The 72089-nt window shown below is 34.6% G+C and overlaps 7 protein-coding genes and 1 long non-coding RNA gene across 8 annotated transcripts; 2 read left to right on the top strand and 6 right to left on the bottom strand.

Annotated features, from left to right (window-relative positions):
- Positions 1-12515: 12515 nt before the first annotated feature.
- On the top strand, positions 12516-12961 carry LOC107613527 (uncharacterized). Its single transcript, XR_015896545.1, has 3 exons — positions 12516-12598; positions 12690-12779; positions 12914-12961. It is a non-coding gene; the product is annotated as an uncharacterized LOC107613527 (long non-coding RNA).
- A 753-nt stretch (positions 12962-13714) lies between these two features.
- Positions 13715-14896, top strand: LOC107611635 (alcohol dehydrogenase-like 6). The gene is made up of 4 exons (XM_088495865.1): positions 13715-13777; positions 14116-14190; positions 14431-14592; positions 14780-14896. The coding sequence occupies exons 1-4, from the start codon at positions 13715-13717 to the stop codon at positions 14894-14896; spliced, it is 417 nt and encodes a 138-aa protein (XP_088351991.1).
- Positions 14897-15358: 462 nt separating this feature from the next.
- Positions 15359-16976, bottom strand: LOC110265376 (SH2 domain-containing protein A-like). Its single transcript, XM_088497056.1, has 3 exons — positions 16788-16976; positions 16556-16645; positions 15359-16093 (listed from the first exon to the last, which is right to left on the bottom strand). The coding sequence occupies exons 1-3, from the start codon at positions 16974-16976 to the stop codon at positions 16055-16057; spliced, it is 318 nt and encodes a 105-aa protein (XP_088353182.1). The 3' UTR covers positions 15359-16054.
- A 4228-nt stretch (positions 16977-21204) lies between these two features.
- Positions 21205-37438, bottom strand: LOC107613526 (putative terpene synthase 2). Its single transcript, XM_016315568.3, has 7 exons — positions 37241-37438; positions 36871-37153; positions 36413-36785; positions 35450-35668; positions 34207-34345; positions 21744-21992; positions 21205-21640 (listed from the first exon to the last, which is right to left on the bottom strand). The coding sequence occupies exons 1-7, from the start codon at positions 37373-37375 to the stop codon at positions 21344-21346; spliced, it is 1695 nt and encodes a 564-aa protein (XP_016171054.2). The 5' UTR covers positions 37376-37438; the 3' UTR covers positions 21205-21343.
- A 12418-nt stretch (positions 37439-49856) lies between these two features.
- LOC148549949 (uncharacterized) lies at positions 49857-52706 on the bottom strand. The gene is made up of 3 exons (XM_088495864.1): positions 51698-52706; positions 51494-51611; positions 49857-50403 (listed from the first exon to the last, which is right to left on the bottom strand). Exons 1-3 carry the CDS (start codon positions 52704-52706, stop codon positions 49857-49859), a joined length of 1674 nt encoding a protein of 557 aa, XP_088351990.1.
- Positions 52707-56982: 4276 nt separating this feature from the next.
- Positions 56983-58388, bottom strand: LOC148549948 (uncharacterized). The gene is made up of 2 exons (XM_088496285.1): positions 57344-58388; positions 56983-57017 (listed from the first exon to the last, which is right to left on the bottom strand). The coding sequence occupies exons 1-2, from the start codon at positions 57678-57680 to the stop codon at positions 56983-56985; spliced, it is 372 nt and encodes a 123-aa protein (XP_088352411.1). The 5' UTR covers positions 57681-58388.
- Positions 57864-58388, bottom strand: LOC148549947 (uncharacterized). The gene is made up of 2 exons (XM_088495863.1): positions 58305-58388; positions 57864-58214 (listed from the first exon to the last, which is right to left on the bottom strand). The coding sequence occupies exons 1-2, from the start codon at positions 58386-58388 to the stop codon at positions 57864-57866; spliced, it is 435 nt and encodes a 144-aa protein (XP_088351989.1).
- Positions 58389-60627: 2239 nt separating this feature from the next.
- On the bottom strand, positions 60628-66304 carry LOC107612685 ((-)-germacrene D synthase-like). Its single transcript, XM_088497133.1, has 7 exons — positions 66134-66304; positions 65760-66042; positions 65299-65674; positions 63945-64163; positions 63282-63420; positions 61541-61789; positions 60628-61014 (listed from the first exon to the last, which is right to left on the bottom strand). The coding sequence occupies exons 1-7, from the start codon at positions 66266-66268 to the stop codon at positions 60838-60840; spliced, it is 1578 nt and encodes a 525-aa protein (XP_088353259.1). The 5' UTR covers positions 66269-66304; the 3' UTR covers positions 60628-60837.
- Between the last annotated feature and the right edge of the window lie 5785 nt (positions 66305-72089).

Here is a 72089-nt window from a genome sequence, read left to right as displayed (position 1 = left end):
TTCTTCTAATAACTTCTACCATCTCCCTCCACATCTCTTATGCGCTTCTATTCCCATCCCACTTTGCCTCTTCTCCTACCCGTCTTAGGAAGCTTCTTTGTTCCTCACCTTTCATCTGCCACCACCTCGTCCTTGGGTTCTTCGTATGATGTCTTTTTCTCAACTTTTGCTCAACGCGAAAATCCATGACGAGCACCCTATGTTGCGTTGTCAAACTCTCTCCCAGGATAATTTTACAATTAATGCAAAATTTTCGGTCGACTCTCCTCAACAAGAAGAAGTCGATTTGAGAGCTTGTCATGCCACTCTTATAGGTTATAAGATGTTCGTCTCTCTTTTTAAAACATGTATTTGCGATGAGAAGATCAAAGATTGAGAAAAAGTCCAAAATAGTTTTACCCTCGGCATTGATCACCCCGAAACCATGGCCTCCATAAATACTCCCATACCCAGTCACTTCTCTCCCAACATGGCTATTTAAATCTCCTCCTAAGAAAATCTTATCTCCCAAAGGTATGTCTTGAACCAAACTCTCTAGATCCTCCCAAAACCTTATCTTGTGTTGTTCGTCCGAACCCACTTGCGGTGCATAGGCGCTAATTACATGGAAAGCACCTCCCTCCACCACAAGTTTGATAGAGATGATCCAATCTCCAACCCTCTTGACATCTACTACGTCCTTCTTCCACTGCTTATCCACAATAATTCCAACCCCATTCCTATTCTTCACCTTTTCTGTATGCCAAATTTTGAAACCAGAAGTATCTAACTCCCTAGCCTTCGTACCAACCCATTTTGTTTCTTGTAGGCACATAATGTTAATCTTCCTCCTTGTCATGGTGTCCACCACCTCCATATACTTTCTTGTTAGAGTGCCTATGTTCCATGTCCCAAATCTCAACCTTCTGTCGCTCCGACCTTTACTTTTTACTTTGTGAACTAGCTTATTTACCCTCGTCCGTTCATGAAAACGCGAGAATCCTTACTCATTTAACACTATATCCGGGCACCGATGCAGTGGCCCTTGCTCATTTGACACTATACTTGAGCCATACAGTGCGTTGCTTCCGGATAACGACCTAGCTTTAACGCAATAATGTATTTGATTCATGTCATGGGGATTCAACTATATTTTTATGTTAGTTGTCGAAGATCTAACACAACCCTCCTCCTTTATCCGGGCTTGGGACCGGCTATGTACCGCAAGTGTAACATAGGCAGAGTTTAATTATTGTTAAAATAAATAGGTAATTTTAAATATAATAGGTTAAATTACACAGTTAGTCCCTATACTTTCACTGAAATTGCAAATTAGTCCCTACACTTTAAAAGTTTGTAATTGAATCCCTAAACAAAATAAAATTTGTAATTAGATCCTCAATAACGTTTACCATAAAAAAATGCACATTTACCATATTGTCCTCTTCTTCCTTTTTTCCCCTTTTTTTCCTCCTCCTTTCTTCAGAATTTCTGTTCTTCTTTTTTAACAACAACAACACGGCTTTAACAACAACAATCCCAGAATCGTTGAATCATGAATCATGAATCATGTCTAAACTCAATTCAACTCAATCCAATTATATTTAAATTAGCAATAATCAAGGACTTCACCTCATCACAAGCAAAATCCTTCTCTCTTGTATTATTATTCAAATTCGTTACTTGATAAAATATATATTATAAAGTTTATCATTTTCTCTTTAATAATAACCATTTCAGAGTTAACAGTGAGATCAATCAAGGATGGTGGCATCAGAGGCATTCGTGGAGATCCAGGTTCCACAGTAGAAGGTCTACGATGGAGTTAGGTTTCCAGCGGTGGTGGCTCCTCCTGCAGCAATGACAGTGTCACTTACGGAGTCTATCAAGCACAATAGAGAGTACCTGGATTCTCTAATTTGGAAAAGAGGTCGTGGGGTTCAGGGGATTCCCGATCCAAAACCCTTCTGACTTCAACAACATCGTAGAAGCCTTTGGCTAGGAGGAGTTCCCCTATCACGGTGGGTGCCGCTCCCCGTAGCAATGTTATTTTCCGTGTGTTCACCGCCAATGAGTCCCCACCAAAGCCGTTCACAAAGTAGCCTTCACAGGAGCGGGTAAGAAGGGAGAATTGGCCATGGCTTTGAAGAGTGATGGTACGATTGTTGTTGCTACTGCGATCTTAAGAGAGGAACTTGATTATGAAGGTTGGCATTGGAGTGTGAAGAATTGGAAGAGTATGCGAGGAAGTAGAGGAAGAGAGAAATGGAGTTGAGGATGAAGAGGAAGAGGAGAGTGTTGAGGAGCAATGGGTTCCTTCAATTCATGACGCTCTTTCCTCTTTTTCCTCTGTTTTGAAAAGTGGAGAAGTGATAGTGAGAGGGGTGGGGAGGGGGTGATGTGGGTTAGGGATTTTTTGGTCATTTTTAAATAGTTAAATTATAGTGTTGGTCCCTATACTTTTACTAAAATTACAAATTAGTCCTTACTGTTAAACACGTAGAACTCACATGTTTAAAATAGCGAATATGCTGAGGAATATTCTGTTAAATCAAACGTTGTTTGAACGGCGGGGACTAAATTATAAATTTTTATTTTGTTTAGGGACCCAATTACAAATTTTTAAATTGTAGGGACCAATTTACAATTTCAGTAAAAGTATAAGGACCAACTGTGTAATTTAACCAATATAATAAGTATGTAATTATAAATGCATATATGAAATTTTAGATGTTAAATTAAATAAGATCATTTTAAATTATTGTCTTTCTAGTCTTACTTTTTATATAAATACATATATTTTTTAAATTTATTTTCAATATTTATTTAATATTTCAATATATATTTTATACGAATAATTAATTTGGTGACTAATTATTGTATATACCTAATATGATAGTTGAATTTTTTTATGTTGTGTTTGTATATTTCACATAAATATACCTCATTAGAGACAATGTCATCCATGAACCTACAAATAATTGTGGAAGCTGTAACAATTTTGGGTTTACTTGTTACCCATTTGAAGATGTCTTCTATGGCGATATCTCCCATGCCAATGTAAGAACTTGTCACAAGGGATGGATAAGCAGATGATAATGTTGATATCTGGATGTACTCTGTTATTGTTGGTATATACTTGTTATTCAACCATTCAGTCTCAGTCATAAAGGCCTGGGTTGTCTTCTGAAGCTGCCATTCCACACATATTATATAACAAAATTATTATTGCTAATTTTTTATGGTATTTTTTAACTCAACAAATTAAGAACAAGTGAATTAACTATTTAATTAAAACAAAATTTAAATTTTTAATATTTATTTATACAGACGAATAAATTAATCATTCAATCAATTCAAATTTATTATAAATTCAATTATTTTTAGTAAGGATGAACATGCCAACTATATGAACCAAAGAAATTCATGAAGTATTTAGACTAATGTACAATTGGAGTGTGAAATGTGTCAATTTATAATTGTTCAATCTTTAGTTATTAATGAATTTATATTCACTAAAAATTTTCAAGAATTATTAAACTAGTCTTTCTTTCATTTTCAACCAAATTTTGAGTATAAATAAATAAATTCTTAACAAATTTTATTATAAGACAATTAAATCTCTAAAAAAATTATTATAAAATAAATTAATCCATTCAAAATAACAAAAAGACCAATCTATTTCATGATAATAATTTTCAAGAATTTATAAAAAATGAAACTTGGTTACGACCAACATGTCTAATCTAAAATTTGTTGAGATTGCTCTTTTTTTTTTGTTTTATTGACAAAGTAGTGACTAGTGAGGCAGAGGATCTTGGTCCATAGATAATAAACCGATTATACAATAAAAAAGAATATTATATGATCATCAAAATTTATTATTTTTTGTCATCAATTAATAATTAATGTTTAAAAGTATAGGCTAAAATATATATTATTAAATTACTAAACTAAAAACATTGAAATAATAGCTAAAAATAACAGCCAAAAATATAAATTTTGATGAATCTCTAGTATTTATTCACAATAATTAAGTGTTATATTATAGCATTTTATTAGCAGCAAAGGTTGCTACGGTACGATGATAAATTCATACGTACCGATACGTTTAAAATATGGACAAGTAGTAACAAGCCACGTGGAATTTATTTTCCACGTCAGCATTTAATTTTTTTTAAATATATATTATATCACCACTTTTACTAATATACTCCTTTAATTAAATAAAAATAAAAATATATTTTTTATTTAATTTTATAAAAAGTCTTAAACATCCTTACTTTATTTGATTAGACAAAAATACCATTTTAAATCAATCAAATTTTAGAATTCAATTAATCCTAATTTTATAGTTTCAATTAATTTAAACAACAAACAAAAACATATTAAAAAAAAACAAAAATCAATCGTTCTTCGTCTTCTTCAATTCCCCTAATCATTCATCCCCCTCTGAAGCAAAGGAAAACATATCAAAAAAAATAAAAAATCAATCTGTTCTTCACCTTCTCCTAATATCATTCATGCCCTGCTCCCCTCTGAAGCACACTATAATGGCAAAACCCTAACAATAATTGACTGCATTGATCTCGGTAGCTAGCCACCCACGAAATTTAAAGAACCTAAAGGAAAAGGAAGACTAAACCACTCAACTGGACATTTTTCTCCTCTATGGAAGTTCTTTGAATGCCCCTTCGCCCTCCATCGTCGAGCCCCGTCCAGCCGTCGTTGTCCAGCGCCTCTCCCTTTCTGGCGCCTCTCCTAGTGTGTCTGGTTCTGCCACTCAACAAACTTATTCCCATATGGCCAACAAGAGTAGAATGAATGAAAGGCAGATATTGAGTAAAAACCATAAAGGTATTGAAGAGATGTGGTTAGAGGTTCTTGAGAGGATTCAAGTTACTGGACTGAGAGAATTTTTGTATAAAGAAGGCAAGCTGATCTCTGTCAGTTTTGGAGCAGGTAAACATCAATTCCTCGCTGTTCATTTTTGCATGTTGCTTTGTGAAGAATTAGGTAAACTGGTTTATGTATTTGATTACACTTAATGTTAGTCAACTGAAGGGCCTTGTAGCAAAATGCATTGAAAACTTGCTTTTGGGTTCGTCATAAAGTTAACAGTGATTTTTAATCCAGTTATGCAGCTTTTTATTTGCTTTCATAAGTAGCTTTCTTTTTTGTTTAATGTGTTGATATTGTTGTTATTATTATGGTAGGTTGTTTATGTGTCTCCATCCTGTTTTTGTTGTTTGTATTGACAATTAGTTACCATTTATCTAATGATAGAGGATGCAATATTGTGCAGCTCCAACTGTACAGCTAATGTTTAGTTCTCAAATGACGAAATCCACGGCTGAGAAGTTCACAGGTCACATTTTACAAGCATTTGAATCTGTCCTCGGAACATCTGTAACGATAGAAATTAGATGCGAGTCAACTAGAGATGCAGGCTCAGCTGTTCAACTTCCTCTTACATTGCCTGCTACTGATGATAGTTCGTCACACATTAGAGAATTAAGTGGTGTCGGTGTCGGTGTCGCTCGAGCTCATCCAAGGCGTGAAATCATAGAAGAAGCAGCTTCTCCAGCAGAGCACAAGAATGATGCACATCAAGTTGATGCTCATGCAACATCTTACAGAAGTGTAGAAGGTTCAAGTATAGGGCAAGCATCAGCTTCCCAAAGAAATCCAATAGTTAAGTCTCACTTGGACTGCAGAAAGCTTAGGGAACAAGGTCAAAGTAAAAGTATTGTAAAAAGTAAGGTATCTCTTGCTCATGTAATCTAGCAGGCGGAAAGCCAGCAAATTGGGTGGTCGAAACGCAAAGCGGTTTCCATTGCTGAAAAGCTTGAACTAGAGAATCTGTATGTTGCTTCTTTATCCATTTTCTTTCAATGTGTACACTTTGTAATTCAAGGATGGTAGCTTGCTTAGAATCTCCATTAGCCTGGGTACTAGTAGTGTTTTTCTGTTTCAGTAAACTAGTAGTGTCTCTTTTGTAACTGCCTATTGATTCTAAAATTCTTACTCTGCAAGAAACTGGAACCAAGATCAAGGAGCTTTGATGATTGGACTTTTGTGTGGTTTAGAATTTCACAAATGAAATCTCGTTGTAAAGTATAGTTTCTAAACCAACAATAATCCTTTCATACAAAAATTTGTTTGTCACAAGTACAAACCCCTAAAATCTATAAACCGAAGTATTTAAACCTCGGGTCGTTCTCCCTAGGAATTGCAATAAAATGTCTTGTTATTGGTTATGGAGCATATTTTGGGGTTTTTGATAAGATACATGAAATGTAAATGGAAATGAAATTCAAATAACAAAAAGGTCTTGGCAAAGGTTGGTGGTCAAGGATCTCTATCCTAATCACTAACCACAACATGAGAATTGGAAAGGATCAACCTCATTAAGTCATCCTCTAACTAATAAAGGAAAGTTAAATGAGCTATGTCAATCCAAGTCCATGAGTCCTAGTTCTCCACCAATTCAATTAGTGAGATCTAGAGTTAATGGCTCCCAATCGTCAATCACTTGGACATTAGTAACTCAAGAGTTCCTAAGTTACCTTCCCAAGCCAACAGCACTAAAATCTACTCTAAAATCCAACCAAACATTTCATCAAATACTTGGAAGGCACAAAAGGAAAGCATAGTAAAATTGCAAGAATTAAAGGAATCTACAACTACAAAAGTAAGAGATTAACAATAAAAAGGCAAAACAATAGAAAAGTAAACTCATAATGAAAGAAGCATTTTAACAAACACATAGAAGGCAATAAAAGTAAACAACATGAATTGTAAGAAGTAAAGAGAGATCTAACTAGAATAGCAAGAGATCAACAATAGAAAAGGAAAACAATCATGAAACAACAAAGAACTTACCAATTGCATTGAAGAAGAAATGTAGATCTACAAAAGAAAGCTCATAAACTACAACTAACAATACAAAGGAATTGCAAGAGAAGAAGAATTCTACAACTACAAGAGAATAATTAAGGAAAGGAAAGGAAAATTAGAAGAGAGAAGAAGAACTAGATCTAGATCTAAAACCTAATCCTAATTCTAGAGAGAAGTGAGAGCTTCTCTAGAAACTAACTAAAGCATCATAAAACTAAAATAAAACTAAACTAATGACTTGATGATTCATCCCTCTTCAATCCTTGGGTTAAATAGCATCAGAAATGAGTTGGATTGGGCCCACAAGGCTTTAGAATTCGCTGACCACTAATTGCTTTTAATGAATCTCGTCCAAATCGGCACGTACGCATACATGCCGCGTGCGCACCCCCTAAACATGATGCAACTATAGCAAATCTTATATCATTTCGAAGCCCCAGATGTTAGCTTTCTAACACAACTGGAACCGCATTATTTGGACCTCTGTAGCTCAAGTTATGGTCGATTAAGTGCGAAGAGGTCGGCTTGACAGCTTTTGCGATTCCTTCATTTCTTCATGAGTTCTCCATTTTTACATGCTTTTCCTTCATTCCCTTGATCTAATCTTTGCCTCCTAAATCTGAAATCACTTAACAAACATATCAAGGCATCTAATGGAATCAAGGTGAATTAAATTTAGCTATTCTAAGTCCTAAAAAGCATGTGTTCACTCTTAAGCATAATTAAAGGAGACGTTATAAAACCATGCTATTTCATTGGATAAATGTGGGTAAAAGGTTATAAAATTCCCTAAATCAAGCACAAGATAAACCCTACAAATGGGGTTTATCAAGCTTACTTTGCTGGAAAGCATCAAGAGCAACCCGTCAGAAGGTAATCATATTTTGCATGATCTAAATTTAATGTTAGAATTCATACATGAACCTTTTTCCTTTGAAGTAAATAAAAATAATAATATTTTATCCACCATCAAGAATATATTCAAACTTTTCAGGCAAGATTATTAACTAAAAATACAGCAGTGTTGATGCATATGTTTGTAGTTTTTATGCTTTAGCTTCATATTTTGTGATTGTGTTGGTGAAAGTGCATATTTTTAGATTTTGTTTTGCATTTGCTTTGATTACTATACACATTATTGATTTATTTGATTGCATTGGCAGCTGTCCCGCTTGAAAATTCGAACCCGAAAACCAAGAGCATTGCTGAAGTTAGTCTCATGTGGGAGATGTCTCTCTTCAAAATCTCCAAGATAGTTTTGGGAATCTCTCAGAGGATCCATCCCACTGCCATTGTAATTTGTATTTGCCTGTATTTAGGCCGGTTTTTTTTTTCATCCTCATGTTATAGGGTCCAATTTCATAAGGCCAATCCTTATTTTCATTTAGTCTAATAAAAAGCATGTAGTTATATATCTAATGAAGAAAAATTAGGAATGTAGTTGATGTAGTTATTCCATTTTAGCGATAAGATGTTGTAGGAAATATGACATGAAGTCGGTCAGCAGGCGAGTCGTAGGAGCTACACAAATATAGCAATTGAGAGATCTTATATGCACTACTTAGTACTTAGTATACACTTCTCTTATATACCTATTAAAAGTGATTGATAAAAAGTGAGAGAAGATAAAAAAATTCCTCTTTTATATCATAAACGAAAGGTGTACAAGAAAGGTGCACAATAAAAGTGGTACATTTCTCCATTGACAAAGTATTAATGAGTGCCATATAGCAGTAGTAGTTGATAACATCAACATTCAAGCCCTGAGATGACCAAGACAAGCACTAATGATCTTATGATTAAAAAGGGAAAAGTCAATTTATATATATCTATAGATAAATAAGTTATTATAGCTTCATGCATCACTTAACAACAGTCTAACTAAGGGACTTACTTTGAAGATGTTGCTATGAAGGTTTCAGATATCCTGCTAATCCATCTCCTCAAGAATAACATATTTGCCAGCAAAATCTGTTGTGTGAAGCACTGCCACCTCGCCTTCACCAAAATGGCCCTTCTGAAGCTTTAGATATCTAAAATAGAAAAATAGAAAGAAAAAACATATAAACAAGCATAATAGAATTAAAGGAAAAAGAATTTTGGAAGCCAAGTTTGCTGATGACTTACTTGTACCAGTTGAATAAACTGACACCAAACAGAATAGTGCAGAGACCGAGTCCTTTCACCCATGTAAATTTATCATGAAAGTACAATACCGCAACCTACACATAAACAGCATATAATCAGAAAGGGCAAGTAAATCTACAATCAGCAACCGCAACACTAAGAAACCTCTATCCTATTCGAACATAACATGCAACAGTTATAAAAAATATAGTACTAAATTAATTCATATACTGAAGCAATGTAATCTTGACAAAATGATACCGAAAGGATCTGGTAATAAACATACAAGATTAAGAGGAACCACTGGATATTCATATCAAAAGATAAGAACAATATCGAAGCGTAGTTCATACCAATATGGTGACGGCCTCCTTGATTACCCCTGCTATTGTGACTGTGGCTGCACCGGTTACTGAGACCAAAAAATATTCGGTTAACACTTGGAACAAGAAAAAATATCATATAGTTGCCTGTTGAGACTATAAGTTTTAAGCAGAAGAGAAAGAAAAGAGAAGAAGAAAGATTATTAAACAACATGGACGCATTAGTCTAATAGAACATGATGTGTTTACAAGAGAGGAATACTATCTCTATTTATAACGAAGTGAAATCCTAATCCTAATTAAGGATTAAGGAAATGAGTGACATAATCAATCAGAAACCAAGAATTTATCAATGGAATTAAGATTTATGAATTCATCGAAGCAAGGCAGCAACTAGAGTTTAGTGGGCACTCTAATATTACTTTTAGATCAAGACTATACTTTAAGAAAATGCATGAAATGCCACTTTGATTCTAGACATATTATGTTTCGATACAAGGTTAAGGGGCCAATGCTTCATCCATCCTTCAAGTCTAAACAACTTCTACTTATGTGAGGTATACCACATATAAGAACCATTCCCAACCCAAGCAAAATGTGAACTTCTAAATTTAAGTTAAGCAATCATTATTTCAGGCATTCAATAAGCCCAACAACACATGAAGTCAGTATTTTGTATTAACAACTTCTGGAGAGGCAGCAGTTATGTATGAGCATGAGAATCCATCAACCCAGTTAAATAGTTTCCAGTAAGTAGCAGAACAAGAAAATTACAAATACAAGAAATAGAAAGCCTAAGATCATTATGAAACTATACTTACTTTTAAATCATGTGAAAGTTTTAAATTTTCTTCAAGATCGCTTTTTCTTTTGACCAACTCATTAGATGCAGCTGTGATAGCTTCATTTTGCTTGTCATCGACTGCCTAATAAACAAAAAATATGTGAATTTGGGAATTGTAGTTCAACAAACTGCTGAAAGATAACCATAAATAACAAAGACATCAATAGTGATTTACTGAGTGAAACATAATAGATTAGTGAAAGACACACATATGAGCTGAGTAACTTTACCTTTTTTCCCTGATCATGCAGCATATTCAAAACTGAGCATAAATGAACTTTTAATTATTTAAACAAAAGCTGCATCAACCAGCCCCTTCTCTCGGGTATAATCCAAATCACTCGAACTCACACTTCCACTTCAAAATTCCAGAAAAAAGGGAAAACCCCACTTGCACTAGAACTCCCACATCAAGAGGGAATGATCAAAATGCAAAGAAATATCCCTCAGAGCTAATAAATAAATAAGATAAAACAAAAGTAAAAGGAAAAATTTTCACTTCAAATCCCAACAGAGCTCAATTCATATATCAAAGATACTAATATTAGCTAATATGTATTGATTCTGAATCTATCTAATTATGATCAAATCAATCATAATGTCAAAATGGCATAATAATAAGCACCACTAGCGAAAAAATCATAAAACATAAAAGTAATAATGATGGTCAAGAAAACCCACCCTTAAAAATAATAATACTTATATCTCTAGTCAAATGGAGACATTAAATAATCCGGCAAACAAATACCAACACAAATGTAAACAAAATATAATTTCGTATGTCACTAGACGGTTCATATGCCCACAAGAAAATAATAAAAACAAAAATAATAAAAAATATCCTATGTTGTAAATCTAATTCTGTAGAACCAGCCCTAATTTTTATAAATTGATAGCACAAGTTATTTATTTTGCAAATAAAAGTATCATCTTCTTCTCTTCTTATTCTTATTTATGGCAACTTTTTCTTGCTTTTGTTGAACTTCAACTCTACAAATTGTACAAATTAAGTTTTCCAGAGAGAGAAGACAAGAATTCAACCATTCTCACAATGGCACCACTGAAGGATATCCTTAAATATGTTGGCTGGTTTATAGGTATAGTAGTTGTATAGTTGTATTGTTTCTAGGGAATATAATAAAGCGACTAATTTTCTAGATCAGCAACATAATAGATATGTCACAAAATTTGATACCATCTATCTACCAATATGCAACAATACAAAAGCTATGGGATCAAAGGCATACAGATCACTACGACTTAGTGAGGAATATGAAAGAATATATTCACACATCAACAAACAAAATTACTAGGATCAACAAACAAAATTTTGATACCCAATTTAAAAAAGAAACTAAAAAGTTAATTCCTAAAGTGGGTCACAAGATTTACATCCTTAATCATCACAGGACCAACCTCAGAGAGAAGGTCCAAGCATGGTGGTAGAATCTCTTTGGAAGCATGGATTGAGCCATACTAAACCAATAGGAGCAATTTTAACATGGCAGGAGCAATTTTACCATGGCAAGTTTTCATCTTCCACTCAATGAACAATTTATTAAATCAACCACAGCAAAACACAATATAACAATCAAAAGGTAGAGAACAACACCAAAACAATAATTTATCAAATTAACAAGTTAATAAGATCAATTAAAACTGAAAATCAAAATAACAAGAACAATTAACATTTTAAACTACAGCAAACTAACAACAAAATAAGAACTAGAAAACATACTAACCATGAAAACAACAATAAAAAAAACAATAACTGAATAATTAATACAAGAAAGAACAAGAAGAAGGGAAAAAATCACCCTAGGACGGAGCAGTTCTGAAATTCAAACAGTATAGGGAAAGGGAAGAGCTTTAAATCGCGACGGAGATGGTTGAATGGAGGCAGACAATGGCGGAACGATGGCTGAAAGGCCGCAGAACAGAGGCTGAATAGAGGCTCGAACACGCGGCGTAGAGGACTGAACAGAGGGCTAAGCAGCTCGAACAAGGGTTGGCCAAAAAGCGCAGAACAAGGGTTGGCAAAAAAACAGACGCAGAAGCTTGGCCAAAAAGGAGGCGGATGCGCGGCGAACAAGGGCGACGTTGCGCCGAAGCTGTAGCAGCGGCGGTGGCTGGACGTTGAGATGAATAGATGGTGTACACTTATTTTTCAATGAAAATCTCTAACTTGTCCCATGTATTCTTTTCAATAATGCCTTACTGGAACAAAAGTATAAATACCATCTCTTTGTGATGAGTGGGAAGCTTATCTTTATTATTTTTGTGATGCAATTTGACTTTTGACATTGGCTTGCTTTGATGAAATTTGAATTTCCAGCGTGTGGCTTCAGAACATGGCCTTATATTGGTTGACACAAAGTATGAATTTGGGAAGGCAGAGGACGGTTCAATTATGTTGATTGATGAGGTTCAGTGAATCCCTGATGTTTATTAGATTCTGAAATGCACTCCACACAATTTATGAATATAGAATAAAGTTTCATTTTTGAAAATTGTAGGTGCACACTCCTGATTCAAGTAGATATTGGATTGCCAATTCTTATCTTGAGCGCTTTCAAAATGGTTTGGAGCCTGAAAATGTTGATAAGGTGCTCTATATATTTTATTTTTTTACTTAAAGGTTTAGGGATATGTTAGCTTATTCTAAATTACTAGTCTTTGTTCTCTTCATAAAATATGGACAATTAAATAATCTGTTGATCTTTAAAAAATAAATTTTTAGGAGTTCTTGAGGCTGTGGTTCAAAAATCACTGCAATCCTTATGAAGATGAGTTATTTTTTATTTTATACTTGTAACTAACTAGATTGTATGCTTTAATAAGGTTTCAAATCACACTAACGAATCTTGTTTAGGTTCTTCCTGAAGCTCCTGAAGATCTTGTTTGCGAATTGTCTTGGCGGTATTTCTAAATCTTCCTCCTTTTTTTCCACTTGATATGTGCTTCTTTGTGATAAATACACAAATAAATTGCCTATAGAATTATGTGTTTCTTGGTTTTCGGAACCAGAATTACTTGAATTAATCATTCAATTTTTACACAAGGATGCTTCAACCATGGTTTTGGTTGCATGGCATGTCTGTCATGTCTAATCCTCATCCAAATAGATCTACCTGCTGCTTTATTTCTCCAAACCAACATGTAATCTTGTCGTTATACTAATTCTATTGGACAGATACATTTTCTTGTATGAGACTATAACAAAATCAAAGTTTGAAGTGCTTTCGTCTGAGGTAATCCATATGTTTCAACATTTCGTTTTGGCTATCTATTATCTGATAAAGTCATAGGAATATAACTTCATTTCCTTTTGTAGGAGCCAATACATGAGCGAATATCACGAAATGTTGCATCTGCACTGGCATCTTTGAAGTAGCCTGGGAATGTTGGGACTTTTTCAATTCTGTATTCTATAGACCCCTTTCTGAGGATATATTTAAAACTTACAAGCGGCAGAAATTCTACCAAGAAGTATTTTTTTAAATAAAAGAAATTCTACCAAGAAGTGTTTCATCTGGAATCGATGCTTCGGTTTACTCCAGTAGCCGGTGTAACAGTTTGGAAGCCAATTGGGGATCTGTTTCAGGTATATACACCTTTATTTTCGTAAAGAAAAACAATTTAGTCACATAGAAACATTATTTTTATCTAAAAAAACATTGTGTAGATCTTGTCTCTTTTGCATCAATAATATTGACCCATTGTTATACCTGTGTTGGGATCCATGTAAGTCATTTTCCTTCATCCTTATGTGATGTGATGATGAGTTTTACCTTGGTGTACAACATTTTGGCTATGATACAGTTTATTGATATTCGTATGCATTTTGAAAATGCCATAGTGATATGGTTGTCGATGTGTTGAATACTACTTTTTTGGCCCCTGGTTTCCTCACCTAAGTAATGCTCTTGCACTATGTATTAGGCTCTGTATGAAGCTCTAATGAGGCAAGAAGAACTGCTTGCTTACATTGACAGCCAAGAAGAAGCTAGGCTAAGGGTAAGTTGTCTAAAATCTTCTTAGAACACAGTTAAATCATATAGTTTCATTTTCCATCTGATTTCTGATAGTTCTATTTCCTTATTTCCACCTAATTTCTGATAGCTCTATTTCCACTGCATTGCATTCCTGTTGTGATGTAATACTCATTGTAGCCAAAACTCTCCTTGTGAAATTTAAAGGCTTTTATTTAATAGACTTGAATTTCATTCTGCATTTTTTCCTCCTTTTTTCTCCTAGGGATGGGGTTTGACAGTAACACTTGGTGTGCCAAAGGTGAAGCCTGAGATGTCAGCTCACTATGGACTATTCTTAATGGGAAGAACACTCGATGGATCTCTATTTGGAGGATGGAAACCTAAATCTGATCTTCCTTTATTAGTAGAGAAGTATGTGAACAAGGTAATAGCAAGAGTACCGTGATAATTTTGTTTGATCATTGCTTTGTCTATATTTATTTTCATGTGGAACATGCAAGTCCTCACTTCAAGGCCTCACTCTCTCATAACTTTTAAGTTCCAAACTCCAACCTACTTTTAATTTGATATTTCAGCAAGAAACATGTACTAATATGATGTTTAATATGCAGGAAATTCAAATTGATGACTACATAAGACACAATTTGCCATTTGATGACATTAACAATGCTTTTGATCTCATAAAGGAAGGAAAGTGTCTGCGTTGTGTTATTCACATGCCAAGATAATTCCTGTGGATTTCTATTAGTATTTTCTTTCAAGGAAAACGGTCCAAAATCCAATCATTGTAGAAGGAACTAATATAAGAGGTATTCTACTATTATAAGAGTTATTCTCCTTAATTCTTTTTAAAAAATTGAATTGCAATTCTTTAAAAAGATAATTTCTAGAATACCCTTTTTGGAATATGAAATATTTTATCATTCCTCCAAGGAATGTAGAAACTTTATCTGGCAGTTATAAAAAGTTACACGTCAATCTTTTAGCATGGCATAACTTGGTACTTAGCATTAGCATCAAAAGGATGTAAAATGGCAGCAACTCATTGCACAATAAAAATTAGGGAGACTGAACTATAACTATATGTATTTTAACCAAAAAGTATATAGGTTCTCTCCTTTAAAAAGAACACTAACAGTATTTTCATAAGTCAGAGTCCGATAAGGAAACTCAACATAGAGCAGCAACATTATATTATTTTCATCCATTGTTCAACTGAACTAAGCTAAAGGTTGTAATCACAAAAAATGAAACTACAAAAACACTCTTTTTGATATTTATGATAGATAATCAAAGATAGGATCCCCAGTGTAGAGGTGGAAGCACCTTGATTCCATGACCACCAACAGCTCCCCTGGTAGTTCTCAAGGGGCACGGTATGAGTTCATATCATCCTCCATTACTAAAAATGTATGCCAATACACTTAAAGAGTTTGCTTTTGCAAGTGCACTTTTCCCTTGTTGAATCAATTACCTAATCTTCAGTCAAATCTTCTCAACTTCTGAACTGACGGCACAGGATAAGTAATCTTAGACCAACTTTTCACATGACAACGAAGAGTTTGTTGTGAAGTCCAAAGCATACAACCCAGATACAAATATTTACAGTGAGAAAGGACGAAGACTGATACAAAATACAAAAATACTGGGCTATGTGAAAGGTCTATGCCACAGTTTTTCCAAGATCATCAGAACAATACAGTGGTTAATGTGCCCTTCACTGGACAAGTACAGTCTGCAAGCACCTTGAAGATCCCACTGCTGGTTACAACAGCAGACAGGAGACATTCCATTTAAGTCAATGTGCCCTTCACTGGACAAGTACAGTCTGCAAGCACCTTGAAGATCCCACTGCTGGTTACAACAGCAGACAGGAGACATTCCATTTAAGTCCCCCAATAGACATCAAGCTTGAGAGGTTGGAACTGAGGAAAGAAAGCATTGGTTGAATTTTTATCAGTGGTAATGAAAAATTCCTTTTCAGTTGGCATTATGCTCTGAATATTATCCTATAGTTGCAAAATTTCATGTTGTTTCCAAGATTTAGACTTCTCTGAACAATAAATAGCTTTATTATTACCAAACTAATATTGATAAAAATAAATAGCTATATTAACAGTTCTTTAAAAAATTGGTTGTGTTTTTAATTATTATTTATTTTTACATTTACAGATAAGCTATTCTTTCTGTGTAATACTCATTTAAGGAAAATGTAAAACTATGTATAGATAGCAGTAAGCTAAAAATTTAGTGTACAAAAGACTCATAAATAATGCAAGTGATATTCAAACTGAAAATATCATGCTCCCGCAAGAGCATTCTTCTTATGATTCAAAACATTCAGCAGATAGATTAACAAAGTGCCTAGAACAAAACATATCCCATACCTTGCCACCAACAATGCTCCAAACACCATCACTTTCTTCTTCAATCTCAGAGGCAGATGACTCATCAATAGATAACTTTAGAGGAGGATCCTGGCATCAAACATTAGAGTTGTCAGGAAAGGAACAACTTATGTTTTATGCCTAATTCAGATACTCAGAGATATGGAAATTACAAAACTGAAATGAAATTACGGTGCCATTTCAAGGAACAAAATTATAATTACCCAATCACCTTCATATGGTGATCTTTAATAGATGAAATAGAAGGGAAAACTTGAAAATTGTACACATAACCGTGTGAAATATTTCCATCTCCACCAATATTTGCCAAAACTATTTTCCTCAAATCATTTGAACTGGGTTCCTTATTTGATGACAGCGGTTTTTCTCCAACAATCTCTCCATCAATCTGTAGTTTCATGTGATTAGGGCAAACCTGTAATGACACAGATAGCTACATCATATATGTGGAATCGCAAGAGAGGGGGGGGGGGAAGTAAAGAGAAAAAGAGAGACAGTGGAAAAGAATTAGTGTGTCAAAGTAAAAGCAAGAAAAATGCCCTGTTATTTGCTAACTATTATGTGCTTAAAGGGAAGGTTTATCGTTGAGAAAATTGCAAGTCTTTTCTTTTTGTTCAACTTTGTTTACTTCTTGTTTTTAATTAAATAAAGTAAACACACAACATCGAATGCAAATTGGTCAATGTCTTAACAATAATAAAATGTAAGTAAAGCCAGGTCATAGTTATAGCTCAGTGATGAAAAGGCTATACACCGAAGAAACATACAATATATTGGACACAACACAATCCTCAAGTAATCATAGAAGATACCTCACATCCAATGTGAACCCAATTTTGCAATAGAAACTCAAAATTTACAGTTGCATATGCAACTTCTGTCAAGGAATTGATATTGCCAGTATCAGGAGCTTCTTCATGCAAGAGAAGAAGCAGTAGAAGATTAATTCTCTTGTGATCATGCATGTTGTGAATCCGACCGTGGCTACAAACTTGCATTATATATATATAAAGAAAAGAAAAGAAAGTATCTACACTATGTGACCTTATACCTTTTTAGAAGTTGCAGTTCTTTCAAAGTTGGAGTAACTGGACTAGCTTGTATCTCAGTTTTTCCTTCTCCATCTGTTTGTACAATTGAAAAAAGCATGACTGTTGGCACATATTATGTTGATACCCTACCATCTAAATTGAGTTGCTTCATATGATTGTAGATATTATACAACAATTGCAGCCATATGACACAGCATGTATATTATGAAGGCAAAATCCAATCTTAAAGTGTACCACTTCAATAACTAACAAAATTTTGGTTAAATTATTACTTTACTTGGCTTATGATGAAAATAATCAAACAGCTTTAGACTAATAAAGACCCTACTAAATTAACTGGTCAAGAACATTTGTATCCCAGGACAACTCTTTTGTTCAACGAAAAATATCATAATTTAATCTTTCAATTTTGTCAAGTCATTGTGAAAAGAAAAGTACACCATTGGCAAGCAAGTTCTCACCCATGCAGCGTTGCCATCAATGGAACTCTCTGTAGCCAAACTGTTCATATTATCATTATAAACTTCGTTATCCATGGGAAACTCATAGAAAGACCAACTTATTGACTAGTCTTCTAGATAAGGGATAAAATTAGAGTTCAATCCCACTAAAGAGTGTCTGATTTCCCCTCCATCACCCCAAAACATAACAAGTTAAAAAATAAATTAAAATTTTTTTGTTGTTGTTGCCAAAATTTATATAGAAAGGAAACAGATTACCAAACCTATGATAGCTCACTTTCGGTTCTAAGCTCTGCAGTATCAATGTGGCCATTTCTAATTGACATTGCAAGCCCATCAAACACTTCCAATTTCTTGATCAAACCTTGATCATAAATATTCGAATTATCTAGGTACACAAACAGCTTTCTCTTTCACTAGATACGCATTAAATACTCACTCTCCAAGTAAGGAACACAAAAAAGTAAATAAAAAAGGAAGCAATAAGGAAGATGTAATTCTTTGTACTAGTATTATCAGTGATGTGTTTCTTACAAGGGAAAAGAAGTAGAGCCAATTGGGTCTCAATTGCTCAAGTAAGTAGGGAGAAAAGAAACCGAAATATTGAAGAAAAATAAGAGGGAAAGGGCGACCATTCACATTAACTAAACACACCCTTCCTGATATCTTATTCTCCTATTAATACCATCAACCTATTACAAAATCATCATGTCCTGGGTGGGATCCTCAAATCCTAGAACTGTGGCGGATCGGATCTCCTTGATTTCAACTTCTTTCTCCACGTGTCCACCAATAGAGAATAGTCCAATACTAACGGGTATTTTCAGCTCCTGAGTTATAGAGAGGTGTGACGCTATCCAATTGAGAATAGCCTTGAGTAATTACACTTCACATACATATCACAATAATATTCTAAGTGTATCATATTTATAATCCAATGATACTCTTACTTCTAATTTGACAAACAGTACACTTGCATATCTTACTTATTGGTTTTTAACACAAGAACAAAATCAGAATACAGAACATAATAACTCAACAATTATATGAAAATTAAAAAAGGAACAAAAGAACAAAACTATCCTCATACATTAACACCAAAACTAATCTCAGTTCTCAATCAATTGATTCAGCACAAAATTAGCTTCTTAAGAGAATAAAATTAACTCAAGAACAGAATAGAAAAACAAATAGAAGCAGTGAAAAATCAGACCAAAAAAATCAAGAACCAACCTGAGTCAGAGGCTCCATTCTTGATGATGCAGACAGGGAGGAGTGGAGGAAGAAGCGGTGGCTGCCAGAAAGGGAGAGGCGCTGGGCGACGACGGCTGGACGAAGCTCGATGATGGAGGGCAAAGGGGCATTCAAAGAACTTCCATAGAGGAAAAAGACGCAGCGTTTAACCAGTTGAGTGGTTTAGCCTTCCTTCCCCTTTAAGTTCTTTAAATTTCGTGGGTGGCTAGCTACCTAGATCAATATAGTCAATTATTGTTAGGGTTTCGCTGTTTTGGTGTGCTTCAGAGGGGAGGGGGACACGAATGATATTAGAAAAAGATGAAGAACAGATTGATTTTTTATTTTTTTGATATGTTTTCCTTTGCTTCAGAGGAGGATAAATGATTAGGGGAATTGAAGAAGACGAAGAACAATTGATTTTTGTTTTTTTTAATATGTTTTTGTTTTGTTGTTTAAATTAATTGAAACTATAAAATTAGGATTAATTGAATTCTAAAATTTGATTGATTTAAAAGGGTATTTTTGTCTAATCAAATAAAATAAGGATATTTAAGACTTTTTATAAAATTAAATAAAAAATATATTTTTATTTTTATTTAATTAAAGAGGTATATTAGTAAAAGTGGTGATATAATATATATTTAAAAAAAAAAATAAATGCTGACGTGAAAAATAAATTCCACATGACTTGTTACTACTTGTCCATATTTTAAACGTATCGGTACGTATGAATTTATAATCGTACCGTAGCAAACACCAAAATTTTAATTAAATGTTAAATTAAATAGTGGCTAATTTTGTATATATTTAGTATGGTAGTTAAACTTTTGTGTTGAGTTTGTATATTGCACATAAATATACCTCATTAGAGACAATGTCATCCATGAACCTGAAAATAATTGTGGAAGCTGTAACAATTTTGGGTTTACTTGTTACCCATTGGAAGATGTCTTCTGTAGCCATATCTTTCATGCCAATATAAGAAGCTGTTATTAGCATCGGATAACCAGATGTTATTGTTGATGTTTTGATGTATTCTGTCATTGTTGGTATATACTTGTTATTTAACTATTTGACTTCATTCATGTAGGTCTGGATTGTCTTCTGAAACTGTTATTCAACACATTATATAACAAAATAAGCCCATATATTTAAATATAGGAGTAATCATTATATGTTTATATAAATATCTCTTTCGTCTCAAGTATTTTTCAACTCTAATTTACTAAAAATTGGTCTAAAATCTTTGTTAACTTAACTATCAGAATCCTTTATATTACTATTTCATACCTTTTCACAAAATACTCAGACAAAAGCATGTATTTTTTCACTTAAAAATGTTTGGACTTCACATTCAAACTTAAATTACCGTAGTTTTTAGATAAATTTCGAAATAGTTGTAATGTGATGAATTCAATTATTTTTATATACACGCCAACCCAGGAACAAAAGAACTTCATGAAGTATTTAGACTAATTTATCATTAGAGTGTGAAATGTGTCAATTTATAATTGTGTGATTTGTATCATGTAAAAGCTATATGAAATTTTAGCGTATTTTCCTTATATAAAGAGGTCAAATATTAAAAAGAAGTCAAAATTCTAGCAAATACTACAAAGCCTTCACTTGATTCGATTTATGAGTTGCGCCAATATATCAAGATTGAAGTTCAGATTTATGAGTTGCGCCAATATATTTTATTAGATATTACTTTTGCTTAGGCATATACAAGGTTTAGTGTATTTTCTTCATTTTGAGAAGGAAAGGTTAAATATATACAAGGTTTTAGAATTTGTTTGGATGAGCTACAAACAATTTTATGTTTAGATATCTTATGTAAAAATATTTTTTTATTTAACAATTATATTTGAGTACAATATTAATATAAAAATATTTTTTATTTTTTTAATATTTTTACTTTAAATGTTAAAATTTTGCCAAATACACTAAAGAATTAAATTTTTTTTCTCATTTCTAACAATTTAATGGTCCAAGCAAACAATTAAGATGCTTCTTTCTCATATTATTGGCACTGGATCAACAAACAAAGCTTGAATGCATTTCTTCATTTTTCCTTCAGCATGAGTGTAGCAATCTTCATCTTTGTACATCACATCCATAAATCGTGACATGTTGAGAATATTCATTAGAAACAGCCTTGGAACTTCTGTTGGCTTCAGGAATTCCTCATTTATATCCTTCCAAGCATCTGTAACTCTCTTTTGCAATTCTTGAATGGCTTCTTCTTTAGATACACCACAATCTCTCATGTAGCATTCTATTATTGAGGCAATATGTTCTCTTTTCTGTTCAAACTGTTCAATGAGATTTAACTTTTAAAATAACTTTCACAAGACTAAATAATAAGAAAAATTCAATTATAATATCAAAATAAAGAACTTTTGCACATGACTATACCTCATTAGAGACAATGTCATCCATGATCCTGCACATATTTGCAGAAGCTGTAACAATTTTGGGTTTATTTGTTACCCATTTAAAGATGTCTTTTGTGGCTATATCTCCCATGCCAACATAGGAAATTGCTATGAGCAACGGATAACCAGATGATATTGCTGATGTTTGGATGTACTCTGCCATTGTTGGTATATACTTGTTATTCAACCATTTGACCTCAGTCATGTAGGCCTGGATTGTCTTTTGAAACTGCCATTCAACACATATTATGTAACAAAATCATTATTGATAATAGTGTATTTGAAATGTTGTTCATATCTTAGGCTAAAACTAGAAGTTAGATCCAAAAGTAAGATAAGACCAAATTCTACAATGACTTTGTGTAAATCCCGCTAAAATCGATAAATAATTAGTTAATAAATTGAATTTTAATTACGAAAATTAAAAATATAAAACTAATATCAAAATAGGATAGAGCTCGTCAAAAAGAGAATTTTGATACCAATTTCGAAAATTTGGCCCAAAGTTGGACCGAATGGGCCGAACCAGTTGAACCGGGGCCCAAAACAGGCCCGTGGGTCTAACCGGACCCATAATTTAAAAGAAACAGAAGCTTCTTCTTCCTTATTTCATACCCAATGAAGCCAACAGATATAATTTAAAAGAAGCAGAACTCCCAAACCCTCATCAATCTTTGATCCACCATAGCTTCCTCGTTTGAGCTCCGATTGCCGCACTGTTTGCGGCCACGCGTCCAGCGCGTCGAGCTCTACAATTCTGTTGGATCAATTTCACCGGTAAGCTCCATTTTTGTTTCAGAATCTCTACCCCCTTTCTTAAGGTGAAATTGAACCCTTGTGATATAATCTTACCCAATTTGGTGTTTTAGGTTCGATTTAGCTTCTGGAACATATTGGGCTTGAGTCGCTATGCGTGTGGGTACAGTAAGAGTAACCTAAACCCTAATCAATTTGTATTTTAGTATGAAGAAATTGAATTTGGGGTATATATGTATATTAGGTGTGAATTGAGTTCATATATATGCATTGGGATTGAAAAGTGAGCATTTGGAGGCTTATTGGTGAGTAAAGCTCGGTTTGTGGCTGGTTTCTTTGAGTTTGGAGGGCTGTGTTCTAGCTTGTGAGGCTGCTTTGGGTTGAATAAAGTGATCGGCTAAGGTATGGTTTAGGTTTCGCGCGTTTAACATATAAGGTTTTGTGAAAACTAAGGTTAGAGCATTCTAGGATAAATTGAAATGGTTGCATGTTCTAAATGACTGGTTTTATGATGTTAATAGGTGGATGTTGAAATTATGTTGAGAAATATGGTTAGTTGATGGTGCTTCTTGAGATTTGGTTGTTGATTGAGTGTGTTTATATATGTATATTAGTATGATAATGATGGATGAAGGAATCATGATTTTGGCAAAGTAACAACATGGTTGTGGTTGAATGGCTATGCTATGGTTAAGGGCTGTTTATATTGATGATTGTGGTATATTAGGTTGGCTGGAAATGAGTTTTGGGAGGGATATGTGGTTTTGGTGAAAATAAGATTTGGGGTATTTTTGGTAAAAAGTGAATTTTAATGAACTTTGGAAGTCCATAACTTGCTCCTCAAATTTTAAATACAAACGAGGTTTGTTTTAAATTAAAGGGTGTTTGATAAGCTTGAAATTGATGTAAAGTTTGCGGAAAACTGAATTTTGTAGAGAAAGTTATGGATGCCGAAAATTTGGTACGAAAAATTGAAATTTTAAATGTTGCAGCAGAACCAGATTTTCTGATGTGTGCCCACGCACAGGTCTGTGCGCATGCACCCAACAAAGAAAAAATTCAACTTGTGCGTACGAACGCCTCTCTGCGCACGCACACCTAGCATTTTTCATAAAGTGTGCGTACGCATACGCTAGGATGAGCCTTCTGTTGGTGGCGCTAGCACAGCTGAGGCGCATGCACACTAAGGAATGTGTGCGCAAGCACGTATTCGTGCGTATGCACACGTGCTGCTTTCTTGTTAAGCTGTGCGCATGCACAGGTGTGTGCGTACGCACACGCCCTGTTTTCCAGCACCTTTATTTTTCTGTTTTAAACATGATTTAAATCCTAAACTCCCTATTTTTGCCCTGTTAATCCTAGATCCTACTAGTAATTTTAGTAAATAGCAGAAGATAGGAGGTTGAGGTAACTTGGGAGTGAAGAAAGAGGTAGATATGATGAGAAACGTGAAAGGGTAGTTGTTAATGAAATGAGTTAATATGCCATGGCTTTGATGAATGGCTAAATAATGATGATGATTATGAATTGGCTTATAAATAATGATATCTGAGATACGAGTTTTCCTGGGTAAGAACCGTGGCTTGCCACCTCGTGTTCCAGATTGAATCTCGATACTCTGTTGACCCTACATCGTAAGGGTGACCGGGAACATATAAATTCCCGGGTATGGATAGCCCCCAGTGAGTGATTTGAATGATATATGAATGTGAAATCTATGCATAGACTCATGGGGATGCGCAACGGGGGACAGTTTAAGGTTTTTGGACTTGTCGGGTTGGCTGGATAACCGACAGATGAGCCTCATCAGCCATAGGACAGGCATGCATCATGTGCATTTGTTTGTTTTGATTGCTATACATTATCTGAGATTGCCTACTTGAATATATATATATATATATATATATATATATATATATATATATATATATATATATATATATATATATATATATATATATATATATATATATATATATATATATATATATATACTGCTACCTGCTATTCTTGCTATCTGCACTATTTGCTTATTACTTGTGTGTGAATTTGTTTGGTCGCTTGTCTCTACTGAATTATGGAAGACGGAGGGACGGAGGAATGGTGAATTGGTTGAGTGTTAGGTGTTAGGTTCAAGGCAAGTGATTATAGTGTACTTAGAACACCTACCCCCATTTATGGCTTTTACTTAGAAATTAAGTTCTGTAATTGTGATAATGGAGTTCTAGGATTGCCTCTGGCATTCTCAGGATCTTATTTATTATACGCGTGGCACCTTTACCATGCTGAGAACCTCTGGTTCTCATCCCATACTGTGTTGTTATTTTTCAGATGCAGGTCGAGAGGCTCCTCGCTAGGCGTCTGGATCCTTGAAGTGAAGTAGTTCCTGGGTGTTTTTTGGGTTTCTATTTATATATATATGTATATATGTTTTTAGCTTGCTCTCCAAGAAAATTGTATATGTTGCTCTTCATAGAGGTTGAGGGAGAGATAGGGCTTTATTATATATATATATATATATATATATATATATATATATATATATATATCTTCCGGCCAGAGGCTGAGTCGGAAGCTAGTTATGTTGTATTGTTAGCCTTCTTTTACTCTGTTATCTATTCTTATCCTCATCTTCTAGGTTTCTTAGCACTCAAGTAATCTTATTCCTTGAGTGTTGCGCTTTTCATTTTGCGATAATTGTTTACCCGTTTTTCAATGCCCCTAGTATATTATCTTTTCCATCATTATATGTATATATTTTACTTTATAGAAGTCCGTAACACCACACTACCTCTGTTCTACGACTTAATCATAAAACTCTATGTAGTAGGGTGTTACATTATGGTATCAGAGCAGTTCGTTCCTGTAGAGCCTGAGGACGGACTGACTGTGCTTCTGTGCATTCTCTGTGTATGTGTCTATGTGCTAGTATGATATCTAACTGATATATATGGCATAAATGTTCGTGAGCATGCATTTGGGACTTAAAGCACTAGACTTGCGATATTGAGACTGATCAACTTGATATCATTTGTTTGGTGTGTATAGGGACCAAATGTCGACTCGCGGACGCGGACGCCGGCGAGGTAGAGGCAGAATAGGCAATGCTATGCTCGAAGCTTCAAGAAATACTCTCAACCCTGTAGACTTCATGGCCGCCTTAGGTAATATGGCAGCAACAATGCAAGCTACGGACGAGGCTCTGGAAAACCAAATGAATAACGGAAACAATGGAAACAATGGAGAGAATGGTCCTATGACGCTTTCCTCTTTCCTGAAGGCTCACCCTCCGACCTTCAGAGGGACCTCGAATCCTACTGATGCTGATAACTAGATACAGGCTATTGAGCGAGCATTATAGGCCCAGCAGGTTCCTGATGAGCAGTGGGTTGAGTTTGGAACCTACCAGCTGCATGGTGAAGCTCAGCATTGGTGGCAGGGCATGAGGTGCATTCTGCAGCCTGACGGGGTTGTGATCTCTTGGGAGTTGTTCCGAGAGGAGTTTTATAAGAAGTACTTCCCCAACTCAGTTAGAAACGCAAAAGAACTTGAATTGCTTCAACTGAAACAAGGCCAGATGACCATTACTGAGTACATCAGTAAATTTGATGAATTATGCCGCTTTTCACGTATCTGTCAGGCAGCTCCTGAGGACTTTGCTGAGTGGAAGTGCATAAAGTATGAAGGAGGCCTTCGGAGTGACATTCAGAGCTTTGTAGCACCTATGGAGATTCGGGTGTTCTCTGAGCTTGTGAATAAGAGCAGGGTGGCTAAGAATTGTGTTAGAAGGGCTGCAGCAGAAAAAGGGAGTATGAGGATGCCATTCTAGAGGACCACAGGGAGGAATTTTGCACCTAGGGGCAGACAGTTTAAGCGTGGCAGCTTTGTCCCTCAGAATAATCAGGGGCAAGGCAGCTTCAGGAGGCCAAATGCCAATGCTAATCAGGGAAGGAGACAAGGAAAGCAGCCACAACAGGATGTGAGTTGCCACAGATGTGGGAAGTACCATTCTGGGCCATGCAGGTTTGGGACGGAAGTCTGTTATTCCACTTGGCTAATAGTTGCCCAGAGAAGAAGAGGTATGAGACAGGTAGAGTGCAATAGCCAGGGAGAGTGTACACTACTTCTTCAGTAGGCATTGAGGGGTCAGAGACATTGATCAGAGGTAACTGTGAGATGGCTGGTAAAACTTTGAATGCTTTGTTTGATTCTGGAGCTACACATTCTTTTATTGAATTTGAGAAGACTGATGAGTTAGGCTTGAAAATAGTAGTCCTGGAGTATGATTTAAAGGTGTATAATGCCACCCACGAGGCTATGGTGACTAGGTTAGGGTGCCCCCAAGTTCCCTTTCGAATACAACAGCGTGACTTCGTGCATAACTTAATTTGTTTGCCGATGACTGGTCTTGATCTCATTTTGGGATTGGACTGGTTATCCAAGAACCATCTTCTACTGGATTGCTCTACAAAAATAGTGTGTTTCATGCCTGAAGACACTGAGGGGCCGATTGTGGTGAATAACTACTACCTGAATTCCATGACAGTGAATTGTTCTGGGGCCGAATGTCAAGGAATATTGTTGTTAGCTGTGGGTGTTTCGGGTGATATTCAAAGCTTGGAGCAAATTCCGGTTGTGTGTGAGTTTCCAGAGGTGTTTCCGGATGATATTAAGGAATTTCGACCTAACCGAGAAGTTGAATTTGCTATTGAGTTAGTACTTGGGGCCGGACCAATCTCGAGTGCTCCTTATAGGATATCACCTCTAGAAATGGCCGAATTGAAGTCTCAACTGGAGGATCTGTTGGGAAAAAACTTTATCCGACCAAGTGTTTTTTCGTGGGGCGCGCCAGTGCTACTGGTGAAGAAGAAAGATGGGAGTATGCACTTATGTGTTGACTATAGGTAGCTAAATAAGATTACTGTGAAGAATAAATATCCGTTGCCAAGGATTGATGACCTGATAGACCATTTACAGGGAGCCGGTGTGTTCCCTAAGATTGATCTACGATCCGGATACCACCAGATAAGGGTTAGAGATGAGGATATTCCTAAAACTGCCTTCAGAATGCGCTATGGTCACTATGAATACACAGTGATGTCCTTCGGACTAACTAATGCTCCGGCGATATTCATGGATCATATGTACAGGATTTTCCATCCATATCTAGACAAGTTTGTTGTTGTATTTATCGACGACATTCTTATCTACTCTAAGACAGAAGATGAGCATGCAGAACACTTGCGAACAGTGCTGCAAATCCTGAAGGATAGGAAGTTGTATGCCAAGCTATCCAAGTGTGAGTTCTGGAAGTCTGAAGTAAAATTTCTTGGTCATGTGGTGAGTAAGCAAGGAATAGCAGTGGATCCTACTAAGGTTGAGGCGGTGATGAATTGGGAGCGATTAACTTCAGTAACGGAGATCAGGAGTTTCTTAGGATTGGCAGGCTACTACTGGAGGTTCATTAAAGGGTTTTCACAAATCGCTTTGCCTTTGACCAAGCTGACTCGGAAGGATGTTCCTTTTGAATGGACTCCTGAGTGCGAGGAGAGTTTCCTTGCGTTGAAACAGAGATTGACTACTTCACCCGTATTGGTGTTGCCTGAGCCGAGAGAACCATTCGAAGTATGCTGTGATGCGTCCTTGAAGGGTTTAGGATGCGTGTTAATGCAGCATCATAAAGTTGTAGCTTATGCCTCATGTCAGTTAAGGCCACATAAAAGAAACTATCAAACTCACTATTTGGAGCTTGCAGCCATTGTCTTTGCTTTGAAGATTTGGAGGCATTATCTCTATGGTGTGAAATTCCAAGTCTTCTCAGACCATAGGAGTTTGAAGTACCTATTTGAACAAAAAGAGCTGAATATGCGTCAGAGGAGGTGAATGGAACACCTAAAGGATTATTATTTCGAGTTGAACTACCATCTGGGAAAGGGGAATGTGGTGGCGGATTCCCTGAGTAGGAAATCCCTATGTGCTGCTTGGATGATGCTAAGAGAGGAAGAGTTGCTAAGAGCCTTCCAAGGATTGAAACTGGGAATCAGAGAAGAGTTTGGGACTTTATGCCTAAGCCAGTTATAGATTTCAAGCGACTTCAAGGCCGAACTACTAAAGGCTCATCAGAATGACCAAGAATTGTATAAGATTTTGCCGGCGATTGAGAAAGGCAAGCAGTGGAGAGTGTCAGAAGATAAGGATGGATTGTGGAGGTTCAAGGGTCGGATAATTGTGCCAGATGTCGGGGATTTGCGACAGAGCATACTGGAGGAAGCTCACAAGAGCGGGTTCTCCATTCATCCGGGAAGCACCAAGATATACCAAGACCTAAAGACGATGTTCTGGTGGCCAAGGATGAAAAATGATGTGGCATTGCATGTTTTCAAATGCCTAACTTGTCAGAAAGTTAAAATTGAACACCAAAGACCAGCAGGAACCCTTCAACCATTGGATATTCCACAGTGGAAATGGGAGAGCATTGCTATGGATTTTGTGTTGGGTTTACCTAGGACTCGGACAGGTTGTGATGCTATTTGGGTGGTTGTAGATCGACTGACCAAGTCAGCTCATTTTCTGCCTATTCGGATAAGTTGTACTATGGAGGAGTTGGCGCGGTTATACATAAAGGAGATTGTGAGGTTACATGGCGTACCTTCCACCATTGTATCTGATAGAGACCCTCGCTTTACATCACGGTTCTGGGGAGTATTTCAGCGATCTTTTTGCACTCAATTAAGCCTAAGTACCGCATATCATCCTCAGACGGATGGCCAATCAGAAAGAACAATCCAAACCTTGGAAGATATGCTACGAGCTTGTGTTTTGGACCAGCCGGTGAGTTGGGATCGATATATGCCTCTGGTGGAATTCGCTTATAACAACAGCTATCATGCAAGTATTGGAATGGCTCCATATGAGGCTTTGTATGGAAGAAAATGTCAGTCTCCATTATGTTGTTATGAAGCAGGAGAAAAGAGCCTGATAGGACCTGAAATGTTAAGTGAAACCACTGAGCAAATAAAGAAAATTCGGAGTCGAATGCTTGAAGCTCAAAGCCGTCAGAAGAGCTATGCTGACCGAAGGCGGAAGCCTTTAGAATTTGAGGAAGGAAAACACATCTTCCTGAAGGTTGTTCCAACCACTGGAATAGGGAGGTCCATCAAAACTAAGAAATTAAATCCCCGTTACATTGGGCCGTTTGAAATCCTGAAGAGAATTAGACCAGTGGCGTATAGGATCGCTTTACCACCACATCTTTCGAACCTGCATGACGTATTTTACGTATCGCAGCTTTGTAAATACATTTTTGATCCTAGTCATGTCCTAGAGCCGGAATCAGTTCAAGTGAGAGAAGATTTGACGCTTCCAGTAACTTTGGTTAGGATCGATGATACCAACATCAAGCGTTTACACGGAAAAGAGGTTTCTTTGGTAAAAGTAGCTTGGAGTCGGGCTGGTATTGAAGAACATACCTGGGAGCTTGAGTCTGAGATACGGAAGGACTACCCACACCTCTTTTTAGGTAACTCACTCTGAATTTTGAGGACAAAATTCCTAATTAAGTGGGTAGGATGTAAACCCCGTTAAAATCGGTAAATAATTAGTTAATAAATTAAATTTTAATTACAAAAATTAAAAATGAAAAACTAATATCAAAATAGGATAGAGCTCATCAAAATGAGAATTTTGATACCAATTTCGAAAATTTGGCCCAAAGTTGGATCTGATGGGCCGAACCGGTTGAACCGGGGCCCAAAACGGGCCAGTGGGTCCAATCGGACCCATAATTTAAAAGAAACAGAAGCTTCTTCTTCCTCATTTCATACCCAACGAAGCTAACAGATTTGGGGAGGAAGAAGAACTCCCAAACCCTCATCAATCTTTGATCCACCAAAGCTTCCTCGTTTGAGCTCTGATTGCCGCACTGTTTGCGGCCACGCGTTGAGCTCTACAATTCTGTTGGATCAATTTTACTGGTAAGCTCCATTTTGTTTTAGAATCTCTACCCCCTTTCTTATGGTGAAATTGAACCCTTGTGATATAATCTTGCCCAATTTGGTGTTTTAGGTTCGATTTAGCTTCCGAAACATATTGGGCTTGAGTCGCTATGCGTGTGGGTACGGTAAGAGTAACCTAAACCCTAATCAATTTTGATTTTAGTATGAAGAAGCTGAATTTAGGGTATATATGTAAATTAGGTGTGAATTGAGTTCATATATATGCATTGGGATTGAAAAGTGAGCATTTGGAGGCTTATTGGTGAGTAAAGCTCGGTTTGTGGCTGGTTTCTTTGAGCTTGGAGGGCTGTGTTCTAGTTTGTGAGGCTGCCTTGGGTTGAATAAACTGATCGGCCAAGGTATGGTTTAGGTTTTGCGCGTTTAACATATAAGGTTTTGTGAAAACTGAGGTTAGAGCATTATAGGATAAGTTGAAATGGTTGCATGTTCTAAATGACTGGTTTTATGATGTTAATAGATAGGTGGATGTTGAAATTATGTTGAGAAATATGGTTAGTTGATGGTTATTCTTGAGATTTGGTTGTTGATTGAATGTGTTTATATATGTATATTAGTATGATAATGATGGATGAAGGAATCATGATTTTGGCAAAGTAACAACATGGTTGTGGTTGAATGGCTATGCTATGGTTAAGGGCTGTTTATATTGATGATTGTGGTATATTAGGTTGGCTGGAAATGAGTTTTGGGAGGGATATATGGTTTTGGCAAAAATAAGGTTTGGGCTGTTTTTGGTAAAAAGTGAATTTTAATGAACTTTGGAAGTCCATAACTTGCTCCTCAAATTTTGAATGCAAATGAAGTTTGTTTTAAATTTAAGGGTGTTTGATAAGCTTGAAAATCGATATAAAATTTGCGGAAAATCGAATTTTTTAAAGGAAGTTATGGATGCTGAAAATTTGGTGCGAAAAACTGAAATTTTAAATGTTGCAGCAGAACCAGATTTTTTGATGTGTGCCCACGCACAGGTCTATGCGCACGCACCCAACAAAGGCAAAATTCAACTTATGCGTACGCACGCCTCTGTGTGCACGCACACCCAGAATTTTTCATAAAGTGTGTGTACGCACACTTCTGTGCGCTTGCACACACTAGGATGAGCCTTCTGTTGGTGGCACTAGCACAGCTAAGGCGCATGCACAGCTGAGGTGCGCACACGCCCTGTTTTCCACCACCTTTATTTTTCAGTTTTGAACATGATTTTAAACCCTAAACTCCCTATTTTTGCTCTGTTAATCCTAGATCCTACTAGTAAGTTTAGTAAATAGTAGAAGATAGGAGGTTGAGGTAACTTGGGAGTGAAGAAAGCGGTAGATATGATGAGAAACGTGAAAGGGTAGTTGTTAATGAAAAGAGTTAATATGCCATGGCTTTGATGAATGACTAAATAATGATGATGATTATGAATTGGCTTATGAATAATGATATCTAAGATACGAGTTTTCCTGGGTAAGAACCGTGGCTTGCCACCTCATGTTCTAGGTTGAATCTCGATACTCTATTGACCCTACGTTGTAAGGGGGACCGGGCACGTATAAATTTCCGGGTATGGATAGCCCCCAGTGAGTGATTTGAATGATATATGAATGTGAAATCTATGCATAGACTCATAGGGATGCGCGACGGGAGACAGTCTAAGGTTTTCAGACTTGTCGGGTTGGCTGGATAATCGACAGATGAGCCTCATCAGCCATAGGACAGGCATGCATCATGTGCATTTGTTTGTTTTGATTGCTCTGCATTATCTGAGATTGCCTACTTGAATATATATATCCTGCTACCTGCTATTCTTGCTATCTGCACTATTTGCTTATTACTTGTGCGTGAATTTGTTTGGTCGCTTGTCTCTGCTGAATTATGGAAGACGGAGGGACGGAGGAATGGTGAATTGGTTGAGTGTTAGGTGTTAGGTTCAAGGCAAGTGATTATAGTGTACTTAGAACACCTACCCCCATTTATGGCTTTTACTTAGAAATTAAGTTCTGTAATTGTGATAACGGAATTCTAGGATTGCCTCTAGCATTCCCATGACTTTATTTATTATACGTGTGACACTTTTACCATGCTGAGAACCTTTGGTTCTCATCCCATACTGTATTGTTATTTTTCAAATGCAGGTCGAGAGGCTCCTCGCTAGGCGTCTGGATCCTTGAAGCGAAGTAGTTCCTGGGTGTATTTTGGGTTTCTGTTTATATATATGTATATATGTTTTTAGCTTGCTCTCCAAGAAAATTGTATATGTTGCTCCTCATAGAGGTTGAGGGAAAGATAGGGCCTTATTTTGTGTTTTGTGTATTTTGGAATATATATATATACATATATCTTCCGGCCAACCTTGGCTTCGCAGGCTGAGTCGGAAGCTAGTTATGTTGTATTGTTGGCCTTCTTTTACTCTGTTATCTATTCTTATCCTCATCTTCTAGGTTTTCTTAGCACGCAAGTAACCCTATTCCTCGAGCGTTGCGCTTTTCATTTTGCAATAATTGTTTACCCCTTTTTGAAGGCTCCTAGTATATTATCTTTTCCATCATTATATGTATATATTTTACTTTATAGATGTCCGTAACACCACACTACCTCTGTTCTACGACTTAAGCATAAAACTCTGTGTAGTAGGGTGTTACACTATGCATCCGACCTCTTTAAACTGACTTCAGCGCAGAATCTAAATTGCACCTACAAATAAGTCTGTATATTTAAATATGGGGTCATAGCAGTCCTTAGATAAAAGGGGAAATAACTACCTACCAGAATAGGGGGGTTACAGGAGTAATCACTATATGTTTATATAAATATCTCCTCCATCTCAAGTATTTTTCAAGTCTATTCTATTAAAAATTTTTCTAAAATCTTTGCTAACTTAAATATCAGAATCTCTTGCAATACTATTAGATAAAAATGTCTAGAGTTCACATTCAAATTCAAATTACCGTAGTTTTAGATAAGTTTCGGAATAGTTGTAATGTGATGAATTCAATTATTTTTATATACACGCCAACCATAGGAACAAAAGAACTTCATGAAGTATTTAGACTAATTTACCATTAGAGTGTGAAATGTGTCAATTTATAATTGTGTGATTTATATCATATAGAAGCTATATGAAACTTTAGGTTCAAATCTTATTATATATATTTATATTATCAATGTATCCAAAAAAAAAAAATTAAAGAACCGAATTTCAATTCTTGAATTCAATGTTGCATCTAATTTCAAATGATTATTAATTCGAGTTTGGCTATAAAAGACCTCAAACGAAATAAACTTTCTTTTTTTTTTTACTAAAGATATGAGATTCGAACCCGCAACCTCTTAAATGAGTATGGGGAGATTATGTCATTTGAGTTATAACTCATTGGCTCAAACGAAATAAACTTGATCGGCCGTATAGTATCTATTTCATAAATTTAGCAAAACATGATGTTATCAAATTTAAAATGACCACATGTCATTAATTTACATGTTTGATGCACTCTGTTTCCAAATTGAATAAGTTTAACAACAAAACAAGTAATATATTATCAAAATCAATTTGGATTAGTTTATTGATTAACTCACTCGTTAGTTTAACCAAGTGTTATAAATTCGAATTTTTTTTTATGCAAAAATATCGTGAACAACCAAAATAAAAAAAAAATAACATATTGTAGAAAGGTCAAAAGAGGGTCTTACTTCTTTTATGACATATTTAATGCAATGTGTTCTTCCTTGCTTTTCAAGTTCTCTTTCTGCTTCTTCAAAAATATTGAAGAGAGAGTCATAAATTAATTTCATGTATTCTGGAAGTTCATTCAAACAGCCAATATCCCACCTGAAATGAAACGACATAGAAAGTTTGGTACCAATAATATCCTATCACAAATCTCCTGACCATTAATTCTAAATTAAATTTCAAATCTTAAAACTAAAAAAGGCATGATATTTTCCTTAAGAATTTCAGATATGAAGAAATAAAAGTTTTGGTTGTTGAGTATGTTGGATGGTTTTTTACTTTAACTCTTTAAAAGAAAAAATTAGAAAAATTTTGGAAAAATGTACAAATGGTTGGAAACTGAAATTGATTGAGTTGCAACCTCAATAGATTTTTTAAGAATTTTGAAATTAATAAAAAGAAGAAAATTCAAAATCAATTTAAATTGATAATAAACTAATGAAATTAATTAATTCTGTTAATAAATGAAAGAGATAAAAATAACAAAAATCATGAGTTGAGAGAGAAAAAACTCGAAAAAAGCGAGAATCTAATGAAAATAGAAAAATTGATAATATAATTAATTTTATTTAAAGTTAAAGTATAAAATATTAGGTTGGCTATCTAGCATAACAAAAACTATTATCTATTTATAATTTCGGGTAAAGTATTATATTGGTTTTTTACTTTGGCCGTAATTCTGTTTTGGTTCTTAAGATTTAAAGTATTCTATTTAAATCCAAAAAAAATTTATTTAGCTTCAATTTAGTCCCACCGTGAGATCAAAGTTAAATAATTAACAGAATGTCCTACATTACAGTAGTATAAGAACAAAGTCGATAATCGGGAAAACAAGTACATGTTTCAGAGGTACAAAATTAACAGTAAATGCATCAATACATTTATTTATCATTCTTTTTATAATTTAAATGAAATATTTTCTATAGAACTAAGGAGAATGATAAATAAATGTATTGATACATCCACGGTTGATTTTGTGCCTTTGAAATTTATACTTGTTCTTTAAATTATCGACCTTGTTCTTATACTGCCGTAATGTAGGACATTCCGTATTTAACTTTGACCTTACGATGGGACTAAATTAAAGCTAAATGAAATTTTTTTGAATTCCAATAGGACACTTTAAACCTCAAAAAACAAAACAGGATTACGCCCAAACGTAGATAACCAATTTAATACTTTACCCTGTCATTTCTTACCAACCTTTCAATTGCCTCAGTGAAAAGTTTCAATTCATCTATAGTTCCATAAGCATCGTATGTATCATCAATAATTGACGTAACAGCCACCAGTTTTGTCAATATTTTTCTAGCTTGAAAATATTGGGGCTCAAAATAAACCGCTAGAACCCAGTTACAACATTCCACAATTCTATCTCGAGCATATGGAAAATTTGCAGCAACATCAAGCTTCTTCCACCACCTAAAATTAAAGAACAACAACACAATGACAATGACAAGAACAAGAGGCATTCTTGGAAAACAATATAATAACAAGGTTATAAATTATAATATGGTGTGTTTAGTTAAATAAATAAATTTAGTGATTGATGTGATTGATTCGGTTAAGACTTACGAGAGAATAAAAATTAGTTATTTAATAATTGGCAAAAGAATCACCTCCAAAATTCATGCACATTATGAATTCAAAATTCAAAATGTAATTATCAAATTAATTATGTTATATTTATATTAAAAATTAAACATCAAATTAGTCGTATAGATAGAATATATATTAAAAATAAATTATATAATAATATATATTTATATATAAAAATATAATAACTAATTTATTAACTAATTATTTTGTGCGCATCAGGATGCAACTTGCACAAGATATGGTTAATCAGGTGTCAACGAGCTATAACTTAAATATCTTAATCTTATTATTCTCACCTAGAGGTCTCGAATTTGAGTTTCACTCCTAACTTTTTATAATAAAAGATATGGTTAATGAGGTGAGTGATAAGTCCAGCAATCCTATAACATAAACATTTAAAAAAAAAAAAAACTAACAGTCTAACTCTCAATATATATCGAAACTAAACATTTTAAACTTTTGTGGAACAATATAAACATTTAACCAAAATGATGAATTATATTTGAAACTTATTTAACCGAGTAGGAATAAGTAGGATGGTTTTGTGGTAAAAATTAAAGAGCTTACTTGCAAATGTTGCCAAATTCTTTCCGATGCAAGTTTTGTAGGAAATTAAAATCTAATTTTGCAAGAGTGAGTAGAGTGTGATTATGGGTTGGATCTTCTTCATATATTGAAATAAAACGGCGTGCCTCCAATCTCGGCAAACCTCGGTGTAAAGATTGCTTCAAACTATAATTGACTTGTGCTGCAAGTGAAGGCTTCAATTGGGTCGCAATGGATTTAAGTTGAGTGGAAGTGAATGCATAAGCTTCATCTAATATCTCTTCTCCATGAATTCTCAGATGACATGCTTCATACAACTCTACCAATCCCTCTACATCCTTCACAAGTTTTTCACTGAAATTTCCATTCTCATCCTTGTATTTGTTGAACACATCTAGATATTGTACAAAAATTAAACTAAGGTTATTTAAAGCCAAAATATAAAAATAAGCTAAAAAGAATAGGAATAAGGTATATACTTGGTGAAACGTGATATCCTTGTTGCCTTAATAACCTAAAAAGCAAAGCAAGTAAGCGAAGGTTATCATCAATAATTATTATTTCTCCATTTTTGGTATAATTCTTGTGAATTTGTTGCAGCACTTCATCAATCTCGCTTTCAAAGTGATAATGAATGCCCAAATGACAGATTAAATCAATCAAGTTAAGTATTTCTTCAATGGGCTTTGAGGCATCAATAAGCATTTTGACAACTTCTTTCTTCAGATTTTCAATTTGTGCCTTCGTTTCATCATCAAATTCCTGCATTATATCCATATAAAAGATATATCAGTTGATTATTATTGCATTTGCATGCATGTATAAGCGAGTATATAGAGAGATATATACCATGGATTGTGAAGCATATTGAAGGAAATAATCCTTCCAAATACTAGGATGAAAATTTGCAGTGTTTCGATGACGCATGTTGAATTTTGCATCAGGGTTGAAGCAATCAAGTACTGAAGTGTTAGTACTACACATCCTTTATTTCTTTATCAATATTGGATTCTATGTTATAATTTCTATCATGCCTACTCATCATATATAGGAAAAATCTGTGGTCCAGAGAGAAAAACGGATATATACCCACCGACACACGTTTGGTTATTAGAATAAAATAAAATATGACACTAAAGATAAAACATAATAGATTAAGATATAAAATTTAGTGTTTTTATATTTTATTTTGTGATAAATTAGAATAAATTATGAAAGTTAAATTTATTTTTAATTTTTTATATAAAAAATTTAGAAAAAAATATAACAATAAAAAATATAATTATAAAAATTTAATAAATATAATAAAAAATAAAAAATAAAATATATTTTTTGTTAGTGTTTTTAAGTTATTTTTGTTAAAAAAGATACAGAATACATTAATTTAATGTCTTTAGACTTATTGTGGCTCAATTTTTTTGTTATGGAACCAAACAGCGTGATGTGCTTCGATATGGAATTAGAGCGTGCTACACCAATGAGTGGGACAACTTTATGTCATTTGCAGGGGTAGAACTCGCATGGTCCGAGTTCTTTGCCTTTAAAACATATGCCAACAACTCGGAGGGGAGGAGTGCTAGGAGGCCAGCAATTTTTGTGTTTTGTAATCATCAATTGGCTATCAATAGTATTTTTAATGGTGTGAGATTAAATCCAATGATGTGGGATCATTCAATTTTCTTTGGATGGTTAAATGCTGACCAACTTTTTAAAAAGTTGCTAGCCCCCTAGACTTTTCTCTCGGAGGGTCCGATTTGACAATTGCTGGAATTTGAATTTCACAGCATACAAATCGGACCATGGGTTTTGTGTATATATATATATATATATATACACTAAAATGAAGTCGCAGGGTCCGAGTTAAATTTTTTAAATTTAATTTGAATCAGATCTCTCTAATCGTTGGGTCCGATTTAGGGTTCTTGTATATATAAAAGCATGTGTTCTCGTTGAAGAGTCTTAGATCTGGTCATTTCTTCATCTTGCTCGCCTCTTCCTCTAGTTTCCTCCATTTCTGTTTCTCTTTATTTTGGTATGTAGGCCAAAAATCTGATAGTGTTATTTTTATTGTTATTTAGTGGAGTGAGAGAAATGGATGATAGAGTTCTTTTGAAAGTGTATTATTTTGGTGAAATTTTGTTACAAACATCTGAAGGAGTAAAATTCATTTGTGAAAATTCGTTAGATGTTGTTATTCCCTTCACAATCTCATTTGAAGAGCTCAAAGGTGTGATCTGTGAGAAGCTAGATTTTGAGATGTCAAGGAAAATATCTTGTATTTTATATAGATATCCCATACCGGTGTTTGGTGGATTTGTCCAATTTCAAGTCAAATATGTAACGGACGAAGCTAGTTTGCAAGAGATATTTTCGATGTATATTGAAAGTCGTGCTCAAATCCCGTTCATCGAGTTGTACATTGAGTTCGAACAATCTGAGGCCTACCGGAATATTCTACGCGAAGATTACAATAGTGACAGTGAAGAAGAGTTCGAAAACAATTACGAAGTTGTTGGTCTAGATGGTGATGAAGATGAAGGTGATGGCCTCATGGCTCCAAATGTGACGGACATGGCAAATACACTCGCAAACGAAGAGCCGTTTGAGGAGCCATCTTTCATTCGAGTTTTGGATTTGGATGCCATGCATGTTCCGGAGTTTCTGGAATATATGAGTGCAGGTACGTGGTTGCGTATATTTATAAATAGGATTAGAAGCTTGTAATAATTTAGATTGATCGATGGACCAAATAGTTAAGTGAAGTGTGACAATTTACTCAACTAGCATTTGTTTATCGGTTTATTTAGTTAAGTTTAAGGTAATGATATTGTTAGCTAGTTAGTGATTTAGTTTATAGAAATTAGTATTCATTAATCAGTATTTTATTATGTGTTTATGTTGTTATTTTGTTTAGAATAAGAGAATGACCAGATGTACAGTCTATGTATATTGTAATTGATGCTATGCGTATTGATTTACTTTTAGTTTCGATTATTAAATATTCGTTTATTAAGTATTTTCTATTCGGCTGCCTTCGCCGCAAAAACTCCTATTGTCACAAATGGTGAATTTGCCGTTAGGATGGAATTCAATTCCAAGGAAGCTGTTATTAAGGCAATGAAAGATTATACCATCTGAAGAAGTGAAGACTACCGTGTGTATGAGTCGGAGCCGTTGACATTTTATGCCAAGTGCACACAATATGGGTCAGGATATGATTGGCTTGTTAGGGTTAGCATGATCAGCAGGAAGTACTGTTGGGTTATAAGGAGGTATAATGGTAGTCACACCTGTACCAGAGCCACCATTTCTCAAGATCATTCCAAGCTGGATTCGATCACAATTGCAGAAGCCATCAAGCCGTTTGTCGAGGCTGACTCCTCGTTAAAGGTAAAATCAGTTATTGCAGAAGTGCAATCGAAGTTCAACTACACCGTCAGTTATCGAAAAGCATGGTTGGCTAAGTAAAAGGCAGTGGAAAAAATATACCGAGGTTGGGAAGCATCGTATGAAGCATTGCCTATATGATTGTCCTACATCTGCAGCCATGAATCCAAGCAACTGACTAAAAGAACCTCCTTCTCCTGTGTCAAACTGTGGCATACCCCAATGCTGCTGATGTATTGGGTACGATTGAGTAAACTTTGTTTGAGGTATATATTGACTTGAGGACATAGCGTTGTTCTTGTGGAAGTGGATTCAGAAGTGGAGGGGATGGTGGAGGTGACTGTGGCTCCTGCTCTTAATTGTCAACATCCATATCTTGATTACCCTCATCATTCTCTTGAACAACAAGGCTGGACAAATTCAACCGGTCCCCAAATTTTGCCCGGTAGTACCAGTACTTGTAAGTATCCAAGGGATGCTGTGAAGGCACGGGAAACTCAGTCATAACGTGATTATACCTATTTGTCCACTGCATCACCCAAAATGAATGAGTCGTGGCCGTGGCTCAGTTAAGATTCTTAGGACCAGTGAGGACTTCTCCGTGTGCCTTGTCTAGATTCCGTTCCTAATGAGGAACTCCCTGAACAAAACCAAACTGTCGCCTATACCTATCAGTTGCATGCCACTCAATGCATTCAAAACTGACCAACGGCACCGTAGCGCTCCAACAAACCGAGTGCATGTAGATGTCTGGGGGAATTATGTCCTGATCCACACAATCGACAGCATAAGCAACCCATACAAACTGGAAAAGATAAAGTAAACTCATGATTTCAATCCACTTCACAATCACAATGACAAGAACTATAACAATTACAATAAAATTAACACTATGGCTAAACCCAAAAAAAATTATTCTTCAATGAAAACACACCTGACCTTCTTGAAGATCATCCAAGGTCTTCCTAAAGTGAGCAAGCGTAAGATATCTATAGCGATGGTCTCCACGTTCCTAGTTACGCCACCTAATATGACTTATTTTATTAACACAATTGGATTCTAAATAATAAGATACGGGTTGACTGTAAGATAATATTACCTGTTTGCAAGGGGAAAACTGCGGGGTTCCCTAGGAAGTGGCGCTAGATATGGTAGGCGGATCCAAGCCCAACCAAGCAGAAGTGTTAGCGGACCATCGATCTCCTTACAGTCATAACGAGATGACCTACATAACGTCCTGTATAGGTGTGCTAGGCATGCGATCCCCAACTGTACTGTCCAATACTCCCAAAATCACGAAGCAGTGGTAGATACTTTCAATGCACACCTGCGCCAGACTTGTCTCCAAACAAGATCGTTCCAATCAACAACATAATGTGAAACTTCACGTAGCTCTGTATACTATTTTCATCAGTCAACTGTAAGTTTTATTTTAAATCCCGCAGTCAGGTCAATTTTATACAGCTTTCTCTATATGCCGACTTACTGGGTGCCACTCTAAACTGGTGTAAACACTCCGCCTCCAAGGCTTCAAAACTACTCATTGTCATCCATGTGACTGGAAGACCGTCCGTCGGAAGACCAAGAATTATTGCCACATCTTCAAGCGTCACAGCACATTCACTGATCGAAAGGTGAAAAGTATGTGTGTCTGGATGCCACCTTTCGATTAGAGCATTCGCCAGTACTTTCTGACATTGGACTACCCCAATCTGAGATGCATGATAAAAACCAGTTTGTCGTAAGTGCCCCTCCATCCTTTCATTGTATCGATCCGGAGGGACTAGGTGATCACATGTCAACATCCTTAAACTCTATAAAAATATAACAAATTATTATTAGTCAACTCGTTAATCTGTTTCCTAATTACAACATATAGTAGTAAACATGTACTAACCCACCAATTTATTAAGTCTCATTAGTAAAATTTTTTTACAGTAACTCAACAACATATTGATTGAAACCACACAACTATCATAAATTATCTTACCAAAACTAATTAAAACAAATCATTTTAACTTCTAAATTAACTTACTAATCCTAAAAATTATTCATAACTGACTATTAACAATAACAACTAATATATAATTCCAATTCTTATTAAACTAACAACGCTCCTATTTAATTAACAATTCTAGCTTAGTTGTCTATTAATTCACGGTAACACAAAAAAAATGTGATAATATCTAAAACCATAATCTCTAAAATTAATTATAAAATTTAATTAACTTCCTACTATTTTTACATATAATTCTAAATTTTAAAAAAAAATAATTATTACTCAATTTAAATTTCTAAATTCAATTTCTAACGACAATAATAATAATTAACTTCCTAACAATAATAATTATAATTATAAAAAACTAGAAAAATTAAAAAAATAACATAATCAGGTAAAAATAAAAATAATTATTTACATTCCTAAGTTTAATTTTCTAACAACAATAATAACAATTAAATTCCTAACAATAATAATTATAATTATAAAAAAACTAAAAAAATTTCCAAAAAAAAAAACAACATAATCTAATAAAAATGATAATAATTATTTACATTCCTAACTTCAATTCTAACAACAATAATAACAATTAACTTCCTAACTATGATAATTATAATTATAAAAAACTAAAAAAAAAATTCCAAAAAAAAGATAACATAATCAGGTAAAAATAATAACAACCATTTACACTCCTAAATTCAATTCTAACAACAATAAAAATAATAATTAATTTTTTAATAATAGCAATTATAATTAAAAAATACTAAAAAAATTCCAAAAAAAACTATAACGTAATCACGCCTAAACCAATAATAAATATTCTAAGTTCTCACAACAACAATAATATATGAGATGAAGTTCAGGACGATCAACTTCTCTAAATTTTTTTTTCTTTGGCATTTTAAACTTACTTTCACGATGCAAAGCAAGAACCAGAACGAATAAGGAAGTAGAGGAAGCAGTGGCTCTTCTTTGGAGGAATGGAGTGAAAGTGAAAATAGATGCTGGGTATGGGTTAATGTTGAAAAAAAGTGCACCGTTGGGGAGTCACCTGCGGGCGACACGTGGATAGGGAGCCACTAATTAATCGCATGGTCCATTTCCCATATACAACTTGGACCGTCCGAGAAGCACACTCAAAATACATGGTCCGATTTTTTCCTTGTCTGACACCACACACAGGTAAAGCTCTCCCCTCCTCCATAACCGGGTCCAACACAAATTTGTCCTCCATATAGAAATTAAAAAGCGACTTATTGTTTCTATCCATATTTTATCTGTTAAATATGATTTTATTTTCTATATTTCTATTTCAGTCTCGTGTCTATAAATAAATACAGCCTATCTAATATATCAATCTTTAAAGAGGTTAGATGTGTGTAGTGTACAAATATTTCTAAAAGCCACTGACATATATAATATATTTTAAAATTTGTTAAAATAAAATATTTTTGTTATATAATTAAATTATAATAATTATTCAAAATTAAAAAAAATAAATTATTTTATTTAACTTAACATTTTTCTGAAAAAAGGTTTCATGTTTTAAAAAAGTAACATCCATGCTTACATGAAATTTCTTAATGTGTGGATTGAAACATTTATAACCCTTTTGACTTGGAGAATAGCCAATAAAAATATATTTTTCTGCCCTTGGATCAAGTTTACTTCGATATGAAGGTGTATGTAAAAATACAGTGCAACCAAATACTTTTAAAGGTAAGTCAGAATGCAACCTACATGCTGAAATTTTTTTTTAAAAGTATCCAACGGTGTGCAGTAATTTAACACACGTGTGAGCATTCGATTTATGAGATAGGCTGCTGTTAGGACAGCATCTCCCCATAAATACTTTGGAACATTACCCTCAAACATAATGGCACGTACTACTTCAAGAAAATGTTTATTCTTCCTTTCAGCAATGCCATTTTGTTGGGGTGTATTGGGACATGTAGATTGATGTTAAATACCTTTCTTTAATTTTGAAAAAATTCACCAAGATTTTTATTAAAGTATTCGGTGCCATTATCACTTTTTAATATTAAAATTTTTGTGTCAAATTGTGTTTCTACCATTGTTGAAAAATACTAAAAAATTTTTGAAACCTCAGATTTTTTATGCATGAGATAGATCCAACATAGTCGTGTGTGGTCATCGATAAAAGTTACAAACCATTTTTTTTCAAATTGAGTTGTTATTTTTTATGGACCCTATACATCACTATGAATCAAGTGGACACAAACACACACACATATATATATATATAAGGGAATAATATATTCTAGAAGCCTGATGAATGATTAATAATCAAATTACAGAATTACAGAAGCGTGAGGCGTTCACACGAAACTAACGCATAAGATACAAGGTATAGGTGTAAGAGAATAAGACATCTATAAATATAAGAGTATAATAATCATAGAGAACTAGCTGCAGCTTGCGGAGTTTAAGCCGACTAGTTACAAAAAAGATATATAGAGTTTTAGAATTAAAATAGCTTATACAACCTATCTCTCAAGTAAGCCTCTAAGGCCATAAAGATAAAACACAAAAAGATGATAAAGTAACTATAACAAAGTAAAATAAATTAAACCAAGGAGGAACCATACTCCGTTCTGTCACCATATCCGCAATATCACCGAAGTAGATTACAACCTGCATCTGAAAAATAACAACAAAGTATGGAATGAGAACCGGAGGTTCTCATTATGGTAAAAGTGCCCAATGATGTAAGATGTAAGGCTCTGGGACACCGAAGGCGATCCTAGAACTCCACATCACATACGGATAATCAAGCTTAGAACAAAATAAATAAAAGAACTTAAACTATAAACCAGGGTTGTCTAAACCTAGGGGAATTCTAACTAATACTGTTCACACCGCTGTATCCCACAACCATCACCAACCTAACCTCCGTGCGATCCCATCGCCACCGCCTACCTAACCTCCTCAGCACCAGTCAATTACAATATAAATGCAAGCAAGTAGAACACAAGTAGAAGCATATAGAGCAAGTAGTTCAAGTAAGCAAATAGGCATGTTATTCATTTAGGCATACAATTACAAGTCACAAAGCATGCAAACAGATAGAAAATGCACATGATGAATGTCTATCCTATTGGCTCGTGATATCACTTGTCGATCCATAAATGCCAATCCGACACATCCTTTCGGATGTCGCTTTTCTGCCGCCCTGATGAATGCCCAATTGCATGGGTTAGAAAATTGATTATCAAAATGGAATTGGCGTTGTGAGTATAGTCCTAACCCAACAAATTGACCATCAATCAAATAATAAAATCAATACAAAATAACCAAGAGTATTTAGCTCCCGAGTTGTCTTTCCTAGGAGTTGCAATGAAGTGTACATTTATTGGCTATGAGAGAGAGCATGTGGATTTAGGAATGAAAGCAAGAGAGCAAGGAAATGTAAATAGCAAGGAAGCAAATGATCATGCAAGGAATTAAAAGGAAAGCAATTAAAGCAATGGAAATCAAATAGTAAAAAGAGCTATTGGTGAAAATTGGGGAATTTAGGATTTCTATCCTAGTTATGGACCACAAACATGGTAATTGTGTGGAATCAATCCAAATTAGTCAATCCTCCTTGAGAATTAGTCAAAAGCATAATTGATCTCAATCCATAAGTCCTAATCAAGTCACTAATTACTTAGTGAAAGACAAGCGTCAATGGAAACCAAACCAATTAACTATTCTCACACAATACGGAATGGACATCCACAACTCAATTCTACCCAAACATCTAATTTCTCAACCAAGAGTGTGAAAACTAAACATGTAAGAAAGTAAACATCAAAGCAATAAAAGTCAAAGCAATAAAATCTCAAAGCAAGAAAAATTAAAATGCAAGAAACCTCTTGGCAAGTAATTGAGAACTAAGGCTACCTATCCTAGTCATTAACCACAAACATATGATGATTATGAAGAGTTAATCCTACTTAGTCAACCTTACATCGAAGATAAGTCAAGTAGGCATAGTTAATTTCAATCCTTAAGTCCCATGTCAATGCTAAGGGGTCACAAAGAGTCAAGGAAAACCAAATCAACTAACTACTCTAATGTATCAAACAAGAATGGACATCAATGACTCAAGGATCACCAAAATGAACAATTCCAAGCCAAGAGTGGAGAAAAACTAAGTAAAAACTAAGCCAAGCATTTTATCAAACACTTGGTGTGCATGAGAATAAAATAATATTAAATTACAATAAAATAAATTCTAAAACTACCAAAGCAAGAAAGTAACAATAACAACTAGAGAAAGCAATAAATGACATGAAAATATAAAATTACATTAATTAGAATTAAAATGACAAAAGTGTTCATAAAATATAAAAGTGACAAAATAAAGGAAATAACAAGAGAAATGAAGAAGAACAAGATGCAATAACAATAAATGACAAGAAAAAGTAAATGAAAACAAGAATTAAAAGTAGAAATTACAAGAAATTAAACTAAAGAACCCTAATTCTAGAGAGAGGGGGGAGCTTCTCTCTCTAGAAACTAAGAGAAAAGCATGTAAAGCTAAACCTAATTGCCCCCCTTCATTCCTCTTCACTTTAGCCTTAAATAGCTTCAGAAAATGAGTTGGACTGGGTTTTGGAGGTCCAGAATTCGCCCCAGCGATTTGCATTAATGACCTCACACATATACACGCGTGCGTACACACGACCTACTGTGCCTACGCACAATTGCGCAGAATTCCATCGTGCATACACATGACACTTGGTGCGTACGCATCCTTGCACGAAGTCACCGTTGTGCGTACGCACGCATCACTGTGCGTACGCATCTTTGCAGCAGCTTCTAAATCTCATTTTCTTCATGATTTCTCCCTTTTGGATGCTCTTTCTTCACTTCTTCAACCCAAACTTGCCTTGAAAACCTAAAATCACTTGACAAATACATCAAGGCACCAAATGGGATTAAAGTGAATAAAATTTAGCAATAAAAAGGCCTAAAGAGCATGTTTTCACTTTCAAGCACAAATTAGGGAGAAATCTCAAAAGCATGCTATCTAGATGAGTAAATGGGGGTTTATGTGATGAAATCCACTCAAATCAAACCAAAATATATCGTAAAATATGGACTCATCACACACCCACGAATATAGTGTCGTGCACACTCTACTGATCCACGGATATAGTGCCGGGCACACGCTATTCACCCACGAATATAGTGCCGGGCACACTTGCATACATAACCCAAGGATATAGTGCCTGGCACACTCTTGCAGCAGAAAAGATTATCAATCATAATTCAATCCCAGGGACATAATACCCTGCGTACTATCATACTTAACCCAAGGATATAGTGCCTGGCACACTCTCATTATTCAACAAGATCATCATTCCTCTTTGAGTCTTCAACTCATCATAACCATCATCAATTCATCACTTCCATTCCGAGCTCATTAGTTCATCGATTTCCCAAGTCATTGTCAACAATCACCATATGCACAACTCTTCCTTCTCTCTCAACTAACTCATCTGCAATACACCAGAAACCTAAACTTCTGTTTGCTAACTTTTTAAAAGAAAATCCAACTTAAACCCCTAGGACCTTTCCCATATTTCAATGCTCTAAAATAAGCCCAAGAGTCTTAAAATGGTGTTATAGAAGCTTACAACCTTGTCGGGAAGATGAAATAGTTGAAAACAAAATAAAATTTGAGAAACAGGGCGTGTGCGTCCGCATAGGGGAGTGCGTGCGCACGCCCAGGAAGATTTTGACAGTGTATGTACGCACAGGGTTGTGCGTACGCATAGGTACAAAAATTTATAAGGTCTGTTCACTCGCACAAGCTGTGCGAGCACCCCTAACAGACGTCCCTTCCCAACTTGTGCGTGCGCACAGGGCTGTGCGTCCGCACAGGTCGTAATTCTTCATTGATGTGCGCGCGCACAACCTATGCTAGCGCTGCTACCAGAGCCCTTTCCTCTGCTTGTGCGTACGCACAGATCTGTGCGTCCGCACAGAATAACATTTTCACAGATTGTGCATGCACACAAGACTGTGCGTACGCACATATCAGAAATCTTGAAATTCTGCAACTTTGCAGAATTTCATATTTTCAACACCAACTTTTCAATAATCTTCAAATATAAACCAAATTCAACAAATTTTGAAAGTCGAGGCAAAAGTTATGATCAGACAAAATTCACCAAAAATTCATTTTTACCCAAAAACCACATAACCTTAATTTTAACCAAACCTCAATCCAATACCAATCAATCACATTTCAACCATACCAAAAACAACCCAAAATTCATACCAAACACTACTTCAACCACTCAATTAATCTAAATAATTTAGTACTCACCTCATCCAAATCTAAAATTCAACCTAACATCACATCCCTTTTTTTAATACCACCATTCAAATTCTCAACATTAATCAATGCAAGCACCAATTCCTTTATTCCATTATTATCATCCAATCCATTCAATTTTCAACCACTTCACTCACTTACTTCCATTATGAACTATAATAACCAATAATCAAAATCATCACCAACACCCAAAACTATCATAACATTCATAATCAATATCAATCATCAATAATATCAACAATCACTACAATTCCTCATCAATTTTAATAATCATCAATCCCTCATCAATTACAATTAAATCACACATTTATCATCAAACTTCGTCATCATTAAATACCAACAATCACCATCAAACTCATATGCTCCTCATACCAAAACTCCATATCACCATCACCATCGTACAAGTTATCCCCAAACATCAAGATCACATACAATTAAGCATACACCCAAAGCATTCAATCCTATCTTAAGGGTCAACTAGCCTAAGTGTCCAGAAACATTACATATTACATAAAGGAAACCGAAATCATATCTTGGCCGATTTCTAATATGCTCAAACACCAAACTTGATTCTAATCAAGCTTCCACCAAGCTCCAAACTATCAAAGCCACACCAAAACCCACCACCAACTCCAAAAACAAGCTTCATACATACAACATAACCATACATCAACAACTAAAGCTCATACTATACCAAACCACAAGGATAAAGAGGTTCTTTACCTTATCCAACGAGATTAGGGGTAAAATCCATTAATTACCTGCTACTAGAGATCACCTAAACAACCAAAACCATAAAATCTACTCAAAACCATAACCTCAAAAATGCAGAAATCTAGGGCATGAAACTGGGAAGTGAGACTCGGTTTCTTACCAGGTTTGCTTAGATAAAAACGTAGATCTTGATAAGAGCTTCGCGTGGCCACAAACGGCTCGTCAATCGGAGCTCCGGATCAAAAGTTATGACTTCCGGAAAATGGAGGTGAATAGTGCACTCTCTTCCTCCTCTCCTCTCTTCAAAACCGCGGCTCTCTCGTCAAAATGGGGGAGAATGGGCTGAAATGCTCATTAAATGAGCTTATATATGTTGAACCTTGGGTCCGGTTTGGGCCTGGTCTAACCCGTTAGCGTTTTTGGTCCGTTTGGCTCATTTTGGGCCAAAACCTTTAAGATTAGTGTCCAGTTTTCGATTCTAAATTATTTTTCTCCTTTCAAAACAATAAATTAATTTTCAAACTATTATTTTTCAAAATACGCGGTACTGGATAGTCTAGAGCCGGTACTACCAGCTTAAACGCCAGTACGGATTTTTATAAAAATCTTTTCAAAAAGGTACATTTTCCAACTCAGAAAAATTTACTGAAATCAAATTTCACATTTATATTTTCAAATTAAAACTTCTAAATTTTGAATCTATTCTGGGCACTAATATTATTTTATTAAAATGGTTTTACGTGAAAATACGGGTTCTTACATCCTCCCCTCCTTAAAAGATTTTCGCCCTTGAAAATCTGAGTTATGCAATATATCCCCATCACAGAGTCCTACCATGTCTACGTTCTCTCTCACCATCTCCTCCATTAAACAGTTCACTCGGATAGGCAGAAAATGAGCAGATTTGGTTAAGCGAACCACGATCATCCAAACCGCATCATAGCCCACTTCCACTAAGGAATCTCAAGAGGCTGTATCGTTCCTGACGGCTTCTAATGCTCTATCTTCGCCTTCTAACACGTCAAACACTTGGATGCCGCTGTAGCTACATCACCTTTCATCCCAGGCCACCAGAACATCTTCTTTAAGTTACAATACATCTTCGTGCTTTTGGGATGAACAGAAAATCCACTGTAGTGTGCCCCCGACAACAAGTATTGTCTCAAACTTCCGACATCCTGTGTGCAAACTCTCCCCTTATCTCTCCTTAATCTTTCACCCTCCTTAGCAAATTTTTCACGCCTCTTATCACCAACTGGTTGCAACAATTTCTGAAGCTTCAGCTCATCTTGCTGAGCCCTCTGAATCTCCGTCTTAATCGTGCTTGAAATCTGCAACTGGTTCAAACAAGTTCTTCCGGCAACCTCACCAATGTCCAGCTTAAAATCCACAAACTTATCCATTAGCTCCTCTTTCTTGATTCTTACCCAGGCAATTGTTAAAGATTTCCGACCCAATGCACCTGCGACCACCTTTGCCTTTCCAGGGTAATAACTTTGTTCAAAATTATAATCCTTTAGCAACTCCATCTGTCTTCTCCAACGCAATTTTAAGCTCTTTCTGATCAAAGACATACATGAGACTCTTATGATCAGAAAAGACGCTAAACGTCACTCCGCACAGGTGGTGCCTCCAAATCTCCGGTGTAAACACAATCGCCGCTAATTCCAGATCATGAGTTGAATAGTTCCCCTCATGCGGTCCCAGCTAACGCGATGCGTAAGCCACCATACTCTGGTGTTGCATCAACACGCAGCTTAAACCCTTCAGAGAAGCATCATAGTATACTTTGAACGGTTCATGCGGTTCCAACAAGATTAAAACAGGTGCTGAAGTTAACTTCTGCTTCAAAATTTGAAAACTCTCTGCACACTTTGACATCCAAACAAAGACACTTCTTTTCTTGTCAACTTAGTCATCGGTAGTGCAATTCAGGAAAACCCTTCAAAGAATCTCCGGTGATATCTGGCTAAACCCAAGAAGCTTCTGACTTCCGCTACCATTGTTGGTCTTTTTCATTCCATCACCGTCTCCATCTTAGAAGGATCTACGGTTATTCCTCCTTTTCTCACCACGTGACCAAAGAACTTCACTTCCTCATTCCAGAACTCACACGTTGACAACTTAGCGTATAACTTCCGTTGCGTCACTCTGATTATCGTCATTAAGAATCCAGAAATTTTCCTTAAACCAAATACCGATTTTGTAGTATTTGTCAAAATCTTTAAAACAACTTCAATCTAAATGAGTCCATTGTTAAAATCTTATCAAAAGAGTCAAAAACTTTTTATTTGTAAATCAATCATTTTAAGGCACGATTTTCCCAAATTCATTGAAACCCTTAAATCGAAATCTTTAAATTTGAATCCATTTTGATAAGTTAGATTTACAACCAAAATCACAAGCCAACAAAATCTTAGGACTCACTTTCCTTTTAAAATCGTAACATTTGATCAAAAGTTCAAATCCTAGTTTCAAAACCAAATCAGTTAAACCAAAGCTCCAAACCAGATTTGAAATCACTCTAAATCTTAAAACGGTAAAAATCATAGTTAAAAATCGCAAGGACGTTAGTCGGTATTCCTGTTGCTACTCGTGTTGAACCGTGACCATCGCCCACATAGGGAACCGCCAAGACTTCTAGTCATACCTGGTAACCATTCCGGCACGCCAACTCGGATCGTTCGTCATCACAAGTCCAAAATCCTCGGCTATCGCCGCTAAAATCCTCCTTTCCCCATGGTTTACTTCCAACAAAACTCTAAGCTCTTGAAATTCTAACGACGTCTTTACAAAAGATAGAACCAAACTAACCTCAGGTCCAGGCAATATAAGACTCAAAGCATACGCTTACCTCTCGTCGGAGGATCCGACCTCGTCACCTCACGTGCCTCCAAAGCAAACACACGGCCTGGTTGCTGACTCTTACTCACACCTCGGTTCCTCCCTCTACGGCAGTCCTTAGCAAGGTGCCCTGGTAATCCGCAAGTGTAGCATTGACCATCTCCCTTTGCCATGTGGAACTGAGCATTGTTGTTCTTTCTGAAATCCCCTTGACCTCGCAGATGTTGATGAGTATGTTCATTTCTTTTAAAATTCTGTCCCCTTAGTCCAAGATGATCATCACGCTCTCTACTAGTATTTCCTCCAGAAGTCTCCTTTGACGAGGCTACCATATTCACGTATTCTTCAACCACTCTTGCCTTGTTCACCAAATCAGAGAAAATACAAATCTCCATAGGAGCCACAACAGTCATGATGTCGTACTTCAAATCCCTTTGATACGTGATACACTTCCAACTTTCATAGGTTTTCGGGGCACCCTGACACGCCCTAGAGAACCTACAAAGTTTCTCAAATTTGCTGGTATAATCTGCCAAAGGCAAAGAACCATGCTTCAGCTGCATCAGTTCCATCTCCTTCGCTTCCCTTGCAGACTCAGGGAAGTACTTCTTGTAGAAGGCCGTTTGAAATACATCCCAAGGAACATCTGCATTCTGGAGCTGTAGCAAGTGGCATTTTGTTTGCCACCAATGCTGGGCCTCTTCCCGAAGTTGGTAAGCAGCAAACTCTACGTATTGGTTATGCGGGACATGTTGCGCTTGCAGTGCGCGTTCCATAGCTTGGAACCAGTTATCTGCTTCCGTGGGATTAGTTGAACCTCGAAAACTCGGAGGATGACCCTTGAGAAAGGTCGCCAAGGTCATCGGAGCACCTCCCGTGTTATCTCCGTTTCCTCCCGCATTCTCATTCGCATTTCCTACACCATTTTTGTTTCCGTTTTCGGCCGGTTGGCCTAACCTCTGCACAGCTTGCAGAGTCGCAGTAGCGGTAGCCCCCATGATGTTTGAAAAATTCGCCATTGCCGCCCTGAACTCGGCATGGTTATCGGTCGGTCGCTCATTCCTACTCTCTCTCTTCGTGAACGTGTACGACCTCGTCCGCGAGTAGCCATTAGGGTTCCTGTCTACACCAAACATTCGATATCAAGGTGATCAATCTCAATATCAAAGGTCTAGTGCTTCAATTAACCCAAAAAGGCACTCACAAACAAGCATGCTATGAGATATCAAGTAGATAACCTAAATAGCATGAAAGAAAAATGACCCAGAGTATGCAATGAAGCACAATCAGTCCATCCCTCAGGCTCACGAGGATGAACCACTCTGATACCACTAAATGTAACACCCCAATTACCCTAAGCTTTACCTCTAGCCATAAAGCAAAGGTTAATCAGAGGTTACAACAGTTCTAAGGCTTATACATATATATAAGCCTGATGAAGGATTAATAATCAAATTACAGAATTACAGAAGCGTGAGGCATTCACACGAAGCTAACGCATAAGAGACAATGTATAGGTGTAAGAGAATATAAGTTATATAAATATAAGAGTATAATAATCATAGAGAACTAGCTGCAGCTTGCGGAGTTTAAGCCGACTAGTTACAAATAGAGATATACAGAGTTTTAGAATTAAAACAGCTTATACAACCTATCTCTCAAGTAAGCCTCTAAGGCCATAAAGATAAAACACAAAAAGATGAGAGAGTAACTATAACAAAGTAAAATAAATTAAACCAAGGAGGAACCATACTCCGCTTTGTCACTATATCCGCAATCTCACCGAAGTAGATTACGACCTGCATTTGAAAAACAACAACAAAGTATGGAATGAGAACAGGAGGTTCTTAGTATGGTAACAGTGCCCAATGATGTAAGATGTAAGGCTCCGGGACGCCGAAGGAAATCCTAGAACTCCACATCACATACGGATAATCAAGCTTAGAACAAAATAAATAAAAGAACTTAAATCATAAATCAGGGTTGTCTAAACCTAGGGGAATTCTAACTAATACTTTTCACACCGCTGTATCCCACAGCCATCGTCAACCTAACTTCTGTGCGATCCCATCGCCACCGCTTACCTAACCTCCTCAGCACCAGACAATCACAATATAAATGCAAGCAAGTAGAACACAAGTAGAAGCATATAGAGCAAGTAGTTCAAGTAAGCAAATAGGCATGTTATTCATTTAAGCATACAATTACAAGTCGCCAAAGCATACAAATAGATAGAAAATGCACATGATGAATGTCTATCTTAATGGCTCGTGATATCACTTATCGGTCCATAAATGCCAACCCAACACATCCTTTCGGATGTCGCTTTTTTGCTGGGCACACACTATTCACCCACAGATATAGTTCTGGGAACACTTGCATGCATAACCCAAGGATATAGTGCCTGGCACACTCTTGTAGCAGAAAAGATTATCAATCATAATTCAATCCCAGAGACATAATACCCTGCACACTATCATACTTAACCCAAGGATATAGTGCTTGGCACAATCTCATTATTCAACAAGATCATCATTCCTCTTTGAGTCTTCAACTCATCATAACCATCATCAATTCATCACTTCCATTCCGAGCTCATTAGTTCATCAATTTCCTAAGTCATTGTCAACAATCACCATATGCACCACTCTTCATTCTCTCTCAACTAACTCATCCGCAATACACCAGAAACCTAAACCTCCATTTGCTAACTTTTCAAAAAAAAAACCCAACTTAAACCCCTAGGACCTTTCCCATATTTCAATGCTCTAAAATAAGCCCAAGAGTCTTAAAATGGTGTTATAGAAGCTTACAACCTTGTCGGAAAGGTGAAATAGTTGAAAAAAAAATAAAATTTGAGAAACAGGGCGTGTGCGTCCGCACAGGGGTGTGCGTGCGCACGCCCAGGAAGATTTTGAAAGTGTGCGTACGCACACAGGTACTAAAATTTATAAAGTCTGTTCACTCGCACAAGCTGTGCGAGTGCCCCTAACAAACGTCCCTTCCCGACTTGTGCATGCGCACAGGGCTGTGCGTCCACACAGGTCGTAATTCTTCATTGATGTGCGCACGCAAAACCTATGCTAGTGCTGCTACCAGAGCCCTTTCCCCTGCCTGCGCGTACGCACAGATCTGTGCGTCTGCACAGAATAATATTTTCGTAGATTGTGCGTGCGCACATATCAGAAACCCTGAAATTCTGCAACTTTGCAAAATTTCATATTTTTAACACCAACTTTGAATGATCATAACTTCCTCTACAAAATCCCAAATTTTGCAAACTTTAAATCATATCGAAGGGTTCTCAATAATCTTCAAATATAAACCAAATTCAACAAATTTTGAAAATCGAGGCAAAAGTTATGATCAGACAAAGTTCACCAAAAATCCAATTTTACCCAAAAACCACATAACCTCAATTTTGACCAAACCTCAATCCAATACCAATCACTCACATTTCAACCATACCAAAAACAACCCACAATTCATACCAAACACTACTTCAACCACTCAATCAATCTAAATCATTTAATACTCACCTCATCCAAATCTAAAATTCAACCTAACATCACATCCCTTTTTCTTAATACCACCATTCAAATTCTCAACATTAATCAATACAAGCACCAATTCCTTTATTCCATTATTATCATCCAATCCATTCAATTTTCAACTACTTCACTCACTTACTTCCATCATGAACCACAGTAACCAATAATCAAAATCATCACCAACACCCTAAACCATCATAACATTCATAATCAATATCAATCATCAATAATATCAACAATCACTACAATTCCTCATCAATTTCAATAATCATCAATCCCTCATCAATTACAATTAAATCACACATTTATCATCAAACTTCATCATCATTAAATACCAACAATCACCATCAAACTCATATACTCCTCATACCAAAACTCCATATCACCATCACCATCATACAAGTTATTGCCAAACATCAAGATCACATACAATTAAGCATACACCCAAAGCATTCAATCCTATCTTAAGGGTCAACTAGCCTAAATGTCTAGAAACATTACATATTACATAAAGAAAACCGAAACCATACCTTGGCCGATTTCCAATATGCTCAAACACCAAACTTGATTCCAATCAAGCTTCCACCAAGCTCCAAACCATCAAAGCCACACCAAAAGCCACCACCAACTCCAAAAACAAGCTTCATACATACAACATAACCATACATCAATTAACTAAAGCTCATATTATATCAAACCACAAGGATAAAGAAGTTTCTTACCCTATTCAATGAGACTAAGGATAAAATCCATCAATTACCCGCTACTAAAGATCACCTAAACAACCAAAACCACAAAATCTACTTAAAACCATAACTTCAAAAATGCAGAAATCTAGGGCATGAAACTGGAAAGTGAGATATGGTTTCTTACCAGATTTGCTTAGATAGAAATGTAGAGCTCGACAAGAGCTTCGCATGGCCGCAAACGGCTTGTCAATCGGAGCTCCGCATCAAAAGCTATGGCTTCCGGAAGGTGGAGGTGAATAATGCACTCTCTTCCTCCTCTCCTCCTCCTCTCCTCTCTTCAAAACCGCGGCTCTCTCATCAAAATGGGGAAGAATGGGCTGAAATGTTCATTAAATGAGCTTATATATGTTGGACCTTGGGCTCAGTTTGGGCTCGGTCCAATGCGTTAGCATTTTTGGTCCGTTTGGCCCACTTTGGGACAAAACCTTTAAGATTAGTGTCCGGTTTTTTATTCTAAATTATTTTTCTCCTTTCAAAATAATAAATTGATTTTCAAACTAATATTTTCCAAAATACGCGGTACTGGACAGTCTAGAGCCGATACTGCCAGCTTAAGCGCCAATACGCATTTTTACAAAAATCTTTTTGAAAAGGTACATTTTCCAATTCAGAAAATTTTACTGAAATCAAATTTCACATTTATATTTTCAAATTAAAACTTCTAAATTTTGAATCTATTCCGGGAACTAAAATTATTTTATTAAAACGGTTTTACGTGAATACGTGGGTTCTTACAAGATGCATGATAAGGTTGAGAGTAATAAGGAGCTCTATGACTCTTTGGATGAATACAACTTTCACATTTAATTAAGGAAGAATTAATATTCTTAAACAAACTTGGAAACAAATGTTTGAGATATGGAAAACTAGGGTGTCCTAGTCTATTGTGCCAGAGCATTATTTGGTCCTTTATAGGCATAGAACTTATACCACTAAATTCTTTAGCTATTTTATCCTCCGAAATATCCTAAAAATGATAAAGCCCATCCATCATCTTAGCATTGCCAATCATCTTTTCCGAGGTCCGGTCCTGAAAAATATCATGAGTGTCAAAGAATGTCACAGCACAATTGGAATCCTTGCAGATTTTACTAATAGAGAGGAGATTACAAGAAAGCTTTGATACATGTAGGACATTTTTTAGGTCAATATTTTTGGACAGTTTAATAGTACCTTTTTCAGCAATAGATAAAAGACTACCATTAGCAACTCTAATTTTCTCATTTTCAAAGCAAGGAGAATAACTTTTAAATAAAAGGGAGAGGCTGGTCATATGGTCAGATGCACCTGAATCAACAATCCATGGTGCATTCAAGTTTGAGGTACAGTTAAGGGACATAGAAATACTAAAATTACCTGTTTGAGTCAAAGAACTACTAGGAGTACTAGACACAGAACTGGAATTTAACAGCTTTATGAGCTGCTCAACCTGTTCCTTACTCAATGATGATTTTTCAACCTCATGAGCAATTAGGGTAGAGCGTATTTTGGGACCAGGTTTGCTGCCTTTAAGATGTGCTGGTTTTTCATGAATCTTCCAGCAGGTTTCTCGAGTGTGATGAGGTTTATTGCAGTGGTCACACCAAAAATGGGAGGGGTGCTTCTGATTTGATGAACTTTTAAGTGCAGCAGGTACCACTAAGAGTGCATTAGACTCCAAAGAAGTCTGTTCAGTCTTGCCTTTTCCCATCATCACAGCTCTACGAGTTTCCTCTCTTCTAACTTCAGCAAATACTTCTCTAATTAAGGGTAGGATTGCTCTTCCAATAATTCTGCCACAAATTTCATCTAGCTCCACGTTGAGGCCTGCAAAAAACTAGAATATCCTCCTTTCTTTCACTGTTTGTTGGTGGTGTTTGGCATTAGCGGATGAATTTCACTTGTAGTTATTGAAGTGGTCAAGATCCTGCCACACCCGCTTCAATGTGTGAAAATATTTGGTGACATTGTCACTCTCTTGTTGAATTTCTCTAGTTTTTAGAGTAAGTTCATAAATTTGGAATTTATTCCCAAGATCAGAGTACATCTCCTTGACACTATCCCACAATTCTTTGGCAGTGGTATAGTATATGTAGTTACTACTAATATCCTCCTTCATTGAGTTCACCAGCCATGTCATCACCGTAGAATTTGTGGTATCCCACACATTATATTGTGGGTCAGTGATGTTAGGCTGACTTCGCTCACCGGTGAGATATCCAATCTTTCTTCTTCCACGGATATACATCTGAATTGATTGAGACCACCTAAGGTAGTTTGACCCATTGAGTCAAAATGTGGTGATCTGAACTGAATGGGAGTCACCACTAACTAGTACCCGTTGCTCAGATTTTAAATCTGATGGAGTAGGAGTGGTGTTCTCCTTCTGTTCAGGATTAATGACTGAGAAACTGTCAACCATAGCTATAAATCAGAGGCACAGTGCAGAGATCCTGCTCTGATACCAAGTTGAAGTGTTTGAATATATTATATTATCAAATGTACAGGGAATCAGCCTCTTTATAGGGGAATTATAGAGATAGAAATAACTATAAAATAGGAAAGAAAGGAAAAATATTAGCCTAAAATAAAAGAAAGATTTATAATCATAAAATCCCTAAAATTAATCTAAACCAAAAAAGGAAAAAATTTATAATTAATTCTATTTACATAAAAAAATTCATGAAAGGAATTAGGAATCTGATTTTGATTTGATCTAGTCAACAGCAACAACATCAAATAAGAAGAATTAACAGAAATATGTGTGAATTATATGGACGGTGAAGATAAGACAATAATTTTATTTTTGAGTAAGGGAGACTCCTCAAGATGTATGATATTTTCTGCATGCCTTTTGTGACTCCATTTCCTGCTATATACGACTCACTCCACTAGGTGGTTACATAACTAGCTTTTGCTATTGTCTCAAGCATTATTCTCCTGCTATGCATTCCTTTAAGCTTCGTAGTAAGGGTGTTCATGGTGCGGTTTGGATCGATTTTGAGTAAAAAAATTTATCCGATTCAAACACTAATTTTACTTGCGGTGCAGTTTGGATTAGATGACTTTTTAAAAAAAATCTGATCCGATTCGATCCAATTTCAAGCGGTTTGGATTTGATTGGATTTGCGGTTTGGTAAATTAAAAAAATTAAACATATATAACAAGTCTAAATCAACAAATTTTAAATAACCAACAATGACATAACAAGTCTCAACAGCATCTTAAAAATCAACAATAACATAAGAATAGAAATAAAATTATAGGTTAGTTAAAATAAATAAATAAATAAATTACATTTTGAACATAAAATATTTATTAAATAATAATAATATATAAATAATATAAAAATATATAACAAATTGAACATGTTATAAGTATAATTGTAAATATAATAATAAAATAATAACATTATAGTACATTGTGCGGTTTGGATTGGATTAGATCGGTTATGAAAAGTATCCGAAATCCGATCCGATCCAGCGGTTTATAAAAAATAGAATCCAATTGAATCCAAATTAGTGCGATTTTAATCGGTTTTCAATTTAGATTGAATTGGATGAGCGGTTTAATTTAAATCGATTTGGATTTGAACACCTCTACTTCGTAGTCCTTCGTCTAAACTGATTGCCTTCTTCTTCTTTTGTTCTTCTCCTGCGGTCTTGAATTACTTGGCCCAATCACCCCTTCATCATCTATAGTTTTTTTCATTGGGTTAGGATTGGTACTTGAGCTCGTATCAAGCCTCTTTTCTAACTTGACTATTACCCAATTCTGATAAACCAGACTAGATCAGAACTCTCTTGTACAAATGTGATTTGGATTATTAGTTTTGTTCTAGAAGCAGTCTCTTGCACTATTCCAGATACAATAAATAAGCCATAAACATTCATTTTGTGGATTTCCTGTTTTGTTAGTTGTTATTGGAATTTGAGGTTGAGGTCCTCCAGTTCTAGCCCCAACATGTTTCATGTTACTAGTAGTTAATTGATATGACGATCTCAACTACTACTCCCTATGCTCCAGTTTTAGTGATGGCTCCCTATGTTCCTTCATCACTTTTTGGTGAAATTTCATTAATATTATCTTGTCCAATCTCTTTAGCATTAGTCTCACTCTCTCTCTTAACTTTATACTTTGTCTTAATCATTTCTATGTGATTGTCTATGTGGTAGTAAATAATGAGACCAAAAAGAAATGAAAGAGGTTTCTAGAGCTATTGTAAGATGACTTAGGTGACTGTGCTATTGAAGGGTGGAACTTTATCTCTGATCTCAGCAAAAAATAGATATTCTAGTTTAAAATCTTTTTTATATTTGTGATAGTATAATTTTTTTAATAATGAATATTTTTTGAGATTGATTTATCTTATAATAAATAATTTTGGGAATTAATTTGTCTAACAATAATATTTTGAAGGACCAAATTGACTGTAATTTGTCTAGAGATTAATTTGTCTTTTTCGTATATGTGACACTTAACGTAATAACGTCTGACACGATAACTATGCAAGATAGTTCTGTTATTAGGAGTTGATGGAACAAAGTGAACTAAAAACTAATATGATCTACAGAGTTAAATATTAAAGACTAGCGAATTAATTAATTTTAGTTGAAAACTAAAGTATCTAATTTAAAATTTTTTAAAAACCAAAATATATAAATAAATACTTTATATTAAATAAGAAAATTCTCTTACAATTTTATTAGATTTTGTTTAGGCATATATAAAAGGTTTTATATCCTTCTTTCTCATATTATTGATTGGCACCGGATCAACAATTAAAGCTTGAATGCATTCCTTCATTTTTCCTTCAGCATGAGTGTAGCAATCTTCATCTTTGTACATCACATCAATAAATCGTGCCATGTTCAGAACACGCGAAATAACATTGGAACTTTGGTTGGCTTGAGGCATTCCTCATTTATATCCTTCCAAGCATCTGTAACTCCCTTTTGCAATTCTTGAATGGCTTCTTCTTTAGATACACCACAATCTCTCATATAGCATTCTATTATTGAGGCAACATGTTCTCTTTCTTGTTCAAACTATTCAATGAGATTTAGTTTTTAAAATAACTTTCACATGACTAAATAATAAGGAAAAAATTCAGAAAAAAAAATTATACATTAAAATTCAATTATAATATAAATTGAACTTTCAAAAATACAATATGCACACAAAAGTCAGCACCATATATTTATTTTTGTATAACAAAAATATTTGAAAGACAATAAAAATCAATTTAACATAGTTCAAAATTTTTTTTATTATTTTATATTTTTTAATTATGGTTAAAATAAATGGATAATTTTAAATATAATAAGTATGTAATTATAAATGCATATATAAAATTTTAGATGTTAAATTAAATAAAATAATTTTAAATTATTGTCTTTCTAGTATTATTTTTAGTATAAATATATATATTTTTAAAATTTATTTTTAATGTATATTTTATATTTTAATATATATTTTATATATACGAATAACTAATTATTATTATATATATATATATACCTAATATGATAGTTAAACTTGTATGTTGTGTTTGTATATTGCACATAAATATACCTCATTAGAGACAATGTCATCCATGAACCTGCAAATAATTGTGGAAGCTGTAACAATTTTGGGTTTACTTGTTACCCATTTGAAGATGTCTTCTATGGCGATATCTCCCATGCCAATGTAAGAACTTGTCACGAGGAATGAATAAGCAGATGATAATGTTGATATCTGTAAGTGTTCTGCTATTGTTGGTATATATTTGTTATTCAACCATTTGGCTTCAGTCATATAGGCCTGGATTGTCTTTTGAAGCTGCCATTCCACATGTATTATATAACAAAATTATTATTGTTAATTTTTTACGGTATTTTTTAACTCAACAAATTTAAAATAAGTGAATTAACCATTTAATTAAGACAAAATTTAAATTTATTTTAATATTTATTTATGCAGACAAATAAATTAACCATTCAATCAATCTAATTTTATTATGAATTTAATTATTTTTAGTAAGGATGAAACTAAATGAACTAAAGAAATTCATGAAGTATTTAGAATAATGTACAATTGTAGTGTGAAATGTGTCAATTTAATATTTCAATTTGTCAGGCCATATGAAATTTCAGTTTCAAGTCTTATTATATATTACTAATGTATAAAAAAAAATTAAAAGATTGAATTTCAATTCTTGAATTTTGGATTTTTTTAATGTCAAAGAATTATTAACTGGAGTTAGGGTCATAATTTTTAAAAAAATTTAAAATTTCTATAATTATATGATAATACATTTAATTTTAAAATTGAGTTATTAGTTTAATGATTAATTAAAATATTTTTTTGTCTTATGACCTGGACTCAAATTCTAATTATTACATTTTAAATATTAATAATATATTATATTTTTAGGCTAACTATTTTGATCAATAAATCTTTTTTAATTGTTCCTTTAATTTTATTCTTTATTTTTTCATTAGTAATTTATTTTGATGAATTCTTTTTCTTTAATTGTTCTTTCTATCTTTTTAATTTTTTTCTTAACTTTTAAATCTATTTATTTATTTTTTATGATATTAAAATAATAATATATTAAATAAATTATATATTAGTATGAATATTTTGCATATTTTATTTATTAATTTATTTTAAATGTATATATAAAAAATATCAGAATAACTAATCTATATTGTTCATGTTATATTTTTTATAATAATAAAGGATAAAAATTAAAATTTTAGTTATTATAAATGATATCAAACATAAAGTTATTATTTTTAGTAGAATTTTTTATTTTAATATAACACTTATTAATAATATTTTATTAAAAATAATAATAATAAATAATATTATCAATTATATAATATAATATTTAATTATATAAATATTTAAATTTTGGCCTCTTCTTCAAAAGATTTTTAGATTCGCTCTGACTGGAGTTTGGCTCTAAGAGATGCATGTCAATGGAATAAATTTGATCGGTCCAATGATATATATCTCATATATCTTGCAAATGTTATCAAATTTAAAATGAATAATACTTGTTATTTTTATTGGGAAATGGATCTTTTTAATTTTTTTTAATAATTGAGAGAGTAAAGTGTAATCTTTTAACATTAATTTTATAAGTAGGATAAAAAATAAATATAAAAAAAATAATAAAAAATTAAAGATCACACTTTACACTTTTAATTTTTTTAATAATTGAAAGGATCCCCATTATTTTACAGAATTGGATGGATGCAATATATTGAAATGGATTCAAGTTGAATATAATATATTTTTAAGAGGTTAAAAAAAAGGGTCTTACTTCTTTAATGGAATATTTAATGCAATATCCTCTTCCTTGTTTTTCAAGTTCTCGTTCTACTTCTTCAAAAATTTTGATGAGAGACTCATAAATTAATTTCATGTATTCTGGAAGATCATCCAAGGAGCTAATATCCCACCTGTAATGTATCCCACCATCAAAAAACTTTAGAAGTTAGAAAAGTTTGATAGTTCACTATCAATATCCACAATTTTTGTGACCATTAATTCCAAATTAACTTTCAAATTTTAAAATTAATAAAGACATGATATTTTCATTAAAAACTCAAATTTTGAACATTCTATGAACTTTCCATTCAATTCCTTCAATTTTATTTTCTCTTCCAATATTTGAGTTTTGTACTACCATCAATTAGTTGGACTCAAAATATCAGCTACCTGGCATAAAAAAAATTAGTATCTATTTAGGATAAAGTATATTTTTTATTTTTAAAATTTGACAAAAATTTTAAAAATATCCCTAAATTTTATTTTGATTCAGTTTTGTCCTAAGTTTTTAATTTACATTAAATATATTTTTTACGGTTAAATTTTTAAAAAATTTAAAACAAATCTAACAATAATGCATAAAAATTTAAAACTTTTATTAAACTTTAGGAACAAAAATAATACTTTACCCATCTATTTATAATTTTTAACCAACCTTTCAATTGCCTCCGTGAAAAGTTTTAATTCAGCTATAGTTCCATAGGCATCATATGTATCATCAATAATTGATATAAGAGCAATCAATTTTATCAGAATTTTCCTAGCTTGAGAATATTGAGGTTCAAAATAAACCGCCAAAATCCAGTTACAACATTCTACAATTCTATCTCGAGCATATGGTAGTTTTACAGCAACATTAAGCTCCTTCCACCACCTAAAATTAAAGGACAAACACACAATAACAATGTTATAATAATTATGGTGTGGTTAGTTAAATAAATAAGTTTAACTTTGATAATGCTAGAGAGATAATAACTCAAAATTATTTTATTTAACTTAACATTTATAATTTTATACCTATAACATCTATAATAACACTATTATTATATCAAATATTACTTAATTACTTTGGCAGTAATTAAGGAATGTAAAAAAAAGTGATAGTTAATGTTAGAAAGATAAAAAAGAACAGTAAAAAAAGATTTGTATATATTTAAGTTATAAAATAATACAATATAAAAAAGTATTAATAGGTGCTAAAAAATTGAAATAATAAAGACATAATATTTAGATAACTTCGAATATGCTAAATAATTCTAATCAGTGTTAATTAATCTTAATATATTCTAACAATTAAGAAATACAAAATGAGAAAACTTCGAATTTATTTTCTATTGTCTCCTAAATATTTTTATAAAACATATCAACAGTTAATTTATACTATAAACATCTAACAAAAATAAAATAAACTAACTAATAAAAAACAGAGTACCCAATAGAAGCAACAAAAAGAATAGAGAGATTTTTTGTGAACTGTAGTGCACTTCTAACAAAAACTTAATCTGCTCAATAACAAAAAAGTCCAACAACACTTAACAATAGAAAACATTCATTATATAACACCTACTAATTACAACTGCTTAAAACTATTTTACAGTTAAACAGACTACCAAAGAATAGCCTTTACTTATCGAGTTCCTCAATCTTGCTCTCTTCATATATGGTGTTAATACTAACACTCGTATTTGGATTTTGGATCCTCTAAAGTTTGAATTTCACTTTAGAGAGTAAAGTGTGATTTCTTATCATTGATTTTATAGGTGGGACTAATAATAAATATGAAAGAGAAACTATTCAAGGGTAGAAGATCACACTTTACTCTCTAAAGTGAAATTCAAACTTTAGAGGATCCAAATCCCTAACACTCAATATATATCTAAACCAAACATTTTGATTTTTAAACTTTTGTAGAAGAGTATAAACATTTAACCAAGATGACTATTTTGATAGGAATTTGAAAACTTATTTAACAAAGTAGAATGGTTTTGTGGTTAAATTAAAGAGCTTACTTGCAAATATTGCCAACTTCTTTTCGATGCAAGGTTTGTAGGAAATTAAAATCTAATTTTGCAAGAACGAGGAGAGTGGGATTATGGGTTGGATCTTCTTCATATATTGAAATAAAACGGCGTGCCTCCAATCTTGGCAAACCTTGGTGGAAAGGTTGACCTAAACTATACTTGACTTGTGCTGCAAGAGAAGGCTTCAATTGGGTGGCAATGGATTTAAGTTGAGTGGAAGTGAATGCAAAAGCTTCATCTAATATCTCTTCTCCATGAATTCTGAGATGACATGCTTCATACAACTCTAGTAATCCTTCCACATTCTTCACAAGTTTTTCACTAAAGTTTCCACTCTCATTATCCTTGTATTTGTTGAACACATCTAGATATTGTACAAAAATTAAACTAAGGTTATTTAAAGCCAAAATATAAAAGTAACTTAAAAAGAATAGGAATAAGGTATATACTTGGTGAAACGTGATATCCTTGTTGCCTTAATAACCTAAAAAGCAAAGCAAGTAAATGGAGGTTATCATCAACAATTATTATTTCTCCATTTTTCGTATAATTCTTGTGAATTTGTTGCAGCACTTCATCAATCTCGCTTTCAAAGTGATAATGAATCCCCAAATGACATATTAAATCAATCAAGTCAACTATTTCTTCAATAGCCTTTGAGGCGTCAATAAGCATTTTGACAACTTCTTTCTTCAGTTTTTCAATTTGTGCCTTCGTTTCATCATCAAATTCCTGCATTACATCCATATAAAAAATATATCAGTTGATTGTTATTGCATTTGCATGCATGTATAAGCAACAATATAGAGAGATAGATATATACCATGGATTGTGAAGCATATTGAAGGAAATAATCCTTCCAAATACTAGGATGATAATTTGCAGTGTTTCGATGACGCATGTTGAATTTTGCATCAGGGTTGAAGCAATCAAGTACTGAAGTGTTAGTACTACACATCCTTTATTTCTTTATCAATATTGGATTCTATGTTATAATTTCTATCATGCCTACTCATATATAGGAAAAATCTGTGGTCCAATGAGAAAAACGGATATATACCCACCGACAAACGTTTGGTTATTAGAATAAAATAAAAGAAAAGTCTAGGGACCAACAACTTTATCAAATTATAGCCAGCATGTAACCAGTAAAGAAAAGTGAACCATTGGATGAAATTTCACACCAATTTTATACCATTAAAATTATCATTGATGGATATTTGATGGCTACAAATCATAAAAATTGTTGATTCCCTAGCATTCCTTATAAATAAAATATGATACTAAAAATAAAACATAATAGATTACGATATAAAATTTAGTATTTTTATATTTTGTTTTGTGATAAATTAAAATAAATTATAAAAATTTAATTTATTTTTATTTTTTTATTATAAAAAATTTAGAAAAAAAAATATAACGATAAAAAAGGGATGGGGGCAATCCATGATTAATGATAATGACAATCGGTGACTAATAAAAAGCATATGTATTGTTTCAGGACAATTATAGATTTATAGCATATAGATGTATACATACAGGCATATAGATATTCTTTTTAATTGGATATAAAAGTGACATGTGGATTTATGCTGGTAGTTGGGGAAACAGTTTGATCATCTTTGAGCAGCTTGCAGGGCTGGTTTATATAGTTCCATAGAGAAGCTAAGCTGGTGGAAAGAAATATCATAAATGGGCTGGACCGTTATTTTATTATTGAAATATTGTGAGTGAGTTTCATCACTTAAATCAAAATGCTGTTGGACATCACTTATTTTTTTTTATCATAATAAGTGATGCTATGCACATCACTTTTTTACCTTTTTTTTTTTGTCATATGTATTTATATTTATGAATATAAAAACTATATTTTGTATATTCTAATATTTTTTATAAATATAAATTCTAATTTATAATGATATTTTATTGAACAAGTATTTATGTGATAACAATTATGTTATATTATAATTTTTTATCATAATAATATGATGGTTTTAGTGGCTAAGAGAAGGAGGGATTGAATCTTAGCCCCATTTTTTTGCTTAATAACACTTGTTAGCCTTTGAGATAACTTCAGGAGATTTTTTTATTTTTGTCTCATCTTTAGCCACGAGACTTTTATTTTTATCTCGTCACTTGGCACGAGACTTTTCTTTTTGTCTCGTCACTTGGCACGAGATATTTTTTCAGTTTGAGCTCCTGTGCAATAGAAACAGAATTGGAGTAGAGAAGAGAGAAAATAACACCCAGATATATCCTGGTTCAGCTGCTAAGTGCAGTGCAGCCTATATCCAGTCTCCATCACAACCATGATGGAATTTCACTATAATCTTCTTGATTACATACTGTAAAGTGCTAACCCAACTTACAAAGGGATTTCCACAGAATCATGAAACCAAGGTTCTGAAAACCGGATGAAAGGCATCATTTTTATGAGCAAGGAAAAGTACCCAACCAAATCTAGAGTAATCATCTACTACCACAAGACCATAGTGTTTACCTCCTAAACTTTGAGTTCTTGTTGGTCCAAAAAGATTAATATGTAACATCTCTAATGGCCTTTTGGTTGAGATTCCATCTTTAGGTTTAAAAGATGATTTTACTTGTTTGCCCAATTGGCAAGCATCACAAGTAAGATCCTTATCAAATTTGATGTTTGGAATTCCTCTAACCAGATTTTTCTTAACTAGCTTAGAAATTTGGTACATGCTTGCATGACCCAACTTTCTATGCCATAGCCATTTTTCAGATTCAAGGGATGTAAAGCATGTTACATTTTGTTCTTTTAGGTCCTCAAGAGTCAATCCATACACATTATTGCATCTTTTAGCTTCAAATAAAATATCCCCAGTTTTCTCACAAACAACTAAACAAACAAACTTCCTAAAAATAACCTCAAAGCCTAAATCACACAGTTGACTAACACTAAGTAAATTATGTTTCAAGCCATTCACAAGAAGAACATCATTTATACAAGAAGAAAAGTTTTTACCAACTTTCTCAATAGCCACTATTTTTCCTTTCGCATCATCACCAAAAGTGACAAGTCCTCCATCATATTCATCAAGCTTTATGAAGAAGGTTGTCTTTCCAGTCATATGCCTAGAGCATCCGCTGTCTATATACCACATGTTTTCTTTTCGTTTGGATGCTAGGCACACCTACAAAACAAGCTCAAGTGACCTTAGGTATCCAAATTTTCTTGGATCCTTTCACGTTAAACCATCTCTTATGCCCTAAGCCATTATAATCAAAAACAACTTTACAGACTTTATCACCAATCATTCTTTCACCAAAGAAACATTGAATAGGAAAGTGTCCATTTCGATTGCATAATCTACAAAATCTTGGAGTTGTTGTTTTGTTAAAGTAGGTGGGGTCTTGAAATCTTGTATCATTAGAAGATGATGCAAAGTTTTCAAAATGAGATTTTTCAACAGATTTATAAAACCTCAACCCAGCCTTGTCATAAAGAGGTTTTTGACTAGCCAAGATTTGATTCAGATTTTCAGAACTTTGGGTGAATTTGGCTAAGTCTTCCTTAAGTCTTTTAACCTCTTTAAGCAACTCTTCATTTCTTTTAAAACAATCTACATATGCAAGAACGGAATGATCACTTTCACAGCTCTTAATTTGGGCTTTTAACTGCTTATTCTCTTCAACAAGATCACAAGCAGTTTCGGCCTCCCTTACTTTTTCTTTAAGAAAACTGTTTTCAGCTTTAAGAATGGTGATTTGTTGTTCAAGTTCTTGATTTTCCAGCAGAAAGTATCTTACTTTTTCAGAAAGGTGGTCTATCATAAGATGAAGATCTTCAGTGTTAGGGTTATGAAAGACTACCTGATCTATGTGATCTGCCATGAGAAAAGGTTGTGACTTGATCTCGGATTTCTCATCATCATCATTCGAGTCATTTTCCAAATCTTCCCATGAAGCCATCAGTCCATTCTTCTTTCCTCTTTTTGGCTTCTCTTCCTTCTTTAACTTGGGACAATCAGATTTGAAATGTCCCATTTCCTTGCAGTTGTAAAAAGTTACTTTGCTAAGGTCTTTCTTCATTTTCCTTGAGCTGCTGCCTTTGCTTTTGAGCTTCATCATTTTCCTGAATTTTTTTGCAAACAATACAAATTCATTTTCAGATGAGTTATCACTGGATTCATCATCCAGAGGGTTAGTGACAGAAGAAAAAGCTATTCCTTTCTTTTTTGAATCTTTTTTCAAGTAGGTGTTTTCAAAAGCAAGTAAATTTCCTCTCAAATCATCATAGGTCATAGAGTCAAGACCACTACTCTCAGAGATAATTAAAGCTTTTGTTTCCCACTCTTTTGTAAGACATCTCAACACTCTTCTCACTAGCACAGATTCAGGATACTTGATTCCCATAGCATCCAAGCCAACGATGATGGTGTTGAAGCGTTCAAACATCTCATCAATGGATTCTCCTTCCTTCATAGCAAACATTTCATACTCTCTGTTTAACATATCAATCCTGGTCTTTTTCACAATGGTTGTTCCTTCATGAGTAACTAGGAGTTTATCCCAGATTTCTTTTGCTGTTGTGCAACGTGATACCCGTCGGTACTCCTCAAAGCTGATAGCACAGTTGAGCAGATTGATGGCCTTGGCGTTGAGCTCCACCTTTTTTCTATCTTCATCTGTCCAACTTGCTTCAAGTTTAAGAGAAACAACTCCTTCGGCACTTGTAACAGTTGGATATTGAGGCCCTTCCAAGATGATCTTCCACAGTCTGTAATCCACTGCTTGCACAAATATCTTCATCCTCTCCTTCCAATAGGTATAATTTTTCCCATTGAAAAGAGGAGGTCTGTTGCTTGATTGTCCTTCGGTCAGATTGTAGGACACCACATTTGAGCCACTGTTTTCTGCCATAAGGATCTTTACTCCAAGCTGCAAAGCTTGATTTCTTTGAGACCAAGCTCTGATACCAATTGATAGTTTCAGTGGCTAAGAGAAAGGGGGGTTGAATTTTAGTCCCCTTTTTTTGCTTAGTAACACTTGCTGGCCTTTGAGATAACTTCAGAAGATTTTTTTTTGTCTCGTCCTTAGCCACGAGACTTTTATTTTTATCTCGTCACTTGGCACGAGACTTTTCTTTTTGTCTCGTCACTTGGCACGAGATATTTTTTCAGTTTGAGCTCCTGTGCAATAGAAACAAAATTGGAGTAGATAAGAATATTTCTCCCAGACAGGATATCAGAGCAAAATTATGGAAAAAAATATTTTGAAGCACACATGATCAAAACATGGCAGTTGTTACATAGTTTAAAGGAATTGCCAAAAATATCAAGCATGTTAATCCAAGATGAAACAGAGTATTCAATATAAACATGCATTTTAACCAATCATCCATGTAATCAAGATAAATGTATTGCCAAACATCACAAACTAAATGCCAAATGCATTTCCAGCAGCAGTAATCATAGTGAACCAAAAGCAATATCAACATGCAATATCAAATGTATCCTTTTAACAAGGGTGATCATGAATTTTCAAACGAAAATTTCATCCCCTGTTTCATGTTCATCCCTATTTTTCATTTCAATTTTCAGCACTTTTCTCCCCCTTTTGTCATCAAAGGGGCACCTGCAAGAAGGTTTTAACATAGAAGCATAATATGCAAAATATAAAAAGTATCTACAAAGTATCACAGAGTTATTAACAAGCCAAAACAAAGTACCGAATTGAGCCTAAGTGCCAATATCAAAGAGTAAACATAAGTTTAATCATCAGAAAGATTAAAGTCAGATCCCTCAGCCCCTGCTTCACTACCAGCTTCATCATCAAGGCTTTCAAGCATTAAAGCGACCCTTTCTTGGCATTTCTTCCAGGCCGTCTCATTTTCATATGCAAGTTTGCGAGCAGATTTGTGAAATTGAACCATGAGATCGGACATGTTTGAGAATTCTATGAGAATGTCTCTTAGGGAATCGGTTGCTTTTGAGGATTTTGGCCGGCTCTCAAAGTCATCATCAGAGGCCATAGATTTCTTTCCCTTTTTAACAGCCCCACCTCCTTTGATCATAGAGACCTTATTCTCTACATCCTCATTTGTTAAATCTACCTTAAAGTACTCAAAGATGCATGTGAGAAACATTCCATAAGGTAAATTATCCTTTTTTGTACTCTTTACAGACTCCCACATATGTCTAATCATTAGATAACTAAATGAAATGGAAGATGAAGTAACAAGAGCAAATATTATGAGGCAGTCAGATACGGTTACCCTGTTATGAGAACCACTTTGAGGAGTGAGAATGTGAGTTATGATGCGGTGCAGCAGAGAGTTGGTTGGACCCAAAGCTGTGAGTAGGAACGGTTCCATCTAGTCTAGATAGATTTTCACAAATTTGATGAAGAACTTGTTTGTATGCAACCCCGACATGTGAATCCCATTTATCACTCATGTAAATCTTCGGCCCTTCATCAACGTAACCAAGGGTAGAAGCAATAGTCTCAGCATTCAGGGTGATAGTCACACGTTTCACGTAGGAGTGAAGGCTGCCATCAATGAATCTCAGATTCGCATAAAACTGTCTCACCAACCCTGGATAAACCATTTTGTGAATAAGGAGCAATGGTGACCATTTGAGACTATTAAACAGGGGTTGTAGATTGATTCCTTTGGAGGCCAGAGACTCGAGATTCACCAAGTAGGAGGGGGCACAGATGTCGCTTTTTCAAAACCTCTTTGTGGAATTCATAGAAGGCACAGGTAGAAAACCTTGAAGGATCAAAATGGGAGTGTGGTTTGTGAAATT

This window comes from Arachis ipaensis, chromosome B8 (assembly GCF_059453495.1).
Source record: "Arachis ipaensis isolate K30076 ecotype BB chromosome B8, ASM5945349v1, whole genome shotgun sequence".
In the NCBI taxonomy this organism is placed as follows: Eukaryota; Viridiplantae; Streptophyta; class Magnoliopsida; order Fabales; family Fabaceae; genus Arachis; species Arachis ipaensis.
This window is presented reverse-complemented; position numbering and strand designations above follow the sequence as displayed.

Coding starts and splice junctions, on each gene's coding strand:
- LOC107611635 (XM_088495865.1), top strand. CDS start 13,715: ATGCTTCGGTTTACTCCAGTAGCCGGTGTAACAGTTTGGAAGCCAATT. Junction 13,778..14,115: donor CAATTGGGGATCTGTTTCAG/GTATATACACCT, acceptor ACTATGTATTAG/GCTCTGTATGAAGCTCTAAT. Junction 14,191..14,430: donor AAGAAGAAGCTAGGCTAAGG/GTAAGTTGTCTA, acceptor TTTTTCTCCTAG/GGATGGGGTTTGACAGTAAC.
- LOC110265376 (XM_088497056.1), bottom strand. CDS start 16,976: ATGAAACTACAGATTGATGGAGAGATTGTTGGAGAAAAACCGCTGTCA. Junction 16,646..16,787: donor TTAAAGATCACCATATGAAG/GTGATTGGGTAA, acceptor GTTTGATGCCAG/GATCCTCCTCTAAAGTTATC. Junction 16,094..16,555: donor GGAGCATTGTTGGTGGCAAG/GTATGGGATATG, acceptor TTCTTTCCTCAG/TTCCAACCTCTCAAGCTTGA.
- LOC107613526 (XM_016315568.3), bottom strand. CDS start 37,375: ATGTGTAGTACTAACACTTCAGTACTTGATTGCTTCAACCCTGATGCA. Junction 36,786..36,870: donor AGGATATCACGTTTCACCAA/GTATATACCTTA, acceptor TACAATATCTAG/ATGTGTTCAACAAATACAAG. Junction 35,669..36,412: donor GAATTTGGCAACATTTGCAA/GTAAGCTCTTTA, acceptor CTTTAATTTTAG/GTGGTGGAAGAAGCTTGATG.
- LOC148549949 (XM_088495864.1), bottom strand. CDS start 52,706: ATGGCGAATTTTTCAAACATCATGGGGGCTACCGCTACTGCGACTCTG. Junction 51,612..51,697: donor GTCGGATCCTCCGACGAGAG/GTAAGCGTATGC, acceptor TAGAATTTCAAG/AGCTTAGAGTTTTGTTGGAA. Junction 50,404..51,493: donor CGTGCCGGAATGGTTACCAG/GTATGACTAGAA, acceptor GTCTTTGATCAG/AAAGAGCTTAAAATTGCGTT.
- LOC148549948 (XM_088496285.1), bottom strand. CDS start 57,680: ATGATGGGAAAAGGCAAGACTGAACAGACTTCTTTGGAGTCTAATGCA. Junction 57,018..57,343: donor TAGTTCTTTGACTCAAACAG/GTAATTTTAGTA, acceptor GATATTTTTCAG/GACCGGACCTCGGAAAAGAT.
- LOC148549947 (XM_088495863.1), bottom strand. CDS start 58,388: ATGGTTGACAGTTTCTCAGTCATTAATCCTGAACAGAAGGAGAACACC. Junction 58,215..58,304: donor ATTTAAAATCTGAGCAACGG/GTACTAGTTAGT, acceptor CAATCAATTCAG/ATGTATATCCGTGGAAGAAG.
- LOC107612685 (XM_088497133.1), bottom strand. CDS start 66,268: ATGTGTAGTACTAACACTTCAGTACTTGATTGCTTCAACCCTGATGCA. Junction 63,421..63,944: donor TTCACGGAGGCAATTGAAAG/GTTGGTTAAAAA, acceptor GATACATTACAG/GTGGGATATTAGCTCCTTGG. Junction 61,790..63,281: donor TTAAATATTCCATTAAAGAA/GTAAGACCCTTT, acceptor GTGGAATGGCAG/CTTCAAAAGACAATCCAGGC.